Here is a 72089-nt window from a genome sequence, read left to right on the forward strand (position 1 = left end):
TCCAGATTATATCCAGTGACTGTGTTGTTCCAGATTATATCCAGTGATTGTGTGTTCCAGATTATATCCAGTGACTGTGTTGTTCCAGATTATATCCAGTGACTGTGTTGTTCCAGATTATATCCAGTGACTGTGTTGTTCCAGATTATATCCAGTGATTGTGTGTTCCAGATTATATCCAGTGATTGTGTGTTCCAGATTATATCCAGTGACTGTGTTGTTCCAGATTATATCCAGTGACTGTGTTGTTCCAGATTATATCCAGTGACTGTGTTGTTCCAGATTATATCCAGTGACTGTGTTGTTCCAGATTATATCCAGTGACTGTGTTGTTCCAGATTATATCCAGTGACTGTGTTGTTCCAGATTATATCCAGTGATTGTGTTCCAGATTATATCCAGTGATTGTGTTGTTCCAGATTATATCCAGTGACTGTGTTGTTCCAGATTATATCCAGTGACTGTGTTGTTCCAGATTATATCCAGTGACTGTGTGATTGTGTTCCAGATTATATCCAGTGACTGTGTTGTTTCAGATTATATCCGGTGACTGTGTTGTTCCAGATTATATCCAGTGACTGTGTTGTTCCAGATTATATCCAGTGACTGTGTGATTGTGTTCCAGATTATATCCAGTGACTGTGTTGTTTCAGATTATATCCGGTGACTGTGTTGTTTCAGATTATATCCGGTGACTGTGTGATTGTGTTGTTTCAGATTATATCCAGTGACTGTGTGATTGTGTTGTTTCAGATTAATTCCAGTGACTGTCTGATTGTGTTGTTCCAGATTCCATCCGGTGACTGTGTGATCAAATAAAATGGTATTTGTCACATGCGTTGTAAAAAACAGGTGTACATTTACAGTGAAATGCTTACTTTCAGGCCATTCCCAACACTGCAAAGAGAGAAAAAAGAGAAATAATAGGGAAAAAATATCACAAGGAATAAATACGCAATGAGTAACGATAACTTGGTTATACACGGGGTAACAGTACTGAGTAAATGTGCTGGGGTACGAGGTAATTGAGGTAGATATGTACAGTGCCTTTGGAAAGTATTCAGAACCCTTGACTTTTTCCACATTTTGGTACTTTACAGCCTTATTCTAAAATGAATTAAATAAAAAATCCTCAGCAATCTACACACAATAACCCATAATGACAAAGCGAAAACAGGTTTGTATATTTTTTTGAAAATGTATTAAAAATAAATAACAGAAGTACCTTATTTACATAAGCATTCAGACCCTTTGCTATGAGATGCGAAATTGATCTCAGGTGCATCCTGTTTCCATTGATCATCCTTGAGATGTTTCTACAACTTGATTGGAGTCCACCTGTGGTAAATTCAGTTGATTGGACATGATTTGGAAAGGCACATACCTGTCTATATAAGGTCCCACAGTTGACAGTGCATGTCAGAGCAAAAACCAAGCCATGAGGTTGAAGGAATTGTTTGTAGAGCTCCGAGACAGGATTGTTTCGAGGCACAGATCTGGGGAAGGGTGCCAAAACATTTCTGCAGCATTGAAGGTCTCCTAGAACACAGTGGCCTGTATCATTCTTAAATGGAAGAAGTTTGGAACTACCAAGAATCTTCCTAGAGCTGGCTCCCAGCCAAACTAAGCAATCGGGGGAGAAAGGCCTTGGACAGGGAGGTGACCAAGAACCTGATGGTCACTCTGACAGAGTTCCTCTGTGGAGATGGGAGAACCTTCCAGAAGGACAACCATCTTTGCAGCACTCCACCAATCAGGCCTTTATAGTAGAGTGGCCAGACGGAAGCCACTTCTCAGTAAAAGGCACATGACAGCCTGCTTGGAGTTTGCCAAAAGGCACCTAAAGACTCTCAGACCATGAGAAACAAGATTCTCTGGTCTGATGTAACCAAGAGTAAACTCTTTGGCCTGAATGCCAAGTGTCAGGTCTGCAGGAAACCTGGCACCATCCCTACGGTGAAGCATGGTGGTGGTGGCAGCATCATGCTTTGGGGATGTTTTTCAGGGACAGGGAGACTAGTCAGGATCGAGGCAAAGATCAACGGAGCAAAGTACAGCGAGATCCTGAATGAAAACCTGCTCCAGAGCGCTCAGGACCTCAGACTGGGGTGAAGTTTCACCTTCCAACAGGACAATGACCCTAAGCACACAGCCAAGACAATGCAGGAGTGGCTTCGGGACAAGTCTCTGAATGTCCTTGAGTAGCCCAGCAAGAGTCCAGACTTGAACCTGATCTAACATCTCTGGAGACACCTGAAAATAGTTGTGAGGCAACGCTCCCCATCCAACCTGACAGAGCTTGAGAGGATCTGCAGAGAAGAATGGGAGAAACTCCCCAAATACAGGTGTGCCAAGCTTGTAACGTCATAGCCAAGAAGACTTGAGGCGGTAATCGCTGCAAAAGGTGCTTCAACAAAGTACTGAGTAAATGGTCTGAATACTCATGTAAATGTGATGTTTCATTTTATATGTATATATATATATAATTAGTAAAAATGTCTACCTATTTTTGCTTTGTCATTATGGGGTATTGTGTGTAGATTGATGAGGGGTGAAAAAATGATTTCATTTTAGAATAAGGCTGTAACGTAACAAAATGTGGAAAAAGTCAAGGGGTCTGAATATTTTCCGAAGGCACTGTAGGTGGGGTAAAGTGACATGGCGACAGGATCAGGGCTGTAACCAGGGTTTTAGTGAAGTCTGGAATTTACTGCTTTTCTATACAGTAAAAAATAAATAAACATTAATGTGCTATTTGAAGAACATGCCAAAATGACCTCAGTCCATCAACAAACACATAGCCTATTAGCTTTACAATTGTAATGTTTTACACATGAAAGAGGGGAAATATGATTCACATTGACACTTAGCATTAGCGATAAAACAAGTGTTTTGCATTTTAATATAGGCCTGTAGGTTTATAGGAGGTCTAGGCCCATGTGGAGATCTTCATATTGATTGGTAACTTGTTTCGTAAGATTAGTACAGATTTTCTCATGGGACCACAACCCCAAGAGCCACTGTACTAACCTCTCTCTCTCTCTCTGCTTGCTTCCTCTCTCTGTCTCCACTGCTTCCTCCTGCATGCATTGCAGCTTGCCTCAGCCTTACCACTGAGCGCTGTAAAGCAAAGTTAGTCTGAGAACTGTGTGATTGTGTTGTTTCAGATTATGTCCAGTGTCCATCCTGCCAGCGGCGGTTCAGTGAGAATGCAGCAGACACATTCAATTCTGTAAGGAGCTGCACGCACACAGATGTGAAGGACAGCACTGAAGCCTGGGTATGAGTGAAGGAAAGCACTGACGATGGGTATGAGTGAAGGACAGCACTGACGCCTGGGTATGAGTGAAGGACAGCACTGACGCCTGGGTATGAGTGAAGGAAAGCACTGACGATGGGTATGAGTGAAGGACAGCACTGACGCCTGTGTATGAGTGAAGGACAGCACTGAAGCCTGGGTATGAGTGAAGGACAGCACTGACGATGGGTATGAGTGAAGGACAGCACTGACGTCTGGGTATGAGTGAAGGACAGCACTGACGCCTGGGTATGAGTGAAGGACAGCACTGACGATGGGTATGAGTGAAGGACAGCACTGACGCCTGGGTATGAGTGAAGGACAGCACTGGCGCCTGGGTATGAGTGAAGGACAGCACTGACGCCTGGGTATGAGTGAAGGACAGCACTGACGCCTGGGTATGAGTGAAGGACAGCACTGGCGCCTGGGTATGAGTGAAGGACAGCACTGACGCCTGGGTATGAGTGAAGGACAGCACTGACGCCTGGGTATGAGTGAAGGACAGCACTGACACCTGGGTATGAGTGAAGGACAGCACTGACGATGGGTATGAGTGAAGGACAGCACTGACGATGGGTATGAGTGAAGGACAGCACTGACGCCTGGGTATGAGAGAAGGACAGCACTGACGCCTGGGTATGAGAGAAAGACAGCACTGACGCCTGGGTATGAGTGTTTAACTGTTCTTTTAAGTGTGTGATCCATACACAGTGAGTGTGTTGCAACAGTGTGGGTGTGGGCACACATGCACTCTCCACAGTTCAAGCCTCCTGCTCCTGTGAAGAAGGCCAACTCTCCTGCTGTGTCCTACTCTTCCTCCTGTTTACCCCAGAGATCTGGCCTGGCCCAGCACTCGGGTAACACACACATACACACGCTGGTCCTCACAGTAAGATGATGGTAGAGATCTTTGTGTAACCCAGGGGTTATTTCACATGCTTGTCTCTTTCTGCTCAGTCTCTTTTACAAAACTGTCTCTGTCTTCTAGAGGACATCTCAAAATAGACCCAGTCTCTTCTGTGCTAGGCCACACTGACTGAAACTAACACTGGCACTAGCACTCTGTAGTACTAACTAACACGGGCACTAGCACTCTGTAGTACTAACTAATACTGGAGCTAGTACTCTGTAGTACTAACTAACACTGGAGCTAGTACTCTGTAGTACTAACTAACACTGGAGCTAGCACTCTGTAGTACTAAACTAATACTGGCGCTAGCACTCTGTAGTACTAACTAACACTGGCACTAGCACTCTGTAGTACTAACTAATACTGGAGCTAGCACTCTGTAGTACTAACTAACACTGGCACTAGCACTCTGTAGTACTAAAGTAATACGAGCTAGTACTCTGTAGTACTAAACTAATACGAGCTAGCACTCTGTAGTACTAAACTAATACGAGCTAGCACTCTGTAGTACTAAACTAATACGAGCTAGTACTCTGTAGTACTAACTAACACTGGCACTAGCACTCTGTAGTACTAACTAACACTGGAGCTAGTACTCTGTAGTACTAAACTAACACTGGAGCTAGTACTCTGTAGTACTAAACTAATACGAGCTAGCACTCTGTAGTACTAAACTAATACGAGCTAGTACTCTGTAGTACTAACTAACACTGGCACTAGCACTCTGTAGTACTAACTAACACTGGAGCGAGCACTCTGTAGTAATAAACTAATACGAGCTCGTACTCTGTAGTACTAACTAACACTGGCACTAGCACTCTGTAGTACTAACACTGGAGCTAGCACTCTGTAGTACTAACTAGCACTGGAGCTAGCACTCTGTAGTACTAAACTAATACGAGCTAGTACTCTGTAGTACTAACTAATACTGGAGCTAGCACTCTGTAGTACTAACTAATACGAGCTAGTACTCTGTAGTACTAACACTGGCACTAGCACTCTAGTACTAAACTAACACTGGCGCTAGCACTCTGTAGTACTAATAAACTAACACTGGAGCTAGCACTCTGTAGTACTAACTAACACTGGAGCTAGCACTCTGTAGTACTAACTAACACTGGAGCTAGCACTCTGTAGTACTAACTAACACTGGAGCTAGCACTCTGTAGTACTAAACTAACACTGGAGCTAGCACTCTGTAGTACTAACTAACACTGGCACTAGCACTCTGTAGTACTAAACTAATACGAGCTAGCACTCTGTAGTACTAACTAATACGAGCTAGTACTCTGTAGTACTAATACTGGAGCTAGCACTCTGTAGTACTAACTAATACGAGCTAGTACTCTGTAGTACTAAACTAACAATGGAGCTAGCACTCTGTAGTACTAAACTAATACGAGCTAGTACTCTGTAGTACTAAACTAATACGAGCTAGTACTCTGTAGTACTAAACTAACAATGGAGCTAGCACTCTGTAGTACTAAACTAACAATGGAGCTAGCACTCTGTAGTACTAAACTAATACGAGCTAGCACTCTGTAGTACTAAACTAACACTGGAGCTAGCACTCTGTAGTACTAATACTGGAGCTAGCACTCTGTAGTACTAACTAATACGAGCTAGTACTCTGTAGTACTAAACTAACAATGGAGCTAGCACTCTGTAGTACTAAACTAACACTGGAGCTAGCACTTTGTAGTACTAACTAATACGAGCTAGTACTCTGTAGTACTAAACTAACAATGGAGCTAGCACTCTGTAGTACTAACTAACACTGGAGCTAGCACTCTGTAGTACTAACTAATACTGGCACTAGCACTCTGTAGTACTAACTAATACTGGAGCTAGCACTCTGTAGTACTAAACTAACACTGGAGCTAGTACTCTGTAGTACTAAACTAACACTGGCGCTAGCACTCTGTAGTACTAACTAACACTGGCACTAGCACTCTGTAGTACTAACTAATACTGGAGCTAGCACTCTGTAGTACTAACTAATACTGGAGCTAGCACTCTGTAGTACTAACTAACACTGGCACTAGCACTCTGTAGTACTAAACTAATATGAGCTAGTATTCTGTAGTACTAAACTAACACTGGCGCTAGCACTCTGTAGTACTAACTAATACGAGCTAGTACTCTGTAGTACTAACTAACACTGGCACTAGCACTCTGTAGTACTAACTAATACGAGCTAGTACTCTGTAGTACTAACTAACACTGGCACTAGCACTCTGTAGTACTAACTAACACTGGAGCGAGCACTCTGTAGTAATAAACTAATACGAGCTCATACTCTGTAGTACTAAACTAATACGAGCTCGTACTCTGTAGTACTAAACTAATACGAGCTAGCACTCTGTAGTACTAAACTAATACGAGCTAGTACTCTGTAGTACTAAACTTACACAACCTCTTAGGCTGTGCAGCCATTCAGCCATTCATCCCATCCATTAAGGTTACCTCTGCAGGATCAGTGAGGAGCGCCCCTTCTGGTTACTCTCCTAACCGCACTGCTGCGTTAGTACACACACACACACAATGTACATACCATACACACACACACACACACACACACACACACACACACACACACACACACACAATGCACATACCATGCGTGTGCACACGCACATACAATACACACACACACAATGCACACACACACACACACACAATGCACATACCATGCGCACACACACACACACACACACACGTCAATAAATCCTGTCAATATGTAACACACTATAAATGTAAGACCACCAGTAAAAACTATTCCCTGTTCTTCCTTCTTTCCCTCATTCCTTCTCCTCTCATTCTGTCCCTCCTCCTTTCTCCTCCTCTCAGTGTTGGAGGAAAGCCCTGTCCAGTAGGTTCCTACGGCTCTGTGAAGAACTGTCTGTCAGCAGGGGGAGTCAACAACAGGAAAGCAGACAACTCCTACTCCAGGTAGGAAAGGGCCTGTCTGAGTGACTGGGAGTGTATTGTGTGTGATGATTGTGATGAAGTGTTAGACAACTCCAAGTCTGGAGAATGAATACTGATCTCTTGTGGTATTGCTCAGAATAATTAAACCTCCTCAGTGGTTGCCCTCTCTCTCGCTCTCTTTGCCTTTCTCCACTTCAGGAACGATGCTAAACGCGACAACGATGTGGATAATGGTGGAATGATGACAATGTTTTGTCATGAGTGTGTATCCAAGTACCCTTTAGACTGGGCGAAGTTCTGATGAGAGTGTGGATCCAAGTACCCTTTAGACTGGGCCAAGTTCTGTTGTGAGTGTGGTTCCAAGTACCCTTTAGACTGGGCAAAGTTCTGATGAGTGTGGATCCAAGTACCCTTTAGACTGGGCCAAGTTCTGATGAGAGTGTGGATCCATGTACCCTTTAGACTGGGTCAAGTTCTGATGAGAGGAGAAATAGAAGGGAGGAGGAGGATAGGAGAAAAGAGAAGTGGGGAGGAGAAAAATAGGAAATGAAATTGAATGGGGGTAGTTTACTGGAACCCTGGGCTATATTGGTGTTATGACACATACCGTTACCTAGCTAAAATAGCACATGGCCAGACAGCCATTTTTTGGGGGTCCTAACATCACAGTCAATTTGGCATCAGTTGCCATAACTTTTTATGACATTATTAGGGTTATGTTGGCTTAATTTCCACTATAAACATGAGCCCATCCTATAAACCATGGTCTATAAACCATCTCCAATGCAACTCACACTCTCATCCCATTCACTCCCTCCCTCCCTACCGTTTCTCTTCTGCATTATGTATTCAATGTGTTACTATTGAAGTGCAATATGATTCACTACTGATTCTTTTTTTTAAAGAGTTTCATTATTTTATAATGAAGCTGAATGGAATGTGTCATTTGTGCTAAGGAGACGCATTATTTTCATTGGGTCATGAGTAGAATGAAATGTTATGTATTTGGCAAATACATTATTTTCACTGGGACCAATGTGAGGCAATTGCTGTTAAATAGTTGTACACAATACACAATACAACATATACAATACAAAGCTTTGAAATGAAATCTATGAAAGGTATGAAAATTCATACCCTGATATTTCCACATACAGTTGAAGTCGGAAGTTTACATACACTTAGGTTGGAGTCATTAAAACTAGTTTTTCAACCACTCCACAAATTTCTTGTAAAAAAACTATAATTTTGCCAAGTCGGTTAGAACATCTACTTTGTGCATGACACAAGTCATTTTTTCCAACAATTGTTTACAGACAGATTATTTCACTTATAATTCACTGTATCACAATTCCAGTGGGTCAGAAGTTTACATACACTAAGTTGACTGTGCCTTTAAACAGCTTGGAAAACTCCAGAAAATTAAAAAGCTTCTGATAGGCTAATTGACATAATTTGAGTCAATTGGAGGTGTTCCTGTGGATGTATTTCAAGGCCTACCTTCAAACTCAGTGCCTCGTTGCTTGACATCATGGTAAAATCTAAAAAAATCAGCCAAGACCTCAGAAAAAGAATTGTAGACCTCCACAAGTCTTGTTCATCCTTAGGAGCAATTTCCAAATGCCTGAAGGTACCACGTTCATCTGTACAAACAATAGTATGCAAGTATAAACACCATGGGACCACACAGCCGTCATACCGCTCAGGAAGGAGACGCGTTCTGTCTCCTAGAGATGAATGTACTTTGGTGCGAAAAGTGCAAATCAATCCCAGAACAACAGCAAAAGACCTTGTGGAAGATGCTGGAGGAAACAGGTACAAAACTATCTATATCCACAGTAAAACGAGTCCTATATCAACATAACCTGAAAGTCCGCTCAGCAAGGAAGAAGCCACTGCTCCAAAACCGCCTTAAAAAAGCCAGACTACGGTTTGCAACTGCACATGGGGACAAAGATTGTACTTTTTGGAGAAATGTCCTCTGGTCTGATGAAACAAAAATAGAACTGTTTGTCCATAATTACCATTGTTATGTTTGGAGGAAAAGGGGGAGGCTTGCAAGCCTAAGAACACCGTCCCAACCGTGAAGCACGGGGGTGGGAGCATCATGTTGTGGGGGTGTTTTGCTGCAGGAGGAACTGGTGCACTTCACAAAATAGATGGCATCATGAGGGAGGAAAATGGTGGATATATTGAAGCAACATTTTAAGACATCAGTCAGGAAGTTAAAGCTTGGTCGCAAATGTGTCTTCCAATTGGACAATGACCCCAAGCATACTTCCAAAGTTGAGGCAAAATGGCTTAAGGACAACAAAGTCAAGGTATTGGAGTGGCCATCACATAGCCCTGAACTCAACCCTATATACATTTTGTGGGCAGAAGTTAAAATGAGCAAGGATGCCTACAAACCTGACTTAGTTACATCAGCTCTGTCAGGAGGAATGGTCGAAAAGTCCCCCAACTTGTTGTGGGAAGCTTGTGGAAGGCTACCCGAAACGTTTGACCCAAGTTAAACAATACTAATTGAATGTATGTAAACTTCTGACCCACTGGGAATGTGATGAAAGAAATTAAAGCTGAAATAAATAATATTCTCTACTATTATTCTGACATTTCACATTCTTAAAATAAATTGGTGATCCTAACTGACTTAAGACAAAGCATTTTTACAAGGATTAAATGTCAGGAATTGTGAAACTGAGTTTAAATGTATTTGGCTAAGGTGTATGTAAACTTCCGGCTTCAACTGTACCTGGGTAAGGACCGTAATTCATATCCTGCACACTGCAGCCCTCCAGGACCAGGGATGAAGAACATGTTCACTACAATCACTTCCAACCACATCTGTCAGTTTCTATCTAGAAGTAAACTAAGACGTACAGTATCTGCCTCCTACCCAGCTCATTGTAAATAATAATTTTACACTAAATTTAGCAAATTTCATCACTATCATTAACGTTATTATAGTCATCTTTAGTATATTGAGCTGTATCAAAACATCTTAATGTGTCATTTTAAAAATGTTCAATGACTCCCTGATGCAGGCATTATTACTGTCAATTCTCCCCGATGCAGGCATTATTACTGTAAAAGTATCCCTGGTGCAGGCATTATTACTGTAAATTCTCCCTGATGCAGGCATTATTACTGTAAAAGTATCCCTGGTGCAGGCATTATTACTGTAAAAGTATCCCTGGTGCAGGCATTATTACTGTAAAATGATCCCTGGTGCAGGCATTATTACTGTAAAATGCTCCTGGGTGCAGGCATTATTACTGTAAAATGCTCCCTGATGCAGTCAATATTACCTGACTGGATAGGACATTCCAATTCTGGATATTGATTTCAGACGCCCTAATATGGACATGCTTTAATGCCACTTCCGTCATTTACATTTAACAATGAACATTGATGAAGAATCGTCCGTGTATTTGTCCATCTGTGTGTGTGTGTGTGTGTGTGTGTGTGTGTGTGTGTGTGTGTGTGTGTGTGTGTGTGTGTGTGTGTGTGTGTGTGTGTGTGTGTGTTCTTTAGCTAGTACAAACAGCAGACTGTTTTTAGGTGTCCTTTAATTTGCAGGTTAGTTGGTCTTTAAAGAAGGAATATACCGTAGAAGGTATTTGCTGTTGAATATAAAAAATATACACTGAACAAAAGTATAAACTCAAGATGTAAAGTGAAAACTTGTTCCAAAGATCAAGCAGAGCTCATTTTTCAATCGAGTTTATTCAAGCAATTGCAAGGAAGTTATCTCTGGATATACCGGGGAGGAATTTGATTATTTACATGTTCGTCTTTATATACTGTATATACACACACAAAAGTATGTGGACACCCCTTCAAATATGTGGATTCGGGCTGTTTTAGCCACAAGTGTTGCTGACAGGTGTATAAAATCGAGCACACAGCCATGCAATCTCCATAAACAAACACTAGCACTAGAATGGCCTTACTGAAGAGCTCAGTGACTTTCAACATCGCACCGTCAAAGGATGCCACCTTTCCAACAAGTCAGTTCGTCAAATTGCTGCCCTGCTAGAGCTTCCCCGGTCATCTGTAAGTGATGTTATTGTGAATTGGAAACGTCTAGGAGCAACAACAGTTCAGCTGCGAAGTGGTAGGTCACACAAGCTCACAGAACGGGACTGCCGAGTGCTGAAGCACGTACCGCGTAAAAATCGTCTGTTCTCGGTTGCAACACTCACTACCGCGTTCCAAACTGCCTCTGGAAGCAACGTCAGCACAATAACTGTTTGTCGGGAGCTTCATGAAATGGGTTTCCATGGCCGAGCAGCCTCACACAAGCCTAAGATCACCATGCGCAATGCCAAGCGTTGGCTGGAGTGGTGTAAAGCTCGCTGCCATTGGACTTTGGAGCAGTGGAAACGCGTTCTCTGGAGTGATGAATCACGCTTCACCATCTGGCAGTCCAATGGCGAAATCTGGGTTTGTCGGATGCCAGGAGAACGCTACCTGCCCGAATACATAGTGCCAACTAAAGTCTGGTGGAGGAGGAATAATGGTCTGGGGCTGTTTTTTCATGGTTCAGGCCCCTTAGTTCCAGTGAAGGGAAATCTTAACACAACAGCATACAATGCCATTATAGATGATTCTGTGCTTCCAACTTTGTGGCAACAGTTTGGGGAAGGCACAAAAGTGAGGTCCATACAGAAATGGTTTGTCGAGATTGGTGTGGAACAACTTGACTGGCCTGCACAGATCCTTGACTTCAACCCCAACGAACACCGATTAGCCAGACCCAATCGCCCAACATCAGTGCCCGACCTCACTAAAGCTTGTGGCTGAATGGAAGCAAGTCCCCGCAGAAATTCTTAAACATCTAGTGGAAAGCCTTCCCAGAAGAGTGGAGGCTACTAACTCCATATTAATGGCCATGATTTTTGGAATGAGATGTTCTAAGAGCAGGTGTCCACATACTTTTGGTCATTTAGTGTACTTCATCTACAAAAAGAGCTATACTCCCTTCTGGAAGAGGTACGCTTACAAAAGAGAATGGATAACATCCTGAGGTTCCACATCCTTAGAAGAATAGTACAAACAAGAACCGGTTCTAACCAGTTCTCACTGCGTTCGTGTCGACGATAGGGGAGTGATAAGATCTAAACAAACAGAACAAGAATTTAGCCTGGTTGCTAACGAGACAATAACAAATCACTCCTTTCTGCGGTGTATGAAGAGGTTACTGGACATCAGAGGAAATTACCAGTGAATAGCACTATTCAACTCAAGCATTTTATAGCATTTTAGGCTAATGAAACCATTTTACCCCCACACTACCTTACAAAGCTTGAAATGAAGATAAGCATTGTTCATCAAATAAGGGGAGAAGACCTGCACGAAGGCTATGGCTGAATTTCACAAGATCTAAGTTGGATTTAAAGTTTTTTGGAAGGTTTTAGTAACTTGGATTTAATTTAAGAAAACAGAGTTGAAAGCAAACATTCAGCCTTGTAGGTATGCTTTGGGATAATTGCCCTGTGCCACAGGCTTACCATTGCAACAGAACAACTCGCACATTGTCTTTTATTTTCTTTGCCACGTATATATTTCCCCTTTTGTATATTATATACTGAACAAAAACATAAACGCAACATGCAACAATTTCAAAGATTTGACTAAATTACAGTTTATATGAGAAAATCAGACAATTGAAAAAAATTCATTAGGCCCTAATCTATGGATTTCACGACTGGGAAACTCTGCGGTTGTGATGCCTGTGGCACCTACTGCCAAAATCTCTAAAATGACGTTGGAGGTGGCTTATGGTAGAGAAATTAACATTCAATTATCTGGCAACAGCTCTGGTGGACATTCCTGTAGTCAGCATGCCAATTGCACGCTCTCTCAACTTGAGACATCTGTGGCATTGTGTTGTGTGACAAAACTGCACATTTTAGAGTGGCCTTTTATTGTCCTCAGCACAAGGTGCACCTGTGTACCTTGATCATGCTGTTTAATCAGCTTCTTGATATGGCACACCTGCCAGGTGGATGGATTATCTTGTCAAAGTAGAAATGCTCACTAACTGGGATGTAAACAAATTTGTGAGATATAAGGTTTTTGTGCCAATGGAACATTTCTGGGATCAAGTATTTCAGTTTATGAAACATGGCACCAGCACTTTACATGTTGGGTTTATATTTTTGTTCAATATAGTAATTCCATAGAATTTAGCATTTTTTCAAAACACGTTTTTGGCAGGATTATACGACCTTAAAGGACTATATATAGACTATACTACCTTACAGGATGATATAGTATACTGTACATAGACTGTCCTACCTCACAAGACCATACTACCTTAAGGACTATACACTATATATAGACTATACCACCTTAAAGGAGTATACTGCATTACAGGCCTAAATACTATATATGGCCTATACTACATTATAGGAATATATACTATATATAGACTATACTACCTTACAGGACTATATACTATATGTAGACTATACTAACTTGCAGGACTATTAATATACATAGACTATACTATCTTACAGGACTATATACTATATATTTAGACTATACTACCTATTAGGACTATTAACTATATATAGACTGTACTACCTTACAGAACAATACCACCTTACAGGACTATATATTATACATACTACCTTACAGGACTATATATAAACTATACTTCATTACAGGTCTATACTACTTTACAGGACTCTATACTATATATAGACCATACTACCTCCCATGATTATACTAATTACAGGACTATATAGAGACTATACTACCTCACAGGATGATATACTAAAGATAGACTATACTTCCTTACAGGACTATGTACTATATATAGACTTACAAACAGGACAACACTACCTTACAGGATTATATACTATTGTTGGAATCGGCTAAACTTTGATCATTGAGGTAGTAAATGGATGATAGGAAATGACTATGTTAGAAGTTAATGGTACTCTGAAGAAAGACAGAAGGCTTTGGAATGTGTTTGATGGAGGAGAGGAGAGCGATGTGTTGATATAGGGAAGACAGATGGATATACAGTATGTGGATCAGGAGGTGAGGGGTGAGGTCAGTTCCCCTTAAGGGAGTAATCAGGGTTAGTATTTGGTTACCTTCTTTCCTGTGGAGCCATAAACTGTAAGGAGGAGGAGTGTCTTAAGTAGGATGTATATAACTGTGATGTCTGAAATGTTTTGCTGTCTGATTACAGCTGTACAGAACCTTTGGGGAATGATTAAACTTGGTTAAAGCTTCTCTAGTGTCCGTGAGTTATTTACTCTGAAAAATAAGAACCTAACACTATATATAGATTATACTACCTTACAGACTTATACTACCTTCCAGGACCATGCCATCCTACAGGGCTATGTACTATATGTAGACAATACTGCCTTACAGGACTATACTACTTTACAGCACCATATTACCTTACAGGACTATATACGATATATAAACGATGCTACCTTACAGGACCATTCTACCTTACTGGACTCTATACTATATATAGACTATACTACCCTACAGGACTATATGCTATCTTATAGGACTGCACTGCCTTAAAGTTCTATATACTATATATAGACTATATATAGATTAAACTACCTTACATGACCATATATAGACTATACTACCATACAGTTCAATAAAATATACACAGACTATACTTACAGGACCACACTTTCTTACAGGACTATATACTATACAAATAATATACTACCAATCAGGACTATAATACATTACAGGACTATATACTATATATAGACTATACTACCTTACAGGATTATATACTACAGTATATACAGTTGAAGTCGGAAGTTTACATACACCTTTGCCAAATACATTTAAACTCAGTTTTTCACAATTCCTGATATTTAATCCTAGTAAAAATTCCCTGTATTAGGTCAGGTAGAAGTTTACATACACTCAATTAGTATTTGGTAGCATTGCCTTTAAAATGTTTAACTTGTCAAACGTTTCAGGTAGCCTTACACAAACTTCCCACAACAAGTTGGGTGAATTTTGGCCCATTCCTCCTGACAGAGCTGGTGTAACTGAGTCAGGTTTCTAGGCCTTCTTGCTCGCACACGCTTTTTCCGTTCTGCCCACAAATTCTCTATAGGATTGAGGTCAGGGCTTTGTGATGGCCGCTCCAATACCTTGACTTTGTTGTCCTTAAGCCATTTTGCCACAACTTTGGAAGTATACTTGGGGTCGTTGTCCATTTGGAAGACCCATTTGCGACCAAGCTTTAAATTCCTGACTGATGTCTTGAGATGTTGCTTCAATATATCCACATAATTTTACTCCCTCATGATGCCATCTATTTTGTGAAGTGTACCAGTCCCTCCTGCAGCAAAGCACCCCCACAACATGATGCTGCCACCCCCGTGCTCCAAACATAATGATGGTCATTATATACAAACAGTTCTATTTTTCTTTCATCAGACCAGAGGACATTTCTCCAAAAAGTACAATCTTTGTCCCCATGTGCAGTTGCAAACTGTAGTCTGGCTTTTTTTTATGGCGGTTTTGGAGCAGTGGCTTCTTCCTTGCTGAGCGGCCTTTCAGGTTATGTCGACATTGGACTCGTTTTACTGTGGATATAGATACTTTTGTACCTGTTTCCTCCAGCATCTTCACAAGGTCCTTTCCTGTTGTTCTGGGATTGATTTGCACTTTTCGCACCAAAGTACATTCATCTCTAGGAGACAGAACGCGTCTCCTTCCTGAGCGGTATGATGGCTGCGTGGTCCCATGGTGTTTATACTTGCGTGCTATTGTTTGTACATATGATCGAGGAACTTCAGGCATTTGGAAATTGCTCACAAGGATGAACCAGACTTGTAGAGGTCTACCATTTTGTTTTTCTGAGGTCTTGGCTGATTTCCCCATGATGTCAAGCAACGAGGCACTGAGTTTGAAGGTAGGCCTTGAAATACATCCGCAGATACACCTCCAATTGACTCAAATGATGTCAATTAGCCTATCAGAAGCTTCTAAAGTCATGACATAATTTTATGGAATTTTCCAAGCTGTTTAAAGGCACAGTCAACTTAGTGTATGTAAACTTCTGACTCACTGGAATTGTAATACAGTGAATTATAAGAGATATAATCTGTCTGTAAACAATTGTTGGAAAAATGACTTGTTTCATCCACAAAGTAGATGTCCTAACCGACTTGCCAAAACTATAGTTTGTTAACAAGAAATGTGTGGAGTGGGTGAAAAACAAGTTGGTAATCCAACCAGCTGAAAATAGGCGTTGATACTTAAAGAAATAGGATGTCAGATCAGTTGTCGTCAGACATTATTACTGATGATAGGATGACATAAACTGTATATTGGAAAGTCTACACATTCTAGTTATCAGATTCACATGGAATTGTTGTGCAATTTAAATGTTTAATTATGAAACTATTTGTGAAAAGATTAAATGTAATTTTAGCTTCCAAATGAGAGAATTGTTTCCATAAGGTAAACTCTGTTCACTCAGTGGCCCCGCCCAAGTGAACAGACATTGGTTGTGAACTATGAAACACGCCCTTCTCTCCCCTACTACATAAGCCCCTTTACGAAAATGTAACATTTGTGTTCCCGAGGACGTGAGGACTGCTGTTCATACGTTAAAATGGCGAATATCAACTACAGAACTAAGACAATAACCTAATGAAATTAGCATCGTGTTCCCGAGGACGTGAGGACTGCTGTCCATACGTTAAAGGGGCTAATGTCAACTACAGAACTAAGACAATAACCTAACGAAATTAGCATACGTTAAAAAGGGCGAATTTCAACGTGGAGGTGACGATCGACATGCTGGAGCGGTGAATTTTGACTATACCAGCCGGAATATAGCATGAGCGTATAGTATAGCAACTTGGTATGAACTTTGATCTCTTATTCACTAAAGAAGTGATACCTCCTAGCCGTTGAGTTAGCAGCAGCAGCTGTAAACGTGGGCTAGGAAAGGACGGACAAAGTTTTTGTTCTACAACACGACAACGGTACTACAACATATCCACTCTACCACCATACATTCTTCAGAGGACAAGAGATCCCTGCTGGGCAACCCGACCTTCCATCTACGACCAACCTGTTGAAGCGCAGCTCAGAGTAATTATTTCCTGCATTTTCCTTTTCCAAATGGGCAGTTATTTAGAATGCATAAGATTCTGTATTTACGATAACATAGCTGCATTGGGCCCGATAGAGACCCAAACCTTTTGTTCCTCAGTCTTCCCGCACTTTCATTTCACCCAACCCCCTTTCTTTGTGTAACCAGCCGTCATATCTGTTCCGTCCGCTAGGGACGTTTTCCTTTATGACATCATTTGTAATCGGTGTATGATCCATCCTGTGTATATGTAATTCTGTGTGATTATTTAGGTATTTAGTAAATAAATAATTAAACCACGTTTTTTTATTGCTGATTGAACTTGTTAGCCAGGGTTCATGAAGATTCTCCAAGAATTCTATGACTTTCAGATGAGACCGAATAAGGTGACGATTAATAATTGACTGCTATTGATTTAAAAGATTACCAGGTCTTTAAGAGTTTATTCGGAAGATAACACCTCTATAAACATTATTTTGTGGTGCCCTGACTTTCTAGTTAATTACATTTACATGATTAGTTTAATCAGGTAATATTAATTACAGAGAAATTATTTTATAAAATAGCATGTCATATCACTTAATCTGGCATTGCAAAGACACGACATACCTTACAGGTCTATTCTACCTTGAGGACTATATACTATATATTTGTATTTGTATTTATTATTGATCCCCATTAGCTGCTGCCAAGGCAGCTACTCTTCCTGGGGTCCAGCAAAATTAAGGCAGTTTATACAATTTTATAAACATAACAATACATTGACAGATTTCACAACACAGTGTGCCCTCAGGTCCCTACTCCACCCCTACCACATATCTACAGTACTTAATCAATGTCTATGTATAATGCATATGTTATCGTGTGTGTGTGTGTGTGTGTGTGTGTATATGCATGTGTCTGTGCCAATGTTTGTGTTGCTTCACAGTCCCCGCTGTTCCATAAGGTGTTTTTTCAATCTAATTTTACTGCTTGCTTCAGTTACTTGATGTGGAATAGAGTTCCATGTAGTCATGGCTCTATGTAGTACTGTGTGCCTCCCATATTCTGTTCTGGACTTGGGGACTGTGAAGAGACCTCTTGTGGCATGTCTTGTGGGCTATGCATGGGTGTCCGAGCTGTGTGCCAGTAGTTTAGACAGACAGCTCGGTGCATTCAACATGTCATTAACTCTCATAAATAAAAGTAGTGATGAAGTGAATCTCTCCTTCACTTTGAGCCAGGAGAGATTGACATGCATATTATTAATATTAGCTCTCTGTGTACATCCATGTACAAGCCGTGCTGCCCTGTTCTGAGCCAATTGCAATTTTCCTAAGTCCTTTTTTGTGGCACCTGACCACACAACTGAATAGTAGTCAAGGTGCGACAAAACTCGGGCCTGTAGGACCTGCCTTGTTGACAGTGTTGTTAAGAAGGCCAATCATCGCTTTATTATGGACAGACTTCTCCCCATCTTAGCTACTACTGCATCAATATGTTTTGACCATGACAGTTTACAGTCTAGGGTTACTCCAGGCAGTTTAGTCTTCTCAACTTGCTCAATTTCCACATTATTTATTACAAGATTTAGTTGAGGTTTAGGGTTTAGTGAGTTTTGTTCCAAATACAGTGCTTTTAGTTTTAGAAATATTTAGGGCAAACTTATTCCTTGTCACCCACTCTGAAACTAACTGCAGCTCTTTGTTGTGTTGCAGTCATTTCAGTCGCTGTAGTAGCTGACGTGTATAGTGTAGTGTCATTCGCATACATAGACACTCTGGCTTTACTCAAAGTCAGTGGCATGTCGTTAGTAAAAAATAAATAATAGCAAGGGGCCTAAACAGCTACCATGGGGAATTCCTGATTCGAACTGGATTATGTTTGAGAGGCTTCCATTAAAGAACACCCTCTGTGTTCTGTTTGACAAGTAACTCTTTATCCACATTATAGCAGGTGGTGTAAAGCCATAACACTTACGTTTTTCCAGCAGCAGACTATGCTCGATAATGTCAAAAGCTGCAATGAAGTCTAACAAGACAGCCCCCAATCATTTTATCATCAATTTCTCTCAGCCAATCATCAGTGATTTGTGAAAGTGCTTGTTGAGTGTCCTTCCCTATAAGCGTGCTGAAAATCTGTTCTGTAGTTTACTGTGAAATAGCAATGCATCTGAACAAACACAATTTTTTTACTAGCTTACAATACTATATATAGACTATATTACCTCACAGGACTATACTGCCTTACAGGACTATATAGACTATGCTACCTTACAGGACTATACTACCTTGCACGACTACATACTATATATAGACTATACTACCTTACAGGACTATATACCAATCAATCAAATGTACTTATAAAGCCCTTTTTACATCAGCCGATGTCATAAAGTCCTGTACAGAAACCCACCCTAAAACCCCAAACAGCAAGCAATGCAGATGTAGAAGCACGGTGGCTAAGAAAAACTCCCTAGAAAGACCGGAACCTAGGAAGAAACCAAGAGAGGAACCAGGCTCTGAGGGGTGGCCAGTCCTCTTCTGGCTGTGCCGGATGGAGATTATAACAGAACATGGCCAAGATGTTCAAACGTTCATAGATGACCAGCAGGGTAAAATAATAATAATCACAGTAGTTGTAGAGGGTGCAACAGGTCAGCACCTCAGGAGTAAATGTCAGTTGGCTTTTCATAGCCGATTATTCAGAGTTAGAGACAGCAGGTGCGGTAGAGAGAGAGTCCAAAACAGCAGGTCCGGGACAAGGTAGCACATCCAGTGAACAGGTCAGGGTTCTATAGCTGCAGGCAGAACAGTTGAAACTGGAGCAGCAGCATGACCAGGTGGACTGGGGACAGCAAGGAGTCATCAGGCCAGGTAGTCCTGAGGCATGGTCCTAGGGTTCAGGTCCTCCAAGAGAAGAGAGAGAAAAAGGGAGCGAGAAGGAGAAAGGGAAAGAGAGAAAAAGAAAGAGAGAGAATTAGAGGGAGCATACTTAAATTCACACAGGACACCGGATAAGACAGGAGAAATACTCCAGATATAAGACTGACCCTAGCCCCCCGACACATAATGTATTGCAGCATAAATACTGGAGGCTGAGACAGGAGTGGTCGGGAAACACTGTGGCCCTGTCCGACGATACCCCCAGACAGGGCCAACCAGGCAGGATATAACCCCACCCACTAGAGGGATATCTTCAACCACCAACCTACTACCCCGAGACAAGGCTGAGTATAGCCCACAAAGGTCTCCCCCACGGCACAAACCCGAGGGGGGCACCAACTCGGACAGGAAGATCACGTCAGTGACTCAGCCCCCGTAATAGGGTTAGAGGCAGAGAATCCCAGTGGAGAGAGGGGAACCGGCCAGGCAGAAACAGCATGGGCCGTTCATCACTCCAGTGCCTTTCCGTTCAAATTCACACCCCTGGGCCAGACTACCCTCAATCATAGGACCTACTGAAGAGATGAGTCTTCAATAAAGACTTAACGGTCGAGACCGAGTCTGCATCTCTCACATGGATAGGCAGACCATTCCATAAAAATTGAGCTCTATAGGAGAAAGCCCTGCCTCCAGCTGTTTGCTTAGAAATTCTAGGGACAGTAAGGAGGCCTGCGTCTTGTGACCGTAGCGTATGTATAGATATGTATGGCAGGACCAAATCGGAAAGATAGGTAGGAGCAAGCCCATGTAATGCTTTGTAGGTTAGCAGTTAAACCTTGAAATCAGCCCTAGCCTAAACAGGAAGCCAGTGTAGAGAGGCTAGCACTGGAGTAATATGATCACATTTTTTTGGTTCTAGTCAAGATTCTAGCAGCCGTGTTTAGCACTAACGGAAGTTTATTTAGTGCTTTATCCTGGTAGCCGGAAAGTAGAGCATTGCAGTAGTCTAATCTAAAAGTGACAAAAGCATGGATACATTTTTATGCATCATTTTTGGAAAGACAGTTTTTGATTTTTGCAATGTTTTGAAGATAGAAAAAGCTGTCCTTGAAATATTCTTGATATGTTCGTCAAAAGAGAGATCAGGGTCCAGAGTAACGCCGATGTCCTTCACAGTTTTATTTGAGATGACTGTACAACCATCAAGATTAATTGTCAGATCCAACAGAAGATCTCTTTGTTTCTTGGGACCTAGAACTAGCATCTCTGTTTTGTCCGAGTTTAAAAGTAGAACAATTGCCGCCATCCACTTCCTTATGTCTTAAACACAGGCTTCCAGAGAGGGCAAATTTGGGGCTTCACCGTGTTTCATCGAAATGTCCAGCTGTGTCGTCCGCATAGCATTGAAAGATAGCATTATGTTTCCGAATGACATCACCAAGAGGTAAAAAATATAGTGAAAACAATAGTGGTCCTAAAACGGAACCTTGAGGAACACCTAAATGTACAGTTGATTTGTCAGAAGACCAACCATCCACAGAGACAAACTGATATCTTTCCAACAGATAAGATCTAAACCAGGCCAGAACTTGTCCGTGTAGACCAATTTGGGTTTCCAATCTCTCCAAAAGAATGTAGTGATCGATGGTATCAAAAGCAGCACTAAGGTCTAGGAGCACGAGGACAGATGCAGAGCCTTGGTCTGACACCATTAAAAGGTAATTTACCACCTTCACGAGTGCAGTCTCAGTGCTATTATGGGGTCTTGAACCAGACTGAAGAGTTTCGTATACATTGTTTGTCTTCAGGAAGGCAGTGAGTTGCTGCGCAACAGCTTTTTCATTTTTTTTTGAGAGGAATGTGAGATTCGATATGTATATATTTTCTGGGTCAAGGTTTGGCTTTTTCAAGAGAGGCTTTATTAATGCCACTTTTAGTGAGTTTGGTACACATCCGGTGGATAGGGAGCCTTATATTATGTTCAACATAGGAGGGCCAAGCAAAGGAACCAGCTCTTTCAGTAGTTTAGTTGGAGTAGGGTCCAGTATGCAGCTTGATTATTTAAAGGCCAAGACTATTTTCATCAATGTGTCAAGAGATATAGTATTAAAAAACTTGAGTGTCTCATTGATCCTAGGTCCTGGCAGTGTTGTGCAGACTCAGGACAACTGAGTTTTGGAGAAATACACAGATTTAAAGAGGAGTCTGTAATTTGCTTTCTAATGATCATGATCTTTTCGTCAAAGAAGTTTGTGAATTTATCACTGCTGAAGTGAAAGCCATCCTCTCTTGGGGAATGCTGCTTTTTAGTTAGCTTTGCGACAGTACAAAAATTGAATTTTGGATTGTTCTTATTCTCCTCAATTAAGTTGGAAAAATAGGATGATCGAGCAGCAGTGAGGGCTCTTCGATACTGCACGGTACTGTCTTTCCAAGATAGTTGGAAGACTTCCAGTTTGGTGTAGCGCCAGTTCCGTTCCAATTTTCTGGAAGCTTGCTTCAGGGCTTGGGTATTTTCTGTATACCAGGGAGCTAGTTTCTTATGGCAAATGTTTTTTGTTTTTAGGGGTGGGACTGCATCTAGGGTATTACGCAAGGTTACATTGAGTTCCTTAGTTAGGTGGTTAACCGATTTTTGTACTCTGACATTCTTGGGTAGGTGGAGGGAGTCTGGAAGGGCATCTAGGAATCTTTGGGTTGTCCGAGAATTTATAGCACGGCTTTTGATGATCCTTGGTTGGGGTCTGAGCAGATTATTTGTTGCGATTGCAAACATAATAAAATGGTGGTCCGATAGTCCAGGATTATGAGGAAAAACATTAAGATCCACAATATTTATTCCACGAGACAAAACTAGGTCCACAGTATGACTGTGGCAGTGAGTAGGTCCGGAGACATGTTGGACAAAACCCACTGAGTCGATAATGGCTCCGAAAGCTTTTTGGAGTGGGTCTGTGGACTTTTCCATGTAAATATTAAAGTCACCAAAAATTTGAATATTATCTGCCATGACTACAAGGTCCGATAGGAATTCAGGGAACTCAGTGAGGAACGCTGTATATGGCCCAGGAGGCCTGTAAACAGAATATATACAAATTGATTGAGTAGGCTGCATAGATTTCATGACTAGAAGCTCAAAAGACGAAATACATATTGTTTTTGTAAATTTACATTTGTAAATGTTAAATTCGTAAATGTTAGCAACACCTCCGCCTTTGCGGGATGCACAGATGATATGGTCACTAGTGTAACCAGGAGGAGATGCCTCATTTAACACAGTAAATCAGGCTTAAGCCATGTTTCAGTCTGGCCAATCACATCAAGATTATGATCAGTGATTGACTATAACTGCCTAGGAAGTGAGGGATCTAACATTAAGTAGCCCTATTTTAAGATGTGAGATATCATATTCTCTTTCAAGAATGAAAGGAATAGAGGAGGTCTTTATTCCAGTGAGATTGCTAAAGTGAACACCGTGATGTTTAGTTTTGCCCAACCTAGATGGCACAGTCAACCTGAGACACAGACAAGGTCTCAATGGGGATAGCTGAGCTGACTACACTGACTACGGTAGTGGCAGACTCCAGTAAGCTGGCAGGGTGGCAAACAGACTATACAACCTTACAGCACTATATATAGACTATACTATCTTACAGGACTATCCAACCTTACATGACTATATACTATATATATAGAATATACTACCTTTACAGGGCTATACCACCTTACAGGACTATATACTATATATAGACTATAATACCTTACAGGACTATATATACACTATACTACATTATAGGTATATACTAACTTTCAGGACTATATAATATACATAGACTATACTACCTTTACAGGGCTACACTACCTTACAGGACTATAAACTATATGTAGAATATACTACCTAACAGGACTATATATAAACTATACAACCTTACAGAACTATATACTATATATATAGACTACACTACTTTACAAGGCTATTTATAAACAATACTACATTACAGGTCTACACTACCTTACATTACTATATAATATACATATATATATCACTTGAATTCTAATCACCTGTTCACATTTCTGTAGGTCATTATCACACACTATTTAGTTCAGTTCGGCTGCATCCAGTTTATTTTCTGCATAGATTACCGATCATTTTAATTGCTTTTAAATCTTTTAATGAATGTTTATCTTATTAACACTTTATTTTAGCTAGCTATTTGTAGCTATCAAGTAAACACTTACCATCAAGAGTCGCTTCCCTCTTCCTCTGATTCCGGATGCACTAGAACAAGTTGGACACGCTACCATCTACTCCAAACTGGACCTACGTAGTGCATACAAGCTGGTCCGTATCCGAAGTGGGGATGAGTGGAAGATGGAGTTCATCACCGCTAGGGGTCACTACCAATACCTGGTTATGCCCTATGGTCTCACCAATGCTCCCACAGTCTTCCAGTCCTTCATGAAGGAAGTTTTCCAGGACATGATCAACCAGTTCCTCATCGTGTACATTGACGATATCTTGATCTACTCTCACTCCCTTGCAGAACACGTATAGCATGTGCAACAGGTCCTCCAACGAGTACAGGACCACCATCTTTATTTCAAGGCCGAGAAGAGCGCCTTTCACGTTACTACGGTAACCTTCTTAGGGTTCGTGCTGACACCAGGAGGGGTCAACATGGACGAAGGCAAAGTCACGGCCGTGCTTAACTGGCCCAAACCTACCACTGTAAAGGAACTACAACATTTCCTAGGATTCTCTAACTACTACCGCCAGTTCATTCGAAACTGCAGCAGCACAACCGCTCCCCTCTCAGCTCTCACCAATCAAAAAACCCGTACCCTCCAATGGACCCACACCACCCTTACTGTATTTGAGACCTTGAAACACCTCTGCACCCATCCTTAGGCAGCCAGATCCTACCCTTCCTTTTGTTCTGGAGGTGGATGCATCCGAGGTCGGCGTGGGAGTGGTTCTCTCCCAGCGGGTCGGGACACAAACCAAATTACACTCATGTGGCTGCTTTTCCAAGAAACTGTCACCCGCTGAGAGGAACTATGATGTCGGGAACCGAGAGCTCCTCACCATTAAGCTGGCAATTGAAGAGTGGCGCCAATAGTTAGAGGGAAGTCATCACCCATTCCTTGTCCTTACTGACCACCACAATTTGGAGTACTTAAGAAGTGCTAAGAGGCTCAAGCCCAGACTTGCTCGCGGGGCACTCTTCTTCACCCTCTTCAACTTCACTGTCACCTTTCTGCCCGGCAAGAAAAATGTGAAAGCTGATTCCTTATCCCGTCTATTTGACACCCCTTCCTCTAACCCAGCGCCCGAGCCCATCCTGCCTCCGTCTTGTGTCGTGGGAACCATACAGTGGGAAATCCAAGCAGCCGTCCAAGAGGCCCTACACCACGACACAGCACCTCCCAACACCCCTGCAGGCAAGACCTACGTTCCTGCGTCCGTCAGACCCCAACTAATGCATTGGTGCCATACCTCGCTGAGTTCTGGCCATCCAGGATTCACCGGGACCACGGAGCTACTGACCCGCAAGTTCTGGTGGCCATCCCGAACAGCAGACATCCAAGATTATATTCTTTCCTGTCCCGTCTGTGCTTGGGCAAAGAGCCTTCGCCAACTACCTACCGGTAAGCTCGAGCCTTTACCTACACCACACAGACCATGGTCCCACATTGCCATGGATTTCCTCACTGGCTTCACGACTATTTTAGTTGTAGTGGACCGGTTCTCCAAGATGTGCCGACTCATCCCCCTTCTGCATTTACCTAATGCCATGGAAATGGCCGAGTGCATGTTCCAACAGGTGTGTTTCGTCTGTATGGGATCCCGGAAGACATAGTTTCGGAGACCCCAGTTTGTCTCCAGGGTGTGGCGAGCATTCTGCGACCGACTGGGGGTCTCCATCAGCTTATCGTCCGGATACCATCCCCAAAACCAACGGGCAGACGGAATGCCTGAATCAGGAAATAGGGAAGTACCTTCGCCAACACTGCATCCACCAACCACAAGAGTGGAGTTGTAATCTAGCCTGGGCCGAATACACACATAACTCTCTGGTGCATTCCTTACTCCATCTCACTCCTTTTCAGTGTGTCCTCGGATACCAACCCCCCGTGTTCCCATGGGAGACAGAACTGTGCCTGCCGTCGATGAGTGGTTTCAAAGAAGCGAGCAGGTTTTTCAAGCTTCCCTCTCCCAGAAACGGTTCACTGACCGGTGTCGCCGACCTACTCCACTCTTCCACCCTGGGTAATGTGTGTGGCTTTCTACCCGGGACATCCGGATTCGTGACCCCTGCAAAAAGTTCAGTCCTCGGTTCATTGGTCCCTTCAAAATAACACACCGGCTGCGTGGTCCCATGGTGTTTATACTTGCGTACTATTGTTTGTACAGATGAACGCGGTACCTTCAGGCGTTTGAAATTGCTCCCAAGGATGAACCAGACTTGTGGAGGTCTACAGTTATTTTTTTAGGTCTTGGCTGATTTCTTTTGATATTTCCATGATGTTAAGCAACGAGGCACTGAGTTTGAAGGTAGGCCTTGAAATACATCCGCAGATGTTTTCAGAAGCAAGGACATAATTTTATGTTAGTTGCCGGGCTAGGATTAGCATCCAGCCAGGACAGGTTGTGCCAGCTCTGCTCTCCAGACCTCCAGTGCGCCTCCTCGGCACCGTATATCCTGCGCCGGCTCTACGCACAGTGTCTCCGGTGCGCTCTCACAGCCCAGTGCGTCCTGTGCCAACGCCCCGCAGTTGCCGGGCTAGGGTGAGCATCCAGCCAGGACGGGTTGTGCCAGCTCTGCTCTCCAGACCTCCAGTGCGTCTCCACGGTCCAGTGATGATCCATGGCACAAAGTCTCCAGTGATGATCCATGGCACGAAGCCTCCAGTGGTGATCCATGGCACGAAGCCTCCAGTGAAGATCCATGGCACGAAGCCTCCAGCGACGGTCTCCAGTCCGGAGCCTCCAGCGACGGTCTCCAGTCCGGAGCCTCCAGCGACGGTCCCCAGTCCGGGGCCCGCAACGAGGGTCCCCAATCCGGGGCCCGCAACGAGGGTCCCCAGTCCAGTCCGGGGCCCGCAACGAGGGTCTCCAGTCCGGGGCCGGCAACGAGGGTCCCCAGTCCGGGGCCCGCAACGAGGGTCTCCAGTCCGGGGCCGGCAACGAGGGTCCCCAGTCCGGGGCACGCAACGAGGGTCTCCAGTCCGGGGCCGGCAACGAGGGTCCCCAGTCCGGGGCCCGCAACGAGGGTCTCCAGTCCGGGGCCGGCAACGAGGGTCCCCAGTCCGGGGCCCGCAACGAGGGTCTCCAGTCCGGGGCCGGCTACGAGGGTCCCCAGTCCGGGGCCGGCAACGAGGGTCCCCAGTCCGGGGCCGGCAACGAGGGTCCCCAGTCCGGGGTCGGCGACGAGGGTCTCCAGTCCGGGGCCGGCGACGAGGGTCCCCAGTCCGGGGTCGGCGACGAGGGTCCCAGTCCGGGGTCGGCGACGAGGGTCTACGTCCCGCACCAGAGCCGCCACCGCGAATAGATGCCCACCCAGACCCTCCCCTATAGGTTCAGGTTTTGCGGCCGGAGTCCGCACCTTTGGGGCGGGGGGGGGGGGTACTGTCACGCCCTGACCTTAGAGATCCTTTTTATGTCTCTATTTGGTTTGGTCAGGGTGTGATTTGGGATGGGCATTCTATGTTCTGATTTCTATGTTTTTGTATTTCTATGTGTTGGCCGGGTATGGTTCTCAATCAGGGACAGCTGTCTATCGTTGTCTCTGATTGGGAATCATACTTAGGCAGCCTTTTTCCCTTTTGTCATTGTGGGTAGTTATCTTTGTTAGTGGCACTATAGCTCTGTAAGCTTCACGGTTGTTTATTCGTTTGTTGTTTTGTTGGCGACATTTACTAAAATAAAAGGAAAATGTACGCTCACAACGCTGCACTTTGGTCCACTTCTTTCGACAGCCGTGACAGCTTGCTTGGTGGTGCCCCTTGTGGTGTTGAAGACTCTGGGGCCTTTCAGAACAGGTGTATATATACTGAGTTCATGTGACACTTAAATAAATTCCACCTGTGTGCAATCTAACTAATTATGTGACTTTTGAAGGTAATTGGTTGCACGAGATCTTATTTAGGGGCTTCATAGCAAAGGGGGTGAATACATATGCACGCACCTCTTTTCCGTTTATTTATTTTGGAATCTTTTTTTTTAAGTCATTTTTTTCATTTCACTTCACCAATTTTGACTATTTTCTGTATATCCATTACATGAACTCCAAATAAAAATCTATTTAAATTACAGGTTGTAAAGCAACAAAATTGAAAAAATGCCAAGGGGGATGAATACTTTTGCAAGGCACTGTATCTATATAAGGTCCCACAGTTGATAGTGCATGTCAAAGCAAAAACCAAGCCATGGAAGGAATTGTCTGTCCGAGACAGGATTGTGTCAAGGCACAGATCTGAGGAAGCTTACCAAAAAATGTCTGCAGCATTGAAGGTCCCCAAGAACACGGTGACCTCCATCATTCTTAAATGGAGGAAGTTTGGAACCACCAAGACTCTTCCTAGAGCTGGCCGCCCGGCCAAACTGAGTAATCGGGGGAGAAGGGTCTTGGTCAGGGAGATGACCAAGAACCCGATGGTTACTCTAACAGAGCTCCAGAGTTCCTCTGTGGAGATGAGAGAACCTTCCAGAAGGACAACCATTTCTGCAGCACTCCACCAATCAGGCCTTTACGGTAGACTGGCCAGACGGAAGCCACACCTCAGTAAAAGGCACATGACAGCCCGCTTGGAGTTTGCAAAAAGACACCTAAAGACTCCCAGACCATGATAAACAAGATTCTCTGGTCTGATGAAACCAAGATTGAACTCTTTGGCCTGAATGCCAAGTGTCAAGTGTGAAGGAAACCTGGCACCATCCATACGGTGAAGCATGGTGGTGGCAGACTCATGCTGTGGGGATGTTTTTCCAGTGGCAGGGACTGGGAGACTAGCCAGGATCAAGGCGAAGAAAACCTGCTCCAGAGCGCTCAGGACCTCGACTGGGGCGAAGGTTCACCTTCGATAGGATAACGACCCAAAGCACACAGCCAAGACAACGCAGGAGTGGCTTTGGGACAAGTCTCTGAATGTCCTTGAGTGGCCCAGCCAGAGCCCGGACTTGAACCTGATCGAACATCTCTGGAGAGACCTGAAAATAGCTGTGCAGCAACGCTCCCCATCCAACCTGACAGAGCTTGAGAGGATCTGCAGAGAAGAATGGGAGAAACTCCCCAAATAAAGGTGTGCCAAGCTTGTAGCGTCATAGCCAAGAAGACTCGAGCCTGTAATCGCTGCAAATGCTGTTTCAACAAAGTACTGAATATTGGGTCTAAATACTTATGTAAATATGATATTTCAGTTAAAAAATAATTATACATTTGCAAAAATGTCTACAAACTTGTTTTTGCTTCGTCATTATTGGGTATTTTAGATTAGATTGATGAGGGGGAAAAAACTATGTATTACATTTTAGAATAAGGCTGTAACTGTAGGAGCGAAACTCATGCCAATGATTGTATTTCCAATATTCGGACTGACCACTTTGAAGTGTTGAGACAGAAAAACATATATAACGAATAAGACATATGTGAGCAAAATATCTATTAGACTACAGTAAAAACATAATGTCAGCAGAAAAGACATATGGAATTCATCACCAGACATGTAGAAATTGCATGTCAGCAGGAAAGGTACGTATATGAAGCTGAAAACCAAACACGTACAAACAGGGTGTCAGCAGAAAATGTAACAAAGAAACCATGGTTGTACTGATCTAGGATCATCGGAAAATAACTAATAATGGAATCATATGTATGCAATAAATGTATGCTTTTTTGTATCACAACCAGGGCCCCACCACCAGACTGGAAGATAATGGTGGCGCAAGGCCAAGGGGAGTTACTCATATACATACAAGGGAGTGACTATATGTGTTATGTAAAGAAGGAAAACTAGACAGAGCTCTGTGATGGGAAGGGGGGTTGTTCCATGGAATTGCTTGGCTCTGTTACTTTGTAATGAAGTCTAATTGAATTTACAAGTTCCGGTATCTGTGAAATATTTTGAGTCAATATTCCACAATATAAACTAACAAAATGTGGAAAAAGTCAAAGGATCTGAATACTTTCCGAAGGCACTGTATATAGACTATACTACCTTACAGGACATTTACTATACACTTTCTTTTTACAGTAACTGTATACATTTTACAGTAATATCCCTTTCATACACATACCAAAATCCCACTAATTTACCATGCCTGCATTTTTATACCAGCTTTTAGTTTTTCTAACCAGGTTTCCTGCTAACATTTTTATGCGAGTAAAGTACATGTCGGATAAAAAATGTCAAGACAGGCTTGATGGAAACAACTAATTTGTCAGTAAACTTTCCAAATGTCGACAATACAAAATACTCTAGACAAGATGGGATCGTTGTTTGTCAAATTAATTATGTGGGAAATGGCAGTGGAAACTCTTATGTGCAAATATTGATATAACAACCCTCATATGGAAGTAAACTTGGAGTCACGTGATGACATGGTGTGTGGTCCTCCTCCTACGACTCAGAAAAACATGTAGTTTATTAGGCTACAGATGAAATAAGTTATGATGAACTTTACAGGGTGCTGAAAGTGTGATGGGCTTTATGCTCTTTTCCAATAAATCCCGAGGGTCTTATTCTGGTGACATGATGATCGATGCTTGGCTGCCGTTCGACAAACAAAACTGATCTGGCTCTTTTGTCAATAAGAATCTCATCATGTAGGCACTGTATCTGCGATAGAGCGTACATGCCAATACCTGAGTGGGTACATTCGTTATATAACTCAACACGTTTAGTGACAAAACCATCAGTAGAGTTGAAAATGCAATGGATTTTTTTTTTACTTGTATGTTTTATTCTGTACATGGTAATTTAACTACAAAAGTAAATTGTATGTGCACTCCATCCTAACGCACAGACTTTTATCAGCAACAAGTCAATTTGATGGAAACATGTCCGGTGGGAAAATGTGCATATTTTTTTTACGTGCATTTTAGAATATTCACGTCTGTCGCCAGTTGAATGGAAACCTAGCTTATGAAAGGTGTAGAAAGCATGGAAAATAAAAACCACCTAAAGACCTAGTCATGGTTCCTGCATTTTCACAGACCCTGTAAACAAAATACAGGAATGAATCTGTGTGAATGTTTCTCTTTGCTTTTTTGCAGGTAAATGAATTAACACTTCATTGTTTAACCCCTCCCTAATTTGAAATGCAAACAGCCCCCATGGTTTAAAAACACTCTCCACCCCTCTGATTTTGCCAGTTACTCACTGATATGTATAAAGGGGTATACCTGCAAGAAAGTGGTAAATAAATGCTTGGTGCGGTTAGCTCGGCCGCATCTGTCCTCTCATTTCAGGTCTCCATGTCTTTCAGCCAGGGACATGTAGCACTCCTTCAGGCTGTCCACAAACACCTTCAGTTCACACTGTCTCCGTCTCATTTTCATGTCCTTTGTGCTCCTGCATCTCTCCTTTCTCTCTCGTCCCTGCTGTTTCCCACTGTCCAACCTCTCCCCTCCCTCCGTGGTCCCTCTGTTCTCCTCCGTCCTCTCTTTCTCCCCCACCGTTTGTCCTCCTGGCTTCTTCTTCTTTCTCCTCTGATGCTGATGGGTTGTGTGCTGTTCTTGTGAACTCCTCTGGGCGTTGAGAAACCAGAACATTGACAACACAATAATAATATGGTCAATCAATATCTATGGTCAGGAATAATACAGTGATTAGATGTAAGGAGAGAATCTCAACATGCATAAGAAAGACATTCTGTAAGTGTAGTTGGTTTAATAGTTGGTAACGTTAGTTCTACTAATGAATGGATCTCACCTGTTTTCTAGGACAGTAGCGGCCCAGTGAGCACAGGATTTCTCTCTTGAGCCTCTCTAGCTTAAAGAGCCTAATGGGTCTGGTATCGCTACACATCATGTTGTAAATAAACTGTCTCTCCTACAAAAACAATGTGACCAGAGCAATGATTTAGATGGAAGGAAGTCAAGAGTAGATTTTTCGAAGAAACGGTGGATTGTTCAGAATGTTGTAAATACTCACGTTATCCTTCTCACATTCAGGCATTTCTCTTGTGCAGCTTTCATGAGACACTTTTAATGATTCAGGGATGTTGTTCTCCTAGGAGTGAGAGCAGAGATCTCAGTTTAACACAGTTTAAAATCCATAACCTCTATTGATATCTCAATGGCAACATGAAAACGCATTGTCCATCGTGTTACTTACAAGGTTCTGAAGGAGCAGGGAGATGACAGACTCGTAGTCCTCAGCGATCTCTCTCATAGTCCGGTTGCTGTCACAAGACAACACCAGAGGTAGCAGCATGAGAGAAAAGACAGAGGTGCCAAGAAGATGCTGTGTGTGTGTGTGTGGGTGTGAGAGAGAGAGAGACATACAGAGAGACAAATAGAGAGAGAGACAGAGAGACAGAAAGGTGTACAAAAATCAGTCTTGTAGCATTATTCACACCAGTTAAAATAAGACGTTTTTGTCTTGATCTATTCATACTTTACCGATCCAGGTGAGTGCCATTGAGTTCTCTTTTTTTTTTTTTACAAGGGATCTCTGGTCTGGCAGTAGCCTAGCCTACTGTGGAACTACAGACGGGTGGTCGCATGTTTTCTGAATTCATGTTTTCTGAATTATAAAAAAAATGCCAAAACACCTTTGTTTGCTTACACAAAAGCCTAGACTAGAGCATAATAATGCTAGGCTATTTTGTCAGGACTGCTTTCAACAATATCAGCGTTCTCTGGAAAATAATGAACTCTGTGGAATGTGTGTTCCACGACGAACTAGCGGAGTGGAACTGACCTTCCACAGTGTTGAAATTATTTTCCAGAGAATGTATAGAGCCATGAGTTGATTATCCCTTTTATACCATGGCTATAATTTAACACATTTGCCACAAAAAAATGTGTTCATTTGCCAGTATACATTTTTCAACATCCACTGAAGTAGCTAGCAAGTTTACTAGATAGCTACAGTAGTTGCAGTTGGTAACCAAACAGACTTGCTAGATAAGCTAACCAAACAGTCCTAGCTTGCTATTATGAAAATCGAATTCAACAATACTAATACTGTTTTCAAATTGACTTCTGCTTTCAAAATCTGCTCAAACAAAACGTGTAAAAATTAACTAAAGCCATTGAATTATACCGTGCAAATATACCGTGATTTTATAGGAAATTATACAATCGGTTGGTCTAATCCTGAATGCTGATTGGTTAAAACCGCATTCCAGCCGGTGTCTATTCCACAAGTTACCACCGGCTAAATCTATGATGTTGAAATGCCTATTTACTCTGTTCCATCTGACTGCGCAATCCACTGTCTCATCAGCCCATTTAGTTTTTAACAGTGGAGATTTGTATAAACCTTGTTGTCTGTCTCTCTGACATATGCAATATTGTTTTAATATTCAAATTCGATCTCCAGCTGTTGCATAGTAATGAACGTGTCGGGAGTCAGGATGAGACAGACAGGCAGGCAGCTTTTCTCAGCCAGTCAAAATCATCAATCGGCATCATTTTTTTCGGAGGCTGCAGTCTTTCCAGCTTCAGTTTGAAGTGATTGTGTTAGCTGTGTTGTTGGCTAGCTCCTCTGAACAACACTGTCCTGACAAGAGAGCACATGTTCTATGCCAGGTGAAATCTCACATCATTAGCTCATTGTTATGGATGTATCCAAATAAATATCAATAGAAAACAGTTTAAACAAACGCAAATGCAGATACTTTGTTGTTATTCTGGCTGCACTGTTAGACATGACTGTAAATTAGCCATAGTTGGCTAGCTAGGCAGCAAAGGATAAGAACGTTGCCAGCCAGTCTGGCAATAGAGCATTTAGAACGAACAACTGGATTGTATCCATAGAAACAGATTAAATTGACAACAACTGGGTCGCGTCTCTGGCAACCGAACCAATAGAACGAACGACGAGCCGGCATGGGTAGTAACCCTAGATATGGGTCAGGGACTATATCTTGTGGAAGGATGAAATAGTATGAATAAATTAATCAAAATAAAGTTTTTACTGAAAATATGTAAATCATTTACATTTTAGTAATTTAGCAGAAGCTCTTATCCATATGGCTAATATACCAAGGCCAAGGGCTGGTCTTATGCACGACGCAACGCAGAGCCTGGTATATTGGCCATATAGTATCATAAACCCCCGAGGTGCCTTATTGCTATTATAAAGTGGTAACCAACGTAATTAGAGCAGTAGAAAATAAATGTTTTGTCATACCCGTGGTATACGCGCTGATATAACACGGCTTTCAGCCAACCAGCATTGATTATATTATGGTGTTTATAATTCTGTACCTCATAACTGAACTTTGGCTAGATATGCAGTCGTCTATTGTTTCTAACCTACCATTTGTATGTAGGCTACTTGGTTCATATTCACAAAAAGGTGCCACTCCCACCACATTTACAAAAGTTGTCATAAATTGTAGTGATTCTCACTGAAACCCCTTCTGTACATTCTTAGCTATAAGGCTAAAATTCCCCGGGCTTGTTTCTCTATCAATCTCCCTGCATGGCTGGCAGACAGCAAGACATGACCTTTAAAGGCCCAGTGCAGTCAAAAAAGGGAATTACCTGTGTTTTATATATATATGTGTTTTATATGTGTTTTATGTAAATATTCCTGTGTCCACATGAGGTTGGAACAATACTGTGAAATTGCGAAAATTATGATAATGCCCTTTTAGTGTAAGAGCTGTTTGAAAAGACCTGAAATGTCAGCCTGTTTGGTGGGATGGAGTTTTGGCCTGCCTGATGACATCACCAGGTGATCAATTACTTAATAGACCAATAAGAAAGAGTTCCAAGTAGGGCTGGGCGATATGGCCTTACAATCATCAAACATTTTTACACGGGCGATTCACAATATATAGATTTTGTTTCAATGTTTTCTCTAAATAAGCTTTTTTTGCACGATTAAAAAAGGTCAATACACTGCATGTAAAATTATACCTAACCTGACTATAAGCCTTCCACAACCATAAGGTAAAATAATTAAATTATCAAAATAGTTTAACCTGCTTTTTTGAATGAATCACTGATCTGGCTTTCAAGTCTGTCTATGAAAAATCTATGTTTGATAACAATTTAACCAGAACGATGCACAACGCACATCCACTAAAAACAATGACCAACTTCTTGTAGCAGGTGTTATAGAAATGGAACACAGGTCTCAAACAATCTCTCAATGTGCTAGTGAGTAGCCAGCTTATCTTTAAATATAAAGTCTAGTCAACTTGGATCTATTCTGAATAAAAATATAAAAATGCATTATGCAACAATTTAAAAGATTTTACTGAGTTACATTTCATATAAGGAAATCAGTCAATTGAAATAAATTCATTAGGCCTGATTCTATGAATTTCACATGACAGGTAATACAGATATGTATTGGTTGGTCACAGATACCTCAGAAAAAAAGGTAGTGGCGTGGATCAGAAAACCAGTCAGTATCTGGTGTGACCACCATTTGCCTCATGCAGCGCAACACATCTCCTTCATATAGTTGATCAGGCTGTTGATTGTGGCCTGTGGAATGTTGTCCCACTCCTCTTCAATGGCTGTGTGAATTTGCTGGATATTGGCTGGAACTGGAACACGCTGTCATACACATCGATCCAGAGCATCCCAAACATGCTCAATGGGTGACATGTCTGGTGAGTATACAGGCCATGGAAGAAGTGCGACATGTTCAGCTTCCAGGAACTGTGTACAGATATTTGTGACATGGGGCCGTACATTATCATGCTGAAACATGAGATGATGGAGGAAGATGAATGGCACGACAATGGGCCTCAGGATCTCGTCCCGGTTTCTCTGACCATTTAAATTGCCATCGATGAAATGCAATTGTGTTCATTGTCTGTAGCTTACGCCTGCCCATACCATAACCCCACTGCCACCATGGGGCACTGTTTTCACAACGTTGACATCAGCAAACCGCTCACCCACACGACGCCATACACGTGGTCGATTGACTATGTGGCCGATTGGACATACTGCCAAATTCTCTGAAGTGACTTTGGAGGTGGCTTATTGTAGAGAAATGAACATTAAATTCTCTGGCAACAGCTCTGGTGGACATTACTGCAGTCAGCATGCCAGTTGCACACTCCCTCAAAACTTGAAACTTGAATCTGTGGCATTGTGTTGTGTGACAAAACTTTTTGTCACATTTTAGAGTGACCTTTAATTTTCCCAAGATGCTTATTTCACAGAATGAGAACAAGTTGCAAATTCCTGACATAAATGAGTCTTTGTATGCTCATTGCACATTTCTAAATCACAGACTAGACATCTGGCACATGACAGTCTGTGGCTAAAATGCTGCTAGCGGTACCGCAGTGCCGCGCGCGACAGAAACTGAGCCTTAATCTTCCACAATCACCTTCATTAATACTCTTGTTTTTGTAGGGTCTGCCCTGTTCTACATTTTGGGAGTTGAGATATAAAAAGGGTATTGATAGAAAGGTTGTGTTCTCATCTATTATAGTAACATTTTGTCTAAATATTGTTACACCTACCATATGACCGATTCTGTAGAACCAACCTTAAATGCAAATAGCGAGTTCCAACTGCTTATTGTTTGTCAGAGAGGAAGAAGCTATCTTTCGCTGTTGTTGTTGTGTGTGAGTGGGAAGGTGCACACAGTACAGAAGAAGGAGGGGCTTGGTGTGTGGAGTGGGAAGGTGCACAGGGCACACAGTACATAAGGAGGAGGGGCTTGGTGTCTGTGGAGTGGGAAGGTGTACAGGGCACACAGTACAGAAGGAGGAGGGGCTTGGTGTGTGGAGTGGGAAGGTGCACAGGGCACACAGTACAGAAGGAGGAGGGGCTTGGTGCCTGTGGAGTGGGAAGGTGCACAGGGCACACAGTACATAAGGAGGAGGGGCTTGGTGTGTGGAGTGGGAAGGTGCACAGTGCACACAGTACAGAAGGAGGAGGGGCTTGGTTTCTGTGTGAGTGGGAAGGTGCACAGGGCACACAGTACAGAAGGAGGAGGGGCTTGGTTTCTGTGTGAGTGGGAAGGTGCACAGGGCACACAGTACAGAAGGAGGAGGGAATTGGTGTCTGTGGAGTGGGAAGGTGCACAGGGCACACAGTACAGAAGGACGAGGGGCTTGGTGTATGTGGAGTGGGAAGGTGCACAGGGCACACAGTACAGAAGGACGAGGGGCTTGGTGCCTGTGGAGTGGGAAGGTGCACAGGGCACACAGTACATAAGGAGGAGGGGCTTGGTTTCTGTGTGAGTGGGAAGGTGCACAGGGCACACAGTACAGAAGGAGGAGGGGCTTGGTGTCTGTGGAGTGGGAAGGTGCACAGGGCACACAGTACAGAAGGAGGAGGTGCTTGGTGTCTGTGGAGTGGGAAGGTGCACAGGGCACACAGTACAGAAGGAGGAGGGGCTTGGTGTCTGTGGAGTGGGAAGGTGCACAGGGCACACAGTACAGAAGGAGGAGGGGCTTGGTGTCTGTGGAGTGGGAAGGTGCACAGTGCACACAGTACAGAAGGAGGAGGGGCTTGGTGTCTGTGGAGTGGGAAGGTGCACAGGGCACACAGTACAGAAGGAGGAGGGGCTTGGTGTCTGTGGAGTGGGAAGGTGCACAGGGCACACAGTACAGAAGGAGGAGGGGCTTGGTTTCTGTGTGAGTGGGAAGGTGCACAGGGCACACAGTACAGAAGGAGGAGGGGCTTGGTGTCTGTGGAGTGGGAAGGTGCACAGTGCACACAGTACAGAAGGAGGAGGGGCTTGGTGTCTGTGGAGTGAGAAGGTGCACAGGGCACACAGTACAGAAGGAGGAGGGGCTTGGTGTCTGTGGAGTGGGAAGGTGCACAGAGCACACAGTACAGAAGGAGGAGGGGCTTGGTGCCTGTGGAGTGGGAAGGTGCACAGTGCACACAGTACAGAAGGAGGAGGGGCTTGGTGTGTGGAGTGGGAAGGTGCACACAGTACAGAAGGAGGAGGGGCTTGGTGTCTGTGGAGTGGGAAGGTGCACACAGTACAGAAAGAGGAGGGGCTTGGTGTCTGTGGAGTGGGAAGGTGCACAGTGCACACAGTACAGAAGGAGGAGGGGCTTGGTGTCTGTGGAGTGGGAAGGTGCACAGGGAACACAGTACATAAGGAGGAGGGGCTTGGTGTCTGTGGAGTGGGAAGGTGCACAGGGCACACAGTACAGAAGGAGGAGGGGCTTGGTGTCTGTGGAATGGGAAGGTGCACAGGGCACACAGTACAGAAGGAGGAGGGGCTTGGTGTCTGTGGAGTGGGAAGGTGCACAGGGCACACAGTACAGAAGGAGGAGGGGCTTGGTGTCTGTGGAGTGGGAAGGTGCACAGGGCACACAGTACAGAAGGAGGAGGGGCTTGGTGTCTGTGGAGTGGGAAGGTGCACAGGGCACACAGTACAGAAGGAGGAGGGGCTTGGTGTCTGTGGAGTGGGAAGGTGCACAGGGCACACAGTACAGAAGGAGGAGGGGCTTGGTGTCTGTGGAGTGGGAAGGTGCACAGTGCACACAGTACAGAAGGAGGAGGGGCTTGGTGTCTGTGGAGTGGGAAGGTGCACAGGGCACACAGTACAGAAGGAGCAAAGGAGACAAGACGAAGAACAACAAAAAACGTGAATAAAAAAATAAAAAACCTGCGATAAAGGCATTTGGAACATCGTGCTAAAATATTAATTTGAATTAATTAGATATCGCCCAGCCCTAGTTCCAAACCGCTCTGCCAATAACAGCACTGGTTTTCAGTTTCCCACTTCTAGCTTGAGAAATTGCTCTTAGCTAAGAAGTTATTTTTGTTCCGTTTTGACCATTTTACAATTACAGTAAGGCACATTCTTGTTATCCAGAAATAATTTGATATTGAGATAAAAACAGCTGCATTGGACCTTTAACTGACTCCAATAGCTTTCACTCTCCATCCTGTGGATTACAGAAAGCACTGCAGTAGCCTTGTGGACTCGCTAACGAGGGGCGAGATAATGTCCCAATTATCTCCATCCTCCCAATGTGTGCACTTGTTCCCTTCACTTCTCTGATTTGAAAGGAAATGACTGGTATAAGAAATATGGTGGAAACTCCCACTATCCCATGCCTCCGATCCACCAGTGCTTCTCGATTTGTGGGAAGTAGGCTAGTGCACAACGGTAGACCTACACTTCAGGCTAAAGGAGATATTTTTGGGAGGCACACAGTTTCCATCCGCTAGCACCTCCCCTGTCAGATAAGCATAGCAACGGGAAGTACGGGTGCTGAGGTGTTGCTCAGAAATAAATAAATAACAAATCCCCACCAAAATAGTGCACTAGGTCTATATTACTCCTGTATGAGCGGAGAAAAATACATTTTGGCTTGCCTGTTATTTCGGTATTAATACGCATCACATATCAGTTCGCAAACAATGTTAAAACAAATTGAGTTAATAAAACCGCATACAAACATGGTCTCTTTTTTGCAGTTCCAAAATGCAGGTGTTTCAGCCTAGCTCAGTGCTTTCTGTGGTGATGGGTCAGCAAGCGGAAAATGTGGAGCGTAGGGGTTGGTAATGTTTTCTAGCTGCGCCGTGATTGGCTCAGTGTTTTGCCACTTACGGGGACACTACGTCACCGCCAAGTTTAAGGGTAGAGCTCGAAAATTCAAGCCCATTGCGTGCTGCCATAAAGTTACATTAGAAGTGCCCATCCAAGAAGACTCAAGGTCATTGGCCACAGATAAAATTGTCAAATCACATCTACTGTAGCTTTGATTGGACTACTTTCAAATTCTTAGCTAGCAGTCATCATCATGAATCAAGTTGACAATCTACTGGCAAATCCTTTTTAATCCTTGTCATATGAAGACAAAAATAATGAAGAGAAATTTTAGATAAAACATATCGGTGCTCATCGGCCATTGGACATAAACATTACACAACAAGTTGGAAATCGCAAATTCAACAATGAGTGGATTGGAAGGAATAATTGGCTAACTGCAAGCATTGCAAAGCAATCACTAACCTGCTATTCAGTGGAGTGGCTGTGTGGTCCCAAGTCTGGGATTAAGGGTCTCTTTTCCAAGCATAATTATAATGATAAACGTTCAACATTGGCCATGCTGATTTGTGCCACGCTCAAAACAACCTAACTCGGAACTGCGAAATCTGACTTCATTGAGTTCAAGACAACTGGGAATTGGGGAAGTAATATGTTTTGAACGGTCATCCAACTCGGAATTGTACATCTGGAACTCGGGCCTCTTTCTAGAGCTACGACCTGAAGATCACTGATGTCATCATGATTCGACCTTGTTTTTTTCCGAGCTCCCAGTTGTCTTGAAAGCACCATAAATCCAAAGAATGCCAGACTTTGATGACAATGTTTGATGACAAAATTTGCCCACAAAGGACCGCCGCACCACTCTCCTGTTCAAGTGAGCAGAGCACGACAAGGTGAGTCCAAAAAATGTATTGTATGCTGCTGCATAAATTATGTAATATGCAAGGCAAAGATATATTGTAGCTAAGAAAGTAATACTAAGTGTACAGTACCAGTCGAGGACACATCTACCACCAAGGCACACCTGTTTAACAAGGCACACCTGTTAATTGAAATGTATTCCAAGTGACTACTTCATGAAGCTGGTTGAGAGAATGCCAAGAGTGTGCAAAGCTGTCATCAAGACAAAGGGTAAGTAGCCACCCTTCTAAAATCTAAAATATATTTTCATTTGTTTAACACTTTTTTGGTCACAACATGATTCCATATGTGTTATTTCATAGTTTTGATGTCTTCACTATTATAGTAAAAATAAAATAACAACCATTGAATGAGTAGGTGTGTCCAAACTTTTGACTGGTATTGTATGTTGTGTATTAAGCTGTTAGTAGCCCGTGTGCCTCACCCTAATAATTTGGTCTATTTTCTCCTCTTAATTTTGCCTTCTGTTCTGACTTGGTGGTGTACATGTAGCCTATAAACCTGTTTTAGAGAAATGCAATCATCAAATATTGTAAGAGCTTTCATTGGCTGCTTATATGCCCCCTTTATTTATCCTACGGTTCTGACTTGGTATACAGGGAGGACGCTGTAAGAATGGCACATGTTCTGAATTCTGTCGCTGTACATTTCAAAAGTGCTGAACAAATAGTTATATTGACTATTTCCGTCCTAGCTCGCTCATTAATGTCTTAATTGATATTACGGATTGCCTCTTATCCGCTTGTCGTCCCCTTATGCCATAGTTTGTACATCTCAATTGTCAGTAGAAACCACATTTGTTTAAGCAAGTCAGCCATATCAGCTATGTTTTTTTAAAGGCAGTAAATGAGGCTGAATGAACTGTTTTGCTGCCAGACAAGGCTCCACTGATAGCCAGGTGTAGCAGTGGTAAGGTGTTGGGACTGCTGTTGGGACTCTGCTGTTGGGACAGCTTCATGTAGGCCCTAACAGTTTGTGGGCACCGTTTGTCACCGTTATAGTGCAATCATTGTATTGATTAGTGTTGTGTTGTGTAGTGGATTTGCTGGCATGCATCCCACATTTCTGTTTTTGTTTGCCCCACCAAGATTTACATAAAGTGCATTCATTTCAATTTTCATGTTTGTGCATTTCTTATAACTCATTTCTGTGTTCTTTTCATGTGCTGTTCTATAAACCAATTTCTGTGTTCATGCAAGTGGTTGACTGAAGAAATCCTCCTCTTTTCAGTAGATGCAATTTGGCAGTACGCCCAGACCTTGTTTTGAGAACAAACAAGATATCTCAGTTTCCAGATCTCAATTTAGAGAGGAGAAGCCTCGCGGTGTTGGTCTGTCACATGTTATGAAACAGTATTGGTTGGGCACATGAATGAAACAAAATGGTAATGATTAATTAATTATGCTAAATCATGCAAATATAACTTGTCTGTGTATAGCCGTATATAAGACAACTGCTGGGTCTGCCCAGGGATTAGTTGGTTGGAACCTCTCCAGCGCGCTGAAAATAAACAATGATTCACTTAAGATTAACTTTGAGTGTCCCTGTGCAATAATTTCCATAACACTTTGTATGAAAATAATCTCAAATAAAAGGTGACATTCTGTATTGTCGCCTCAGAACATTAATTTGGATTTGAGATCAAATTTTGATTTCAAATCCAAAATGCTGGAGTATAGAGCCAAATTAAATGCTTTAGCTTCACTGTCCAAATAAATACATAGTGTATTCTGGTGATGGCATACAGTACCATTCCACCCAATGAGGCATGAAGTCAGAAGATGTTAATGCTACACATTTCTGTCTTCAGCCTAAAGGTACACAGAGAATGGATGTGGTAGTATCTAAGGTCTACACTTGACATTTACATGCGACTTCTGCTATCAGAAAACGTGTTGTGTGACATTGTGTTGTGTGACAAAACTGCACATTTTAGAGTGGCCTTGCATTGTTCCCAGCACAATGTGCACCTGTGTAATGATCATGCTGTTTTATACACTTCTTGATATGTCTCACCTGTTGGGTGGATTAATTATTTTGGCAAAGGAGAAATGCGCACTAACAGGGATGTAAACAAATTTGTGCACAAAATTCAAGAGAAATAAGAATTTTCAGCATATGGAAAATGTCTGGGATTGTTTATTTCAGCTATTTCCATGGGACAAACACTTTACATGTTGCGTTTATATTTTTGTTCAATATATATATACAGTCGTGGACAAAAGTTTTGAGAATGACACAAATATACATTTTCACAAAGTCTGCTGTCTCAGTTTGTATGATGGCAATGTGCATATACTCCAGAATGTTATGAAGAGTGATCAGATGAAATGCAATTAATTGCAAAGTCCCTCTTTGCCATGCAAATGAACTAAATCCCCCAAAAACATTTCCACAGCATTTCAGCCCTGCCACAAAAGGACCAGCTGACATCATGTCAGTGATTCTCTCGTTAACTTCTTATGGCTGCAATCCCGTTAACGGGATCGATATGACAACAGCCAGTGAAAGTGCAGGGCGCCAAATTCAAACAACAGAAATCTCATAATTAACATTCCTCAAACATACATGTATCTCATACCATTTTAAAGGTCATCGTGTTGTTAATCCCACCAAAGTGTCCGATTTCAAATAGGCTTTTCAGCGTAAGCGCCATAAACGATTATGTTAGGTCACCACCAACTCAAAGAAAAATTCAGCCATTTTTCCAGCCAAAGAGAGGAGTCACAAAAAGCACAAATAGAGATAAAATTAATCACTAACCTTTGATGATCTTCATCAGATGACACTCATAGGACTTCATATTACACAATACATATACAGTATGTCTTGTTCGATTAAGTTCATATTTATATCCAAAAACCTCCGTTTACATTGGCGCCATGTTCAGAAATGCCTCCAAAATATCCGGAGAAATTGCAGAGAGCCACGTCAAATAACAGAAATACTCATCATAAACTTTGATGAAAGATACATGTTTTACATAGAATTAAAGATACACTTGTTCTTAATGCAACCGGTGTCAGATTTCAAAAAGCTTTACGGCAAAACACAATATTCAATCATCTGAAAACAGCGTTCAGCCACAAAAGCAAGCCATACAGTTACCCGCCCAAATTGTGCAGTCAACAAAACTCATAAAAAGCATTATAAATCTTCACTTACCTTTGCTGATCTTCCCAGGAACTTCACTCCCAGGACTCCCACAAGAAATGTTCTTTTTTTTCCTGTAATGTCACTAAAACCTGACGAAATGTCCAAAAGTTCCGAAACATGTCAAACGATGTATTGAATCAATCTTTAGAATGTTTTTAACATAAATCTTGAATAACGTTCCAACTGGAGAATTACATTGACTTCAGATGAGCGATGGAACAGAGCTCCCGCTCATGTGAACGCGCAAGGTCAAAGAATGGTCACCTCATGGCAGACCTGACTAATTCTCCTCTCATCCGGCCCCCCTTCACAGTAGAGTCATCAGACAAAGTTCTACAGACTGTTGACATCTAGTGGAAGCCGTAGGAAGTGAAAACTCATCCATATCTCGCTGTGATTTCAATGGGAGCTTGGTTGAAAATCTACCAGCCTCAGAAATTCCACTTCCTGTTTGGATTTTTTCTCAGGTTTTTGCCTGCCATATGAGTTCTGTTATACTCACAGACATAATTCAAACAGTTTTAGAAACGTCAGAGTGTTTTCTATCCAATACTAATAATAATATGCATATATTAGCAACTATGACTGAGGAGCAGGCCGTTTACTCTGGGCACCTCTGTGCACCTTTCATCCAAGCTACTCAATACTGCCCCTGCAGCCATAAGAAGTTAACACAGGTGTGAGTGTTGACGAGGAGAAGGCTGGAGATCACTCTGTCATGCTGATTCATTTAAAATAACAGACTGGAAGTTTCAAAAGGAGGGTGGTGCTTGGAATCATTGTTCTTCCTTTGTCAACCATGGTTACCTGCAAGGAAACACGTGCCGTCATCATTGCTTTGCACAAAAAGGGCTTCACAGGCAAGGATATTGCTGCCGGTAAGATTGCACCTAAATCAACCATTTATCAGATCATCAAGAACTTCAAGGAGAGCGGTTCAAATGTTGTGAAGAAGGCTTCAGGGCGCCCAAGAAATTGCAGCAAGTGCCAGGACCTCCTAAAGTTGTTTCAGCTGCGGGATCGGGGCACCAACAGTGCAGAGCTTGCTCAGGAATGGCAGCAGGCAGGTGTGAGTGCATCTGCATGCACAGTGAGGCAAAGACTTTTGGAGGATGGCCTGGTGTCAAGAAGGGCAGCAAAGAAGCCACTTCTCTCCAGGAAGAACATCAGGGACAGACTGATTTTCTGCAAAAGGTACAGGGATTGGACTGCTGAGGACTGGGGTAAAGTCATTTTCTCTGATCAATCCCCTTTCCGATTGTTTGGGGCATCCGGAAAAAGCTTGTCCGGAGAAGTCAAGGTGAGCGCTACCATCAGTTCTGTGTCATGCCAACAGTAAAGCATCCTGAGACCATTCATGTGTGGGGTTGCTTCTCAACCAAGGGAGTGGGCTCACTCACAATTTAGCTTAAGAACATGAATGAAGAATGGTACCAACACATCCTCGAGAGCAACTTCTCCCAACCATCCAGGAACAGTTTGATGACGAACAATGCCTTTTTCAGCATGATGGAGCACCTTGCCATAAGGCAAAAGTGATAACTAAGTGGCTCGGGGAACAAAACATCGATATTTTGGGTCCATAGCCAGGAAACTCCCCAGACCTTAATCCCATTGAGAACTTGTGGTCAATCCTCGAGAGGCGGATGGACAAACAAAAACCCACAAATTCTGACAAACTCCAAGCATTGATTATGCAAGAATGGGCTGCCATCAGTCAGGATATGGCCCAGAAGTTAATTGACAGCATGCCAGGGCGGATTGCAGTGGTCTTGAAAAAGAAGGGTCAACACTGCAAATATTGACTCTTTGCATCAACTTCATGTAATTGTCAATAAAAGCCTTTGACACTTATGAAATGCTTGTAATTATACCTCAGTATTCCATAGTAACATCTGACAAAAATATCTAAAGACACTGAAGCAGCAAACTTTGTGGAAATTAATATTTGTGTCATTCTCAAAACTTTTGGCCACAATGTGATATACAGTATATACATACAGTTGAAGTCGGAAGTCTACATACACCTTAGCCAAATACATTTAAACTCAATTTTTCACAATTCCTTTAATCCTCGTAAAAATTCCCTGTTTTAGGCCAGTTAGGATCACCAAATAAATTATTTTTACTTAAATAAAGTATTTTAAGAATGTGAAATGTCAGAATAATAGTAGAGAGAAATATTTCAGCTTTTTTTTATTTCATCACAATCCCAGTGGGTCAGAAGTTTACATACACTATTCAATTAGTATTTGGTAGCATTGCCTATAAATTGTTTAATTTGGATCAAATGTTTCAGGTAGCCTTCCACAAGCTTCCCACAATAAGTTGGGTGAATTCTGGCCCATTCCTCCTGACAGAGCTGGTGTAACGGAGTCAGATTTGTAGGCCTCCTTGCTCGCACACGCTTTTTCAGTTCTGCCCACAAAGTTTCTATAGGATTGAGGTCAGGGCTTTGTGATGGCCACTCCAATACCTTGACTTTGTTGTCCTTAAGCCATTTTGCCACAACTTTGGAAGTATGCTTGGGGTCATTGTCCATTTGGAAGACCAATTTGCGACCAAGCTTTAACTTCCTGACTGATGTCTTGAGATGTTGCCTTAATTAATATATCCACATAATTTTACTCCCTCATGATGCCATCTACTTTGTAAAGTGCACCAGTCCCTCCTGCAGCAAAGAACCCCCACAACATGATGCTGTCACCCCCGCGCTTCACGGTTGGGATGGTGTTATTTGGCTTGCAAGCCTCCCCCTTTTTCAAACATAATGATGGTCATTATGGCCAAACAGTTCTATTTTTGTTTCATCAGACCAGAGGACATTTCTTCCAAAAGTATGATCTTTGTCCCCATGTGCAGTTGCAAACCGTAGTCTGGCTTTTTTTAAGGCTGTTTTGGAGCAGTGGCATCTTCCTTGCTGAGCAGCCTTTCAGGTTATGTCAATATAGGACTCATTTTACTGTGGATATAGATAGTTTTGTACCTGTTTCCTCCACCATCTTCACAAGGTCCTTTGCTGTTGTTCTGGGATTGATTTGCACTTTTCGCACCAAAGTACGTTCATCTCTAGGAGACAGAACGCGTCTCCTTCCTGAGCGGTATGATGGCTGTGTGGTCCCATGGTGTTTATACTTGCGTACTATTGTTTGTACAGATGAATGTGGTACCTTCAGGCGTTTGGAAATTGCTCCCAAGGATGAACCAGACTTGTGGCGGTCATCCATTTTGTTTCTGAGGTCTTGGCTGATTTCTTTTGATTTTCCATGATGTCAAGCAAAGCGGCACTGAGTTTGAAGGTAGGCCTTGAAATACATCCACAGGAACACCTCCAATTGACATAAATGTGAATTAGCCTATCAGAAGCTTCTAAAGCCATGACATCATTTTCTGGAATTTTCCAAGCTGTTTAAAGGCATGGTCAACTTAGTGTATGTAAACTTCTGACCCACTGGAATTGTGATACAGTGAATTATAAGTGAAATAATATGTCTGTAAACAATTGTTGGAAAAATTACTTGTGTCATGCACAAAGTAGATGTCCTAACCGACTTGCTAAAACTATAGTTTGTTAACAAGAAATTTGTTGAGTGGTTGAAAATGAGTTTTATTGACTCCAACCTAAGTGTATGTAAACTTCCGACTTCAACTGTATGTGTATATATATATATATACACACAGTACCAGTCAAGAGTTTGGACACCTATTCATTGCAGGGTCATTCTTTATTTTTACTATTTTATTCATTGTAGAATAATAGTGAAGACATCAAAACTAGGAAATAACACATATGGAATCATGTAGTAAACAAAAAAGTGTTAAACAAATCTAAATATATTTTATATTTTTCTGAGATTCTTCAAAGTAGCCACCCTTTTTGAAGGGGTGTCCACATACTTTTGTATATGCCTTCATTTAAATAAAAAAAAGATATAGACTGATAGCTTTGATTTGACACCCACTTCACCATGCTTCTATGAACTTCACATGTTGGTGTTCATGGGTCCTTTTACATGGAAATGTCCCTCGCAAGCTAGATTTCTATCTCCAGAGACCACCAAAGAAAAAGATTGGATCTTTTTTTCCCCCACAGTATTAACTCTTTTCCTTTCCAACACAAAATGAATAGATTCAATCAGAATGTCAAAGACCATGTTTACATACATGCCAATATCCTGTTATTATTCGGGATACTAAACATCTAAACAAGCTTGTATACCGGTAATGAGAAACCCAGATAAGATGCATGGTATATACTGATCTTAGATGGGATACAGTGGCATGTAAATATCTTATCCCGTTTACTGTTGTTTTTACGGTCTGTGCAGGCTCAGTTTCGCGTATCATGGGTGTTGTGTGATGATGTTTTCATCTGACTGTCAAACAAATCACTTCAAAAAGTAGACTACCTGAGCAGTGTAATCCACCATAATAATTCCACAATAATTTATTTTGCTGATATGCCATACTGGACCGTATAGCCTACTTGCTATTTTCACTCCTAATTTAGACAACTTTCTGCTTAATATTTCCGACATTTGGGAGGCCATTGTTTGTCAACTATAGTTAGATATATGCAGCCTCTCTTCTGTCATAACTTGTTGCCCCAGAAGACTAAATAAAGTAGTGCTCACCAGAAAAGGGGTGATAGAATGAATGCATTATTTTACTAGGCAAGTCAGTTAAAAACAAATTCCTATTTACAATGACAGCTACCGGGGAACTGCCTTGTTCAAGGGCAGATGAAAGATTTTTACCTTGTCAGCTCAGGGTCTTGATCTACCAACCTTTCTCTTACTGGCTCTAACCACTAGGCTACCTGACACCCCATTAGTAGTTCTAGTTAACACTAGTTATAGTTAACACATCTAGTTAACACTTTTAAATGTGTCTATTTCTTTTAGGGACCAGGGAGAAAAATGTATAAGTCACACAGCCCTTATTTTAAGTGTTTCTAAAATCCCCCATGCAAAAAAATTAATGGTGGAAAAACGATTGGAAACATTTCCGTTTGACCGCTAGGTTTTATGGGTATTATGACTCATACTGTGGGACTCTATTGCTGTTTGACCGCTGTGGGGCTCTATTTGGGACCAAATATTAAACTTTTGATTACTTTAAAACACTAAGTGAATTTGTCCAAATACGTATGATATGACACCTTCAAATGGGGAAGTAGATACAGTGCTTTCATTTCTAAACGGTAAAACAGATACCTTCGAATAAAATGTGACATTCTGTACTATACTATAGCTTCCTATAAAACACATTTGCTCTCAAATCCAAAATGCTGGAGTAGGCTATATCATCAAATTAAACGTTTTCGCTTCACTGTCCAAGTAAAAACAGATGGGAACCTAATAAAATGTTTACATGGCGCGCGCATTACAGTACTATTCCTACTCCCGTCTCCCAATCCACGCGCGCCAAGCCCCAAACGCGATGTGAGTGCGTCGCTGACGCTGCGCGTGATATCACCGGAAACACCAATGCAGTCGACCTACCTGTAGCTTTGGTCCGCTCATACTCCAGCCAAGTGATAAACACGCGCGACAACACTTGACGAGAGAATCGACACTGGGAGTTTTACTTGTCAAACTCTCCTGAAATCCGCCCATTGGGACGTCCCACACTGGGGGGAGACTGGGGCAAAGTAAGGGGAGTCGATTGCAACACCTGCAACTTCTCCAATCAGAAACAAGCTATAGTGAAGAAACCAGCATATTTGCATGAAAAGTGAGTCAAATATCTCGCTATTTCCAAGTTTTTCTTATACTCTCCTGAGGCTAACGTCCAACAATTTAAAGTAGTATAATTTTGTATCACTATATGTTGGCTAAACCTTGACCTGATAGACATACGTCAATGATGTTGTCCCTTGGAAGGAACATGAGGTTTTGTCATGAGTTTCAGGCAATTTTGTATGTGTGGGTATGAGATGGGGCATGCAGGTCTGTGTCTGTGACAGTGGAATGGCCTATTTAATTAATTAGTCATCCATCAGAGCTTGATGGCTGGGAACTGGTGCATCCTGGGAAACAGAACGTCAACGGGGTAACCATGACAACCATTGCTTGACTTGGGGCAGGAGCTCACCAGGGCTTTGCCTGGAAACTCAACATTGAATTGCACAGAATTCTACATCAGGCAGAAATGAGTTTGAATAAGGAAAGTTTCCTCGCACAACCTCTACAAGCCATAATGTTGAATAAAATGACATTTTACTGTACTTTACCAGTTGTTCATGCGGTTGGTCCTTTTGGCAGTAGACAATATATTCACAGGAAAGTATTACATCAACTTTTCAATGCGCTGGTAGTGCGTTCAAATTTATATCAACGAGATAGCACCTAAATATTAACTGGTCCACCACCTAAAATGAGTACCAACATGTATTTCAGTCCAAGTGAAGCACTGATGACAACAGTCATCACATTCCAGGCTGAGGTTCCAGCATGATAACTCTTGTCCACATTTGTAGGAGTTGACATTGGCAAGGCAGATCTAATTTCATGCAATGCACCCGTTTCCTTATGAAAGTGTGCGGTATGTTGAATCTTAGCGGTGAGTCATGTAGCCTTGCTCCATTCCCTGAGCCAATAATAACAAGTTAAAGGACCTTTCTCTGGGAACTAGTACGTTACTGCCTTTCATCATAACTGCGTGTTTATCTATCACCCTGTTCAGTACAAATCACTGCCCTTTTTCAGTAGGCGAAAGCAATATGGTGGAAAACTGACTTGGGGCCATGGTCAATTTCAATTGAAGGTAGTCAATTCAGGACTTTAATTTGAAAATGAATACGTTCTCAATCAGATGAAAACGAGAAGCTATTTATGTCAAAATTTCATTATTTCATCATCACTTCCTGAATGAACTGCCTTCAACCCCCTCAAACAGGGTTGGGGTCAATTCAGTCCATGGTATGGAAAGAAATTACATATAAATAACAAACGGAGGGCTTGATAATCAATTGATTAGTTGAACGTGTTTGTGCTGGGCTGGAACAAAAATGTGCATCTCTTGGGAACAGAAACACTTTTCAGTCCCTGAATTGGTATGCCAATAATTCGTTGGTCACCCCTGCTACCAAATTCTCATGTCAGTGGTCATCCTCGAAAGGGAAGGAAGGCAATTGTTTGAGAGTAATCAGACATCGATCCACTTTCCCTGATGTGACAAGTCGGTGTGTAAATTAAAAGGGATTTGAAACAACTGTTGCCTTTGTGAGGATGTGGGTGTGGTGGACTACGCCTCAAATACAGCCAACAAGTTGGATAATTTCTGAGACTGAAGTCAGAATGAGGGAACCCTTGCCACAGCTACCGGTATGTGCATGGCAACACAACGATACATTTAGTCATTGACAGATATACCGCTCTTGTGAGTGAGATGCTTCACACATGATAAGTGTCTTAGTCCTACAGAGTAGAGGGGGATGAGGTGAGGATGTTGAGTCAAAAGCATGTCTCTAATCAGTTGGAAATGTGAGAGGTGTGTTTAAACTGTGTGTGTGAGGAGATTTCCTCATACTTCATCACCCCTCCACAGCTCCAGGATGTCTAGAGCTAAAGTAAACAGTTCCCTCCCTTCGTTTGAAACATGCCAGCATATATACACAAGCACAGTGGTGGATTTAGGTATAGGTGACATGGGCAGACATGGGCAGACATGGGCAGCCGCCCTCTTGCGGTGGGTGGCACGGGGCGCCCGCACAAAAAAATAATAATGATAATAATACAAAAATACATTCGGAATGGTGACATTTGCGCGATCGGTTTTCTATCGCTCATTTGCATGTCACGTCCATGATATCATGTCACTGTGTGGGACTGTGGGTCAATTAACCTTGTCGGAGTGGGCGCCCTGATTCTAGTTTGTGAGCTAGGCAGGCTACTGCCTGGGAAGGTCTCCCACTCAGAAGTACGAGATGGGGAGGAGGACGGGGGTAGGTTGACCTCAGGTCTCCCCACTGGAAGCCAGAGGTAGGGGGAGCTGGGGAACCTATCAAATAGTTGTGCAATTTAGTTTGTGTGTTTCTTGTTTGAAATGCAATAGTGTACTAATCAGAGTCTCTTCTTTATAAGTGTGTTATTCTATTTGTGTATTTGTGTGGTATAGGATTTGTGCCATTTAGTTTTATTTGTGTGTTTTTTGTTAGCAATAGGGTAATAGTGTAATAATTTGATTATCTTTATATTTGTGTTTATATACTACAATTTGTTTCTATTTGTCTTTGTTACTTCTTTTTGATATTTACGAGTGGGGGTGCAAGCTAGAACCGCCACTGTACACACACACACACACACTCTCACAGTCTCTCTCACACACACACACACTCTCACAGTCTCTCTCACACACACACACACACACACACACACACACACACACACACACACACACACACACACTGGTTGCATTGATTTCATCATCAGATAGTTTACTGTAACATGGTATTCATTTAGATTGATATTGATCTAACTACCTATTTACCATGTCATTTCTGGTGTGTAGTGGACTGTGAAATACAGGTCTTTTTTAATCACCTTGGTACTATTTTCACAAGTATGTGATGAAATTTCGAAACTACAAACTTGTATCACTTGTAACGCAGCTGGTCTTACATTCAAAACCTTTTATTGTGCGTTCATTTTGTTTGTTTGTAGACATCAGTTCACCACACAACCATTTCAACCAAAACACAACATGATGAAATCTTCTCAATTTAGCTATTTTAAATAGCTAGCAGTTAATCCATTGGGCAAAAATATTTGGTATTACGTTACTGCATTGGTCAGTTTTAGTACTGCAGGTTAGGGTTAGGTTAGGGTTAGGTTAGGGTTAGGGTTAGGTTAGGGTTAGGTTAGGGTTAGTAGCAGGTTAGGGTTAGGTTAGGGTTAGGTTAGGGTTAGTAGCAGGTTTAGGTTAGGGTTAGGTTAGGTTAGGGTTAGGGTTAGGTTAGGGTTAGTAGCAGGTTAGGGTTAGGTTAGGGTTAGGGTTAGGTTAGGGTTAGGTTAGGGTTAGTAGCAGGTTAGGTTAGGGTTAAGTTAGGGTTAGGTTAGGGTTAGGTTAGGGTTAGGTTAGGGTTAGTAGCAGGTTAAGGTTAGGTTAGGGTTAGGTTAGGGTTAGGTTAGGGTTAGGTTAGGGTTAGTAGCAGGTTAGGGTTAGGTTATGGTTAGGTTAGGGTTAGTAGCAGGTTAGGGTTAGGTTAGGGTTGGGTTAGGTTAGGGTTAGGTTAGGGTTAGTAGCAGGTTAGGGTTAGGTTAGGATTCGGAGCTAGTTAGTTGAAATGTTACTGATAGTTGCGTCTACATGGGTGGACTATCCAAATAGAGTGTTTCCAAGTTTTGTACTAAGAGTTGTGAAAATGTACCACATACATGCAGCAAAGTGTAAAACAAATCTGTAAAGCGGACTGTCGCCTGAAGATAAGGAATTTCCATAGATTTCAGATTCAGAGTGTTTAATAGTCACATGTACAGGGTTGGAGGTGTGACTGCAGATTTCAGTGTTTAATAGTCACATGTACAGGTGTGATTGCAGGGTGTGATTGCAGGGTGTATGTACAGGGTTGGAGGTGTGATTGCAGGGTACAGTGTTTAATAGTCACATGTACAGGGTTGGAGGTGTGATTGCAGGGTACAGTGTTTAATAGTCACATGTACAGGGTTGGAGGTGTGATTGCAGGGTACAGTGTTTAATAGTCACATGTACAGGGTTGGAGGTGTGATTGCAGGGTACAGTGTTTAATAGTCACATGTACAGAGTTGGAGGTGTGATTGCAGGGTACAGTGTTTAGTAGTCACATGTACAGGGTTGGAGGTGTGATTGCAGGGTACAGTGTTTAATAGTCACATGTACAGGGTTGCAGGTGTGATTGCAGGGTACAGTGTTTAGTAGTCACATGTACAGGGTTGGAGGTGTGACTGCAGGGTACAGTGTTTAGTAGTCACATGTACAGGGTTGCAGGTGTGATTGCAGGGTACAGTGTTTAGTAGTCACATGTACAGGGTTGATGGTGTGACTGCAGGGTACAGTGTTTAGTAGTCACATGTACAGGGTTGATGGTGTGACTGCAGGGTACAGTGTTTAGTAGTCACATGTACAGGGTTGGAGGTGTGATTGCAGGGTACAGTGTTTAATAGTCACATGTACAGGGTTGCAGGTGTGATTGCAGGGTACAGTGTTTAGTAGTCACATGTACAGGGTTGCAGGTGTGATTGCAGGGTACAGTGTTTAGTAGTCACATGTACAGGGTTGATGGTGTGACTGCAGGGTACAGTGTTTAGTAGTCACATGTACAGGGTTGAAGGTGTGATTGCAGGGTACAGTGTTTAATAGTCACATGTACAGGGTTGGAGGTGTGATTGCAGGGTACAGTGTTTAATAGTCACATGTACAGGGTTGCAGGTGTGAATGCAGGGTACAGTGTTTAATAGTCACATGTACAGGGTTGGAGGTGTGATTGCAGGGTACAGTGTTTAATAGTCACATGTACAGGGTTGCAGGTGTGAATGCAGGGTACAGTGTTTAGTAGTCACATGTACAGGGTTGGAGGTGTGATTGCAGTGTACAGTGAAAATCTTAGGCTTTGAGCTCCAACATGCAGGACTAAGTGAAATAAAATAAAAAACAACAATATAAAGATAACTATATACAGTTGAAGTCGGAAGTTTACATACACCTTAACCAAATACATTTAAACTCAGTTTTTCACAATTCCTGACATTTAATCCGAGTAAAAGTTCTCTGTCTTAGGTCAGTTAGGATCACCACTTTATTTTAAGAATGTGAAATGTCAGAATAATAGTAGAGAGAATGATGTATTTCAGCTTTTATTTCTTTCATCACATTCCCAGTGGGTCAGAAGTTTACATGGTAGCATTGCCTTTAAATGGTTTAATTTGAGTCAAACGTTTCGGGTAGCCTTCCACAAGCTTCCCACAATAAGTTGGGTGAATTTTGGCCCGTTCCTCCTGACAGAGCTGGTGTAACTGAGTTAGGTTTGTAGGCCTCCTTCCTCGAACACGATTTTTCAGTTCTGCCCACAAATGTTCCATAGGATTGAGGTCAGGGCTTTGTGATGGCCACTCCAATACCTTGACTTTGTTGTCCATAAGCCATTTTGCCACAACTTTGGAAGCATGCTTGGGGTCATTGTCCATTTGGATGACCCATTTGCTACCAAGCTTTAACTTCCTGACTGATGTGTTGAGATGTTGCTTCAATATATCAACATAATTTTCCTCCCTCATGATGCCATCTATTTTGTGAAGTGCACCAGTCCCTTCTGCAGCAAAGCACCCCACAACATGATGCTGCCACCCCCCTGCTTCACGGTTGGGATGTTGTTCTTCGGCTTGCAGGCCTCCCCCCTTTTCCTCCAAACATAACGATGGTCATTATGGCCAAACAGTTCTATTTTTGTTTCATCAGACCAGAGGACATTTCTCCAAAAAGTACAATCTTTGTCCCCACGTGCAGTTGCAAATCGTAGTCTGGCTTTTTTTATGGCGGTTTTGTAGCAGTGGCTTCTTCCTTGCTGAGCGGCCTTTCAGGTTATGTCGATATAGTACTCGTTTTACTGTGGATAAAGATACTTTTGTACCTGTTTCCTCCAGCATCTTCACAAGGTCCTTTGCTATTGTTCTGGGATTGATTTGCACTTTTCGCACCAAAGTATGTTCATCTCTACGAGACAGAATGCATCACCTTCCTGAGCGGTATGACGGCTGCGTGGTCCCATGGTGTTTATACCTGCGTACTATTGTTTGTACAGATGAACGTGGTACCTTCAGGCATTTGGAAATTGCTCCCAAGGATGAACCAGACTTGTGGAGGTCTACGATTTTTTTTCTGAGGTCTTGGCTGATTTCTTTTGATTTTCTGAGTTTGAAGGTAGGCCTTGAAATACATCCACAGTTACACCTCCAATTGACTCAAATTATGTCAATTAGCCTATCAGAAGCTTCTAAAGCCATGACATAATTTTCTGGAATTTTCAAGCTGTTTAAAGGCACAGTCAACTTAGTGTATGTAAACTTCTGACCCACTGGAATTGAGATACAGTGAATTATATGTGAAATAATCTGTCTGTAAACAATTGTTGGAAAAATGACTTGTGTCATGCACAAAGTAGATGTCCTAACCGACTTGCCAAAACTATAGTTTGTTAACAAGAAATTTGTGGAGTGGTTGAAAAACAAGTTTTAATGACTCCAACCTAAGTGTATGTACACTTCCGACTTCAACTGTATATCATAAGAACTGTAGCAGTGATGAATTAATAAATGTCCATTGGGTTGGTGGCAGAGTTAAGACTGAGGGGGAGGGTAATTGAAGCGGGGAGAACAGAGCATGGCATTGGCGGCTGGGGTCCCTGATTATCTTCTTGGCCTTCCTGTATGGCAGGCAGTGTGCACCAAATGGTGCGTTCGGCTGCACATAGCACCCTGAAGAGCCTTGTGGTCCGTGGCAGTGGAGTTCCCGTAACATGTTGTGTTGCAGCCCGACAGTATGCTCGCGATGCTGCTCCTGTAGAACACAGAGGGCCCTCGGGGACAGGACACATTAATTCAGCATCCTGAGGTTGAAGAGTTGCTGTCATGGGTTCTTCGCTACGGTGTCCATGTGGTTAGAACATTTCTGCTTCTCTGAGATGTGTATACCACAGCCGCGTTGATGAGGAAGGGGGCGTGTCCAGCCTGGTTCCTCCTGAAGTCGACAATCAGCTCCTTTGTTTTGCTAACGTTGAAGGAGAGGTTATTTACCTGGCAGCACGCCGTCAGAGTGCCTACCTCCTCAATGTAGGCTGTCTCAACTGTATGAGGCCACGCAGTTGTGGGTATACAGGGAGTACAGGAGGGGACTGAGGACGCACCCTTGTGGACCGTGTTGAGGATCAGTGTCGAGGCAGTAATGTTGTCTACCTTCATCACCTGGTGGCGGCCCGTCAGGAAGTCCAGGACCCAGTTGCATAGGGAGGAGTTCAGACGCAGGGCTGTGAGCTTTGTGAAGATCTTATAGGGCACTATGGTATTGAAAGTCGTGCTGTAGTCGATTAACAGCATCCTCACCTATGCATTACCTTCGTCCAGGTGGGTAAGGCAGTGTTCAGTGTGATGGCAATTAAGAGTTTGTGCCACTTGTCCTATTCAATTTGATATTTATACTAGACCTGGGTAAGGTGAACAGGGTCAAATATGTAAAATACTTTCACGTTTGGGACTATTCCATTGGTTTCATCGTACTGAGCAAACTAAGTCAAGGCCAGCTCAAGGATTTGAAAGTATTTCACCGATGCAGTGAATTTTCAGGTTCAAATGCACCACCTACTGGCCATTTACACACACACACACACACACACACACACACACACACACACACACACGCACACGCACACGCACACGCACACGCACACACACACACACACCCTGTCTCTGTCCCATTACAGAGAATTATAGTGACAGTTGACCCCAGAGAGATTAGGTTACAGTGTTCCCATGAGAAGAAGCTTCACAGTGTAAACGTGCAGGGACACTACAGACATGATATCTCATAGCCTCGCCTCATTGAGATGTCCATCAGCCGTGCTGTGAAGCTTAATGGCCCCTCTGTGCAAGGTTGGGGTCAATACCATGTCAACTAGCATATCCATTCATCTCGCCTGTTGAGTCTCCAGCCAACTCACTATCTTGCACCCTATTCCCCATATAGTGCACTACTTTTAGCCAGAGCGACATAACGCTGCTATTTGATATTGGAGTTTGTTTTACTGGGTTGATTGGTGTCAGTGGCACCACTGTCATGTTCCTGTGATTATAGCAATGCCCAGCTAGTATATTTGGTTCCTTGGAAGTTGTGGGAATATAGGTTTTTGGTTTCACATTGATTCTGGGAATGAAGCCAGTAGTTTCCAGTCAGGTAAAATTGGGGGAAATTTTACCTGAAATTTTGTTATGAAAATTTCACTTGTTTTGGGAACGTAAATGTTTTAATCGCAGGGAGGTTCTGAGAACGTTTTACTATGGTTCCAGGGTGGTTCTGAGAACGTTTTACTATGGTTCCCTGAAAGTTTTCCTGGGAGGTTTTATTAACGTGCTGAGAACGGAAATGATAGGTTATTCAAAGGTAATTAAATAGCGTTCCGAGAACATGTTTCAATATGACTTTTTAATAACACTGCTAGCTTAATTTGGGTTAACTGCTTTGAACTCCAAGCACAGATAGGACACATGGAAATTAATTTGCTTAGGTATTAATCATTCAAGCACAATTTAAAAGAAAGTGTTAGTGAGATTCAAACCTATGCTCTTTTGTTCTCTATCATGGAATCAATCCACTGCACCACCAGGATGGAGCTACCATGCCATGTTTTTTTGTAACTCATGCAACGATGTTCGTTTGAGTCTATTCAAACAGACGCCATTTCAAAGGAAACAGGCACTTATTAAGATCCAAACAGTGGGTGCTGCCAACACACCTGAACACACTTAACAAAATGGAGGATAGAGAGTTTTGTTGATGCTGAGAACGGACTGTATACGTTTTTAAATAACATCCGTTATTTTAATAGAACCATGAGGAAACTTGTAGGAAACCTTATGCTGAAGTACTGAAATTCCCACAGAAGAACGTTTTTTTCTTAACTTTCTCGGAACAATTTGAGAACATTACTTTAAATAGAACCACGAGGAAACCTGTAGGAAACGTTATGCTGAAGGACTGAAATTCCCAACATATGGTTCTCAGAACGTTATGTGCTAGCTGGGTGTTCTCCTTTCAATAAAAACTATATGAGGATGTCACTAACTGACCTGATGTTATTTCTCAAAGTGTGAATTCCTACAGTGTGTGTGTGTTTAAAATAGCTGACCCTTACGGCCAAGGGAGGAGACAGGAAGGCTGGCTTGCAAAAAGGTCTTCAAGTGCAGAGTAGTTTATTTACAGGTGCAGGAGTGCAGGTGCAGGAGTGCAGGTGCAGGATATCCATATGTACAGTGAAAGGATGACGAAAGACAAAAAATTACACGTAGGCTACAAAACCCCAAAAGGAAATTGACTTGCTTACAGATCTTAGCTGAATAAACTTTTCAAGACAATTACACAGCTACATACAAATGCCAAAGTGGCATGGCATAGCCCAAAGAAGCATGTGCATTAGGCCTGTAGCCCCTGTCGCTTCCACAGCCTGCTTAAATACAATAACGGCTATATTTATATTTTCTTAAACTTCATAACAGGAAAGTATCTCAATGATATAAAGAAACTAATAAATAATAACGTATTTGATTCCGTACACGGATGGATCGTATCTCCAGTAGTACAGTATATTTCCAATCCAAACTGCATCAACACTGAGCCTTTCATCCAAGGCAAAATATAGACATTTAATCTGCATCTTTACCATCTCAATTTAAATGTTTACTTTGTTTGTTTATCTTTTTATGCGCTTTGAGATTATTTTCTGTCATGAAAAGCGCTAAACAAGTTAAATGTATTATTATTATTATTGACCTTCAGTATTGCTATAAATCAATACAGAGACACAATAACAATCATAATGTAATATTAGTTAAATACAGTGGTAATAGAATGCTCTGGCAGAAAGGATGGAAAACTCTCTATGGCTCTGGACCCAGTTTCCCAAAAGCATTAAGGCTCAATGGTTCTAACGATGAATTTAGCCTTAATGTGGCTGCATCCCGCTACCGGGATCGATATGACAACAGCCAGTGAAAGTGCAGGGCGCCAAATTCAAACAACAGAAATCTCATAATTAAAATTCCTCAAACATACATGTGTTTTATATCATTTTAAAGGTAATCTTGTTGTTAATCCCACCAAAGTGTCCAATTTCAAATATGCTTTTAAGCGAAAGCACTACAAATGATTATGTTAGGTCACCATCAAACCACAATAAGCACAGCCATTTTTCCAGCGAAAGAAAACAGTCAGAAAAAGCAGAAATAGAGATAAAATGAATCACTAACCTTTGATTATCTTCATCAGATGACACTCATAGGACTTCATGTTACACAATACATGCATGTTTTGTTTGATAAAGTTCATATTTATAACAAGAAATCTGAGTTTACATTGGCGCGTTACATTCACTAGTTCCAAAAACATCAAGTGATTTGCATAGCCACATCGTTTCAACAGAAATACTCATCATAAATGTAGATGATAATACAAGTTATACACATGGAATTATAGATATACCTCTCCTTAATGCAACCGCTGTGTCAGATTTCAAAAAAACTTTACGGAAAAAGCAAATCATGCAATAATCTGAGACGGAGCTCAGAACAATAGCCAAATTAGCCGCCATGTTGGGATCAACAGAAACCAGAAAATACATAATAAATGTTTCCTTACCTTTGATGAACTTCATCAGAATGCAGTCCTAGGAATCCCAGGTCCACAATAAATACTTGATTTGTTCGATAATGTCCGTTATTTATGTCCAATTAGCTACTTTGTTTAGCGCGTTTGGTAAACAATTCAAAAGTCACAAAGCGCGTCCACTATAACGTGACGAAATGTCCAAAAGTTCCATAACAGTCAGTAGAAACATGTCAAACGATGTACTGAATCAATCTTTAGAATGTTGTTAACATACATCTTGAATAACGTTCCAACCGGAGAATTAGATTGACTTCAGAAGAGCGGTGGAACGGACGTCCTCCTCATGTGAATGCGCATGTGAAAGCATGGTCAGCTCGTGGCAGTGATTACTCATTCCTGTCTCCTTCGGCCCCCCTTCACATTAGAGTCATCAGACAAAGTTATATTGACTGTTGACATCTAGTGGAAGCCGTAGGAAGTGAAAACTCATCAATATCTCGCTGTAGTTTCAATGAGAGCTTGGTTGAAAATCTGCCACCTCAGAAAGAATTCAAACAGGAAGTGGAACTTCTCAGGTTTTTGCCTGCCATATGAGTTCTGTTATACTCACAGACATAATTCAAACAGTTTTAGAAATTTCAGAATGTTTTCTATCCAATACGAATAATAATATGCATATATTAGCAACTGGGACTGAGGAGCAGGCAGTTTACTATGGGCACCTCTGTGCACCTTTCATCCAAGCTACTCAATACTGCCCCTGCAGCCATAAGAAGTTAAGATGCTTTTGGGAAACCGGGCTCCAGTCTACTCCAATTAAGTCACACCAGTAACCGCGCACCTCTGGACAAGGATTCCGCTTGGCAGAGAGGATCAGAACCAGGAGCTAACCGTGAGTATCAAATGTTTGTTAGACAGCTAAACAACGACAACAAATACTTGCCACCGGCTTTCTATATAAATGTAGGCTACGTAGGTAACTGCCACCTGTCTGTTTCCTACTGAGGTGTAGTGAGTTAATATTGATAAACGCTAAAACAAATGGACCATTAATTGTCTATGCAGAGGTTTAAATAGCATGTTACACAGTATCAATGAATCTAAGCCATATCAGGAACACAGGCAGATAAACAATAAATATACAATATATATTCAGGCAACAATGTTTTAGTCCAGGCTTCCCCCCCCCAAAAAACAACAACATATAAATAGTATTTAGTCACTCTGTGTTTTCATAATTTTTCTTAAATTCACAAAAGGCTGAATTTATCTCACCGGAGAAAGCATCTGAGTGAGCGAAACTGCGCCCCCCTTTCTCTGTACGTGTAGGCCATCTATTTGATGCAGTCTGGTCAAAAAGAGTATGAAATTGTTGCCACCTGTAGAATTGAATGCAAGGGAAGCCAGCGAGCATTTGACCTCCTTTGATTAAAAAAGTATACAATAATAGCCAATCAGCGAGTGAGCTAAACTGAGTGAGCTCAACTGTGAATGGCCCTGGTGCACCAAAAAAAAAGTGTCAAGGGAAGCCAGTTTGGATTTGGCTTCACTCCTATCATATTGCATCGAGATAAATATGTAAATGACAGAAACAACTTGAATTGTTGCATCTCGTTGTGTTGTTGTCCTCCGGTGGCTAGCTAGTTAGCTAAAATTGTCCTTTCCTAAATTAGCCATGGATGGGGATAGGGTTTGACTTAATTTTCCTTACTGGCCAATGTTTATTACGGCGATTCTGATCCAACCATAAATTCATACATTGTTGTGCCCCTCGACTGAGAGGATGGAAGTTCAACATGTAGCTAAATGTAGAAGGCTAATGTTAACTAGTGTTGGGTTCTGAGAATATGAAATATACTTATACATGTCACTGAGGGAGTGCTGAGGTTTAAATGGTCTACACCAGAAGTTAATGGTTATCTGTAGGAGGAAGGTATATAGTAAGCTTGGAATGTGTTGAGTGCAGGGAAGCGATCACATGTGGCAGGCATTGATAAGGGGAGAGAGCCATGGATTAGTGATGAAGGGGGTTCAAGGTCAGGTTAGGTCACGTTAAGGGAGAAATAAAAGTTTATGACCCATGTTATTTAGTGTCCTGCCGAGCAGTAAAGATACAATGTTTGTACAGATGTGTAGGAGGAGACTCAGCCTAGGAGAAAGGGTTACATATCAGTGCTTGTGTGAAAATGTTTTTGTATAAAGCAGCTGTATTGATCCAATGGGAAGAATAAACTTGGTTGAGCTTACACTTTTCATGATTTCCGGTCATAACTTGTAGACTTGTTTACGTGCTGCTGTGCAGTTTGTAGCTAACCTTACTTTGCTACCTGCCAACTTTACGGTTTTAACTTTTTAATTACCGTTTTATATTTTTATTTTTCGCCTCACTTTTTCATTCAACGTTTTCACCCCGGACGCTTTATCTGGACGTGGTTCGTCAAGACCTCCACCAGCCAAAGCTAAGTAGTAACATTAACACTATGCTATCTAATTGCAGTCGCTGTACTCATAATAATATACAGGAGAACGATCGCCTTATGGCGAGGATAGCCGTGCTGCAAGCCCAGCTTCAGACTCAATCGTTAGGCAAGGGTCATTTCAGTGTAGAAAAGGGTGAAACAGCGTCTGTGCCACCAGTAAGTACAGATAGTAGTATAAATCCCCTCGCACGGTCCCAGCAGCCGGAACAATTTTCTCATGGCTTCTGGAGGGAAATGCTGTAGGAATGCTCAACCGGTGTCGCTCATTCAGCCGACAGAAACTTTCAACCGGTTCTCCCCATTAAGCAATGGGTCGGAGTCAGAGGCCGAGCCTTCTCGTCTCTCCTCCTTTTTATGGGGTCTGAGACGCCGAAGCCTCCCACCATTAGCTCTGAAAAATTGAAAAACCTAGTCACTGGTGATTCCATTACCCGTAGTATTAGACTTAAAACGAATCATCCAGTGATCATACACTGTTTACCAGGGGGCAGGGCTACCGACGTTAAGGCTAATCTGAAGATGGTGCTGGCTAAGGCTAAACCTGGCGAGTGTAGAGAGTATAGAGATATTGTTATCCACGTCGGCACCAACGATGTTAGGATGAAACAGTCAGAGGTCACCAAGCGCAACATAGCTTCAGCGTGTAAATCAGCTAGAAAGATGAGTCGGCATTGAGTAATTGTCTCTGGCCCCCTCCCAGTTAGGGGGAGTGATGAGCTCTACAGCAGAGTCTCACAACTCAATCGCTGGTTGAAAACTGTTTTCTGCCCCTCCCAAAATATAATTTGTAGATAATTGGCCCTCTTTCTGGGACTCACCCACAAACAGGACCAGGCCTGGCCTGCTGAGAAGTGACGGACTCCATCCTAGCTGGAGGGGTGCTCTCATCTTATCTACGAACATAGACAGGGCTCTAACTCCCCTAGCTACACAATTAGATAGGGTGCAGGCCAGGCAGCAGGCTGTTAGCCAGCCTGCAGGCTGTTAGCCAGCCCGCCAGCTTAGTGGAGTCTGCCACTAGCACAGTCAATGTGTAGTCAGCTCAGCTATCCCCATTGTCTGTGCCTCGATCTAAGTTGGGCAAAACTAAACATGGCGGTGTTCGCCTTAGCAATCTCACTGGAATAAAGACCTCCTCCATTGCTGCCATTATTGAAAGAGATCGTGATACCTCACATCTCAAAATAGGGTACTACTTAATGTTAGATCCCTCACTTCCAAGGCAGTTATAGTCAATGAGCTAATCACGGATCATAATCTTGATGTGATTGGCCTGACTGAAACATGGCTTAAGCCTGATGAATTTACTGTATTAAATGATGCCTATCCTCCTGGTTACACTAGTGACCATATCCCCCGCGCATCCCGCAAAGGCGGAGGTGTTGTTAACATTTACAATAGCAAATGTCAATTTACACAAAAAAACGGCTGCGTTTTTGTATTTTCAGCTTCTAGTCATGAAATCTATGCAGCCTACTCAATCACTTTTTATAGCTACTGTTTACAGGACTCCTGGGCCATATACAGCGTTCCTCACTGAGTTCCCTGAATTCATATCGGACCTTGTAGTCATGGCAGATAATATTCAACATTTTGGTGACTTTAATATTCACATGGAACAGTCCACAGACACACTCCAAAAGGCTTTTGGAGCCATCATCGACTCACTGGGTTTTGTCCAACATGTCTCCGGACCTACTCACTGCCACAGTCATACTGTGGACCTAGTTTTGTCTCGTGGTATAAATATTGTGGATCTTAATGTTTTTCCTCATAATCCTGGACTATCGGACCACCATTTTATTATGTTTGCAATCGCAACAAATAATCTGCTCAGACCCCAACCAAGGATCATCAAAAGCTGTGCTATAAATTCTCGAACAACCCAAAGATTCCTAGATGACCTTCCAGACTCCCTCCACCTACTCAAGGACGTCAGAGTACAAAAATCAGTTAACCACCTAACTGAGGAACTCAATGTAACCTTGCGTAATACCCTAGATGCAGTCGCACCCCTAAAAATGAAAAACATTTGACATAAGAAACTAGCTCCCTGGTATACAGAAAATACCCAAGCCCTGATGCAAGCTTCCAGAAAATTGGAACGGAAATAGAGCTACACCAAACTGAAAGTCTTCCGGAAAGCTTGGAAAGACAGTACCGTGCAGTATCGAAGAGCCCTCACTGCTGCTCGGTCATCCTATTTTTCCAACTTAATTGAGGAGAATAAGAAGAATCCAAAATGTATTTTTGATACTGTCGCAAAGCTAACTAAAAAGCAGCATTCCCCAAGAGAGGATGGCTTTCACTTCAGCCAAGACAAACCTTGATCCAGAAAAAAAATAATAATATTGGCCTATATCATGTCTCCCATTCCTCTAAAAATTATTTTTTTTTTCCCCTCACTGCCTTCCTGAAGACAAATAATGTATACGAAATGCTTCAGTCTGGTTTTTAGAGCCCATCATAGCACTGAGTCTGCACTTGTGAAGGTGGTATATGACTTTAATGGCGTCAGACCGAGGCTCTGCATCTGTCCTCGTGCTCCTAGACCTTAGTGCTGCTTTTGATACCATCGATCACCACATTCTTTTGGAGAGATTGGAAACCCAAATTGGTCTACACTGAAAAGTTCTGGCCTGGTGTAGATCTTATCTGTCGGAAAGATATAAGTTTGTCTCTGTAGATGGTTTGTCCTCTGACAAATCAACTGTAAATTTCGGTGTTCCTCAAGGTTCCGTTTTAGGACCATTATTGTTTTCACTATATATTTTACCTCTTGGGGATGTTATTCGAAAACATAATGTTAACTTTCACTGCTATGCGGATGACACACAGCTGTACATTTCGATGAAACATGGTGAAGCCCCAAAATTGCCCTCCCTGGAAGCTTGTGTTTAAGACATAAGGAAGTGGATGGTGGCAAATGTTCTACTTTTAAACTCAGACAAAACAGAGATGCTAGTTTTAAGGTCCCAAGAAACAAAGAGATCTTCTGTTGAATCTGACAATAAATCTTGATGGTTGTAAAGTCGTCTCAAAAAAAACTTCTGAAGGACCTCAGCGTTACTCTTGACCCTGATCTCTTTCTTGACGAACATATTAAGACTGTTTCAAGGGCAGCTTTTTTCCATCTACGTAACATTGCAAAAATCAGAAACTTTCTGTCCAAAAATGATGCAGAAAAATTTATCCATGCTTTTGTCACTTTTAGATTAGACTACTGAAATGCTCTACTTTCCGGCTACCCGGATAAAGCACTAAATAAACTTCAGTTAGTGCTAAACACGGCTGCTAGAATCTTGACTGGAACCAGAAAATGTGATCATATTACTCCAGTGCTAGCCTCTGGCTTCCTGTTAAGGCAAGGGCTGATTTCTAGGTTTTACTGCTAACCTACAAAGCATTACATGGGCTTGCTCCTACCTATCTTTCCGATTTGGTCCTGCCATACATACCTATACATACGCTACGGTCACAAGATGCAGGCCTCCTTAATGTCCCTAGAATTTCTCAGCAAACAGCTGGAGGCAGGGCTTTCTCCTATAGAGCTCAATTTTTATGGAATGGTCTGCCTACCCATGTGAGAGATGCAGACTCGGTCTCCACCACTAAGTCTTGATTGAAGACTCATCTCTTTAGTAGGTCCTATGATTGAGTGTAGTCTGGCCCAGGAGTGTGAAGGTGAACGGAAAGGCACTGGAGCAACGAACCACCCTTGTTGTCTCTGCCTGGCCGGTTCCCCTCTCTCCACTGGGATTCTCTGCCTCAAACCCTATTACGGGGGCTGAGTCACTGGCTTACTGGTCTTCTTCCATGCTGTCCCTAGGAGGGGTGCATCACTTGAGTGGGTTGAGTCACTGACTTGATCTTCGTGTCTGGGATGGCGCCCCCCCCTCGGGTTCGTGCCGTGGGGGAGATCTTCGTGGGCTATACTCGGCCTTGTCTCAGGATAGTAAGTTGGTGGTTGAAGATATCCCTCTAGTGGTGTGGGGGCTGTGCTTTGGCAAAGTGGTTGGGGTTATACCCTGCTGTTTGGCCCTGTCCAGGGGTATCGTCGGACAGGGCCACAGTGTCTTCCGACCCCTCCTGTCTCAGCCTCCAGTATTTATGCTGCAATAGTTTATGTGTCGGGGGGGATAGGGTCAGTCTTATATCTGGAGTATTTCTCCTGTCTTATCCGGTGTCCTGTGTGAATTTAAGTCTGCTCTCTCTAATTCTCTCTTTCTTTTTCTCTCTCTGATTCTCTTTCTCTTGGAGGACCTGAGCCCTAGGACCATGCCTCAGGACTACCTGGTCTGATGACTCCTTGCTGTCCCCAGTCCACCTGGTTGTGCTGCTGCTCCAGTTTCAACTGTTCTGCCTGCGGCTATGGAACCATTGCCTGTTCACCGGACGTGCTACCTTGTCCCAGACCTGCTGTTTTAAACTTTCTAGAGACAGTAGGTGCAGTAGAGAAACTCTGAATGATCGGCTATGAAAAGCCAACTGACATCTAATCTTGAGCTGCTGACCTGTTGCACCCTCTACAACCACTGTGATTACTATTATCTGACCCTGCTGGTCATCTATGAACATTTGAACATCTTGGCCATGTTCTCTTATAATCTCCACCCGGCGGCACAGCCAGAAGAGGACTCGCCACCCCTCAGAGCCTGGTTCCTCTCTGGGTTTTTTCCTAGGTTCCGGCCTTTCTGGTGAGTTTTTCCTAACCACCGGTCTTTTACACCGGTATTGCTTGTTGTTTGGGGCTTGAGGCTGGGTTTCTGTACAGCACTTTGTGACATCAGCTGATGTAAGAAAGGCTTTATAAATACATTTGATTGATTGATTGATTGATCATAGTGTCCGGTGAGTTTTTTTACTCTGAGAATTAGAACCTAACACTAGCTAACCTTGACTATGAAAGGAAGTTAAGCTAGCGAGCAATCATTTTAGCCAGGTTGCCTAGGACAACAAAACATTTAAGTGTGTACTGTATGACAGAGTCATAGACCATTTTGTCAACATGAGAGAGGAGGATGGCATTGGTTTTTCTCTACAAGTAGGGTGAGTCAATATGTTTTTTCTACATGTACACACACAGACAGAGAAATCAGAACCCTGGACAGACACCATATTTAGCTTACGTTGATTGGACTAAATCGTTTTTGGTATCTTTTAGTTGTTACTGTATTAGACTAAGCAGAGGTGATTTGATGATGTTGAAGTTGAAATGGTGCTGAAATAGTGGAGGCAGATCCTGTTTTCTTTGTGACTTGCAGTAACTCTCTGTGGTTCTAAATCAATAGTTGTGTAGTAGTCCGAAAAGGTCGGAAACATTAACTTGCTTGGCCATGCTGTAGGTCATATAACTGTTTGTTACATGCTATATGCTTTGTGGACTTCACCAGACAGATGTTGCTCTCCGGTTTTGTGATGAAACAAGAGGTGTGGTTGAATTTGTTCTGCCACTGTGTCTTCTTATTGTCTCGGCTTTAGGCCTATATATCACAGTCGCAAGGCATATGAACTAACAGGTTATAGAGAACACAAAGCTAATATCACAACACATAGGTTGTAAGATGGCTTTTCCCCCCCTGGCCTGGCTTCCCCAGTGATTTTACCCAGGCACCACTGCTGCAACCTTGTCTGCGACCACAGCCCCATACTACAAATGTAGTTTGAGGAGATAACGAGATAACTTTGGTTAACTCTTGAGTCCATCTCGAGATAACTGGTACCACGAATGTGGCTCACCTTTTAGCCAGGTACATTTATATGTCAACGAATCCTTCAGATCTAACCTGCTCCAGAGGAGACTAACTAAGGGCTAAGCACATTTTATTCGGAATGAAGTATCTGAGCCACGAGTTGTGGACCAATGAAATCAGATTCCCTCCCTCTAGGAAAGATTGTTTCATCATCCAATTCATTTCAGGAAGGCAACTGATTAAATATTTTATCAAACAAATGTTTTTGTTTGTTCAAAAATACCTATTACGTTACACATTTTGTAATGACAATGCATTTCAAACTTCACGCACATTTTACGTTTGTATGACTTAATACAATTATTTTACCGATAGGAGTGGGGAAGAAATGTGCTCGTGCATTGATAACTACACCAAAGTACTACAATAAAGATGGCACTTCTAAAAGTATTTTTCACACATTAGCCTGCTGAATTTGCAAGATAACTTTTCATTCTTTTTGATTTCGGCACCAATGAAAATGTGGCACTGACTTGACAGTGGATTAATGTTTCAGCATTGTCTCAATGAAGAGTTCAACGTTCGACTAGCCATGTGCGCCATGCACGCGCATTTACAAGCCTGCTACAGTTAGCGGCAGGCGGATGAGTAATATCCACCGTTGTAGTACGGATGAAGCCTGAGCTGGAATGGGAAGCTAACTGAAGCTGGCTAGATTTAGAAAACTCTGAGCAGATCTAGCTTGCATCATAGGATACCCCTCTGAAGACTCATGTTAGTTCCCTGATCTTGTGACTAGGCTTTAGCTCAGCAGGCAAATGTTTTTGTTGAGCTGTGCAGATGATTCGGGATCAATACCTGTTAGAAAGACAGACAGAGAGAAAGAAAAAGAGAACTATCATCAAAAAGCTACCTCAATTAAATGTCTCTACGCTGACCATGAGCGAGAACATGACCCTGTGAACTGCTGCTAACCTAATACTACACATTCTGGAACACTGCACTGAACGACATTGGCCCACTGGAGTTGGGACGCGGGAGTCCTGTGTGTGTGTGTGTGTGTGTGTGTGTATGTGTGTGCAAGGTTATCATTGTAGGTCAATCTCCATGAATGATCAGCTTGATTTAAAGTGTGATCCTTTACATTTACTATATCCCACGTTTTAACCAAGCCCCAAGTCTACTATTAATGAATAAAATTGTTTTTTATTTTTATTTAACCTTTATTTAACTAGGCAAGTCCTCTTTAATTTCCTCTTTTAACATCGTGCACTTTAACTTTCTACATTTTACACAATAATAATTTTCCTATTTCTATTCATTGTTTGTAGTTCTGGAAGAGATGCTTCTCTCAAGGCCTGAAGATGGCGCTCTTTCTACATGTGAGCCTCTCAACCTGGATGCCGGTGTGTGTGTGTGTGTGTGTGTGTGTGTGTGTGTGTGTGTGTGTGTGTGTGTGTGTGTGTGTGTGTGTGTGTGTGTGTGTGTGTGTGTGTGTGTGTGTGTGTGTGTATTAGCTACAGACCGGGCGAGCTGCCTAGCCTGCCTCTCTAGCGCTCTTGCCTCCCGTTGCTGTGCATCGCTCCAGTCTATTGCTTTGTAGTCTAACACCGCTTCGCCGCCTCCTCCTCTCCCCGCCTATGCCTCTCCCTCTCCCGGCCAGCATCCAGCGAATGGTCAGTCCACCCCCTGACCACCTGCAGGGAACGGTGAGAGAGTAGCTCCGTTCTGAGCACACTGCGGACTGCTGAAAGCTGCCAAAGGAAGACGTGGATATAAGTGTCGTTGTTGACGTTACCGGGAATTGTATTTTGGTAAGTGCAAAGTCATCCCGCTTTACCGTGTTTTAGTTTCCCTCCCTCATCCTCTTCCATCTTGTCACACAGTGAGGAGCGGGAGATGAGATGCTCTAGCCTGGCAGAGGACCAATATGAGCCAGGGTGTTTTTGATGCGTGCCGTTATGCAGTTGCAGATCGTGCATGAATCCTATTTTTACGCAGTTGAAGCGGCTATGTGGAGTAGTTTAAAGATGAAAGAGACTCGTTATAAACGCTAAGTTGATAATAGAATAAATTGTAAATAAGAATTTCTTCTTAACTGACTTACCTAGTTTAATAAAGGTTAAATAAAAATAAAATAAAAAATAGGTTTGTAGACAGTAATGTAGATTACATTAAGAACCGTGGTCATGGGGGAAGCCGTTAAATTCTGACCGTGCTGAGCTCGCTCACCCTAGACTGTTTTGCGCGTGTGGATTTGGCTCGAGTTCAGTACACCGACTGACCCACATTTAGCTTACCGTTAGCGGCGCGTGAGGCATATATAGAGAGAGATACAAAATGTAAACAATAGAAGATTCACACATAGCAGTATACCCGTTTGATATTGTTCTACAATGAATACTGTTTTTTTAAGTAGCCTAACATCCGTTGGAGATTAATAAAAATCTAAAACAAAACAATGCATCTGCAAATACAGGCGTGGAAACAGAAGGAAAGAGATGGATGGTGTTTGGGGTGGTGATAAAAGCAGGGAGAAATGTGAGTTCTCCGTTTCTCACACTGTCTTGGTTTAATCATAGCTGTGGCGTAAGGGAGGGGTTTGCATGGGCAGTATTTTGACTTTGGGATGGAGAAGAGGAAGAGGGTGGGGGTAATGTTTGGAATTTCCATCTGTGTATAGATGTGTTGGAGCAGAGTACCCAGGAGCATTTTTATTATTAAGATACCTCTGGTTAACCAATTTCAAAAAATATTCTTAGTGTATTATTTAGGTACCAACAGCAAGAACAAATTTGGCAACACCGACAAAGCTCTTTGACGAACCTCAAGAGTGTCCATCAACTCAAAGTCCGGTCTCTCTCTCTCTCACACACACACCGGTCTCTCTCTCTCTCTCACACACACACACACACACACACACACACACACACACACACACACACACACACACACACACACACACACACACACACACACACACACACACACACACACACACACACACACACACACACACACGGGAACTTGGGTACTGAGCTGAATCGCTCCTCTTTTTATTTTATTTTGATTTAACCCTTATTTAACTAGGTAAGTCAAGAACAAATTCGTATTTACAATGTAGGCCTACCAAGAGGCAAAAGATCTCCTGCAGGGACGGGGGCTGGGATAAAACAAAGTAGGAGACAGTAGGAGACACCAGAACATTACATAAAGAGAGATCTAAGACAACAACACAACATGGTAGCAACACAACCTGACAACACAGCATGACAACACAACATGACAACACAACATGGTAGCAACACAACATGACAACACAACATGGTAGCAACAAACATGACAACACAACATGATAGCAACACAACATGACAACAAAACATGACAACACAACATGGTAGAAACACAACATGACAACACAACATGGTAGCAACAAAACATGACAACACAACATGGTAGCAACACAACATGACAACACAACATGGTAGCAACACAACATGACAACACAACATGACAACACAACATGGTAGCAACACAACATGACAACACAACATGGTAGCAACACAACATGACAACACAACATGGTAGCGACACAACCTGACAACACAACATGGTAGCAACACAACATGAAAACACAACATGGTAGCAGCACAACATGACAGCACAGCATGGTAGCAGCACAACATGCCAACAACATGGTA

At 42.4% G+C, this 72089-nt stretch overlaps 2 protein-coding genes and 1 long non-coding RNA gene across 5 annotated transcripts in view; 2 read left to right on the forward strand and 1 right to left on the reverse strand.

Annotated features, from left to right (window-relative positions):
- Nucleotides 1–6875: 6875 nt before the first annotated feature.
- On the forward strand, nt 6876–14389 carry LOC139531534 (uncharacterized). Its single transcript, XR_011666379.1, has 2 exons — nt 6876–7160; nt 7338–14389. It is a non-coding gene; the product is annotated as an uncharacterized lncRNA (long non-coding RNA).
- A 5609-nt stretch (nt 14390–19998) lies between these two features.
- Nucleotides 19999–49492, reverse strand: LOC139531540 (uncharacterized). 3 transcript variants are annotated; one of them, XR_011666380.1, is made up of 6 exons: nt 49370–49492; nt 32454–32582; nt 32271–32348; nt 32049–32168; nt 31520–31864; nt 19999–20124 (listed from the first exon to the last, which is right to left on the reverse strand). XR_011666380.1 is itself a non-coding variant. In XM_071328057.1 (5 exons), exons 1-5 carry the CDS (start codon nt 49481–49483, stop codon nt 31577–31579), a joined length of 729 nt encoding a protein of 242 aa, XP_071184158.1. In that variant the 5' UTR covers nt 49484–49492; the 3' UTR covers nt 31055–31576. The 3 variants fall into 3 exon arrangements, 2 of the variants coding, with proteins under 2 accessions (XP_071184158.1, XP_071184159.1); XM_071328057.1 differs by lacking the exon at nt 19999–20124 and having other exon boundaries at nt 31055–31864; XM_071328058.1 differs by lacking the exon at nt 19999–20124 and having other exon boundaries at nt 31055–31864; nt 32454–32520; nt 49370–49448.
- Nucleotides 49493–69875: 20383 nt separating this feature from the next.
- Nucleotides 69876–72089, forward strand: part of LOC139531541 (catenin delta-2-like) — a 571014-nt gene continuing 568800 nt past the window's right edge. The window contains exon 1 of the mRNA XM_071328059.1: nt 69876–70202. The gene's annotated coding sequence lies outside the window, so the exon portion shown is untranslated. The remainder of the gene's footprint in view (nt 70203–72089) is intronic.

The sequence above is a fragment of the Salvelinus alpinus genome, chromosome 10 (assembly GCF_045679555.1).
Source record: "Salvelinus alpinus chromosome 10, SLU_Salpinus.1, whole genome shotgun sequence".
Taxonomy (NCBI): Eukaryota; Metazoa; Chordata; class Actinopteri; order Salmoniformes; family Salmonidae; genus Salvelinus; species Salvelinus alpinus.

Bases quoted from the DNA above. Each gene is read 5' to 3' on its own strand.
- LOC139531540 (XM_071328057.1), bottom strand. From the start codon at position 49,483: ATGGGCGGATTTCAGGAGAGTTTGACAAGTAAAACTCCCAGTGTCGAT. The intron at 32,169-32,270 runs GTGAGTATTTAC...TTGTTTTTGTAG, and splicing joins CTGAATGTGAGAAGGATAAC to GAGAGACAGTTTATTTACAA. The intron at 31,865-32,048 runs GTGAGATCCATT...CTCAACGCCCAG, and splicing joins GCTACTGTCCTAGAAAACAG to AGGAGTTCACAAGAACAGCA.